Raw genomic sequence first — 72,089 nt, forward strand, 5'->3', positions numbered from 1 at the left:
AAAACAAACCACAACAACCTGCAAATCACAAGCTTCCACAGAAGCCAAAATTTTGTGTGTACTTGCAAAACATATTAATGAAGTTAGAGGAATGAACGAAGTGATCTTAATTAAGCACTTACTTTGTTTCAAGGATACAAACAGAACAGTGTGACAGACTCTGGACTCAAGGACTCACAGACCAATTAGAGAAGATAATACTTTGAGGAAGGTTCAGTTACAGGGCTGATGCTAGGGATCCCAAGGGTGAGCAGTGGGGTGGCCAAATAGACCTGGGAGGTTGCTGTCACCCACTTTTGATTCTGTGAGGTGGGAAAACTAAAACTTTGATTTCATCAGAATGGTGAGCTCCTAGCACGGAACTATCTCTACCAATGCAGATCGGTATCTTCTCTACAACTTAGAATTTTAGGGATTTACATGAACATAAAGAAGCTATGTGATGTGCTCAAGATCACACAATCCTTTTATAACAAATTAGAAAATTTAAGATTCAGCATATGATTAAGTCCCAAAATCATGGGCCTAAAATGTGCTCCTTTAAAAAAAAAAAGTCTTTTGGGGATTATCTGTAAAATAGGTGTGATGAGGTCATAAAATCACACATTTAGAGCTGGAAGGAACATGGGAGACCTTTTAACTCACAACAGTCTCATTTTATATATGAGGAAGCTAAGTCTCGGAAGGGTTAGATGATTATCCTAAGGAAGAAATAGGATTTTCACGTGGTTTCTTTGACTTCAGACCCAATATTGATTCCATCATGTCATGCCACCTTTCTCTTAACTTAATTTTTTAAAAAAGAAAAAGGTAAGAAGGTGTTATGCTCTGGAAAATGGGAAGATTGTTGAAAGCACCGGGGAGTTTTCACTACTGAAGTTATAAAAAGTATTTTCCTTATCCTTATTTCCCTCCTTCCCTTCAACTTCACTCTGAGATTCACACAAATACACACACACACACATTTATTTGTAATCATGCTTCAAATCTTCAGTTTTGTAATTATCAGAAAGCAATCTTTATCAAGATAATGGACACTGATTGAATCAGGTATAGTGTAGTTTTCCTTCAGAAGGTATACTAATTTCAGAAAAGAAATAGAAATACTGGGCATAGAACCCAAATTGCTATCCTGGTCACTCAACCATGATGACCAACCAAAAAACTAGAATATCTTTCTTTTCTAAGAATAACTAATAATATGACCATATATACAAATAGCATGTTCCTGTGTGCACAAGTCACAAGTCACTTTACTTAAGATACTATTGTTTATAGCCTATAGACATAAGTGGGCAATGGCCAAATAAGAGCTCGTACTATTCTTCTCTCACTCATGATTGGGTAGAGATCATGACCTCATTCTCTACCCAATGTGCATTTCCGTTCTGGGGGAGCCTTAACCACATGGTGGCACTATAAGTCTGGAAGAGTGGATAGGTATCTGGGGAAGGTGGGACTCATGGGAGAGAAAGAGAGCAGTCATGACTGCTTATGCATGTGGCTGTGTGTGTTCCTTATATTCTGAATTACCTGAGGAAGGAAATAAAGGCTGTCCTGTATTTGATAGATACTATTAGCATATGTAGTTGCATAGGAGGAGAGGGATTTTTGTCTTTTCTGTAGAGATCTAGATGTGAGCTATATTCTGATTCTCAGGAAATATATTAGGTGGGAGTCAAATGCCAAATTCAGATGTTCCCATGGAAAACCTTGGTAGGTTTCCTATGATGAGATGAGAGGAGACAAGGCAAAGAATATGATTTGTGAGAAGTTCCCAAGGTGGAACCTGGTATTTTTAAGCCCAGAGCTTGTCATTCTGGGCTGCAGGTTATAACTGATTCACAAAAGTAAGGCTTTTATTACAACCTGACTACCCACCATTTAATATTTGCTTTTGTTACATGATATAACTTTGGAATAAATTGACTTAATTTTCATTAAGCTTGATATAATGATAACATATATCAATATATTTATGAATCAGTCTACCATCTTGAAAGAAAATGAGAGCTGAAAAAGGTGATCACATAATTTATTGAAAGTAAGAGGAAAGGAAGTGGAGACATCTATTGTACATAGCCTTCTTGAAGAGTTTAGCTACCTGGACAAATGTAGCATGGTAGTTAGTAGGGATGAAAAGATCAGTCAAGGGTTTTTTGGTTAGTTTTTGGTTTTTAGGATGGAGACATAGGCACATTTGTAAGCAGTAGGAAAGCAGCCATTAGACAGGGAGAGATTGAAGATTAATGAGAGAGTATAGATGATAGAAAGGAGAATCTTCTAGAGAAGACAGGTTGAAATAAGATCACTTGTGCATGTAGAAGCCTTAGCAAGGAAAAGGGATACCTCTTCATATGAAAAAGGAGTGGAGCAGGAGATAGTAGTGGAAGGCGTCTGAATGATATGAAATGAGGAGGAGGGGAGAAGAGAAAGTTCTTGGCTAAAAGTCTCATTTTTTTCAGTGAAATATGAAGCAAGGTTCTCAGCCGAAAGAGCGGGGGAAGGAAAGCTATGGAAGGTTTGAGGGGTCAAAAAAAGGTTTGCCATGGTGAATGGGACAGTGAATTGATTAGGGAGGCATAAAATAGATTGTCTTGCTGCAATGAGGGCCAAGCTTAGATTAAGTAATACAAATTTGTGGTGTACTTAGTCAACTGATTTTCTTTAGGATCATTCAGTAACGCAGCAATGAAAGCAATGTATGATGGGAGTCATCCAAAACTGGAGTTTGTAGTGTAAGATCTTTGACATACTAAAGAAACTAGGGACTTGAGAAAAGAAGATAATATAGAGTTGAATTGGTTTACCAAGAGGTTGAGATAAGGAATATAAGGTAGTGTAGCTAGTGCAGGGGATGATGTCAAGGGCAGAAACTGAGGAATGGAAGGATTGGGGGTCATGCTTAGGTTAGGATCAACAGCTGAGTTTGAAGTTGTGAGGCAGAGATATGGAATGACAATAAATTATGATCAGATAAAGGAATTTAAGAGTTTATGAAAATGGACTGGAATACTTGCAGGGGATGTCAAGATCAAGGGTATCTTTTGTGTGGCTGAGATGAGGTGCAGGAGTAGGTCTTGGGAAATGAATAAAATGAGGAATTGGGAGGTTAGGGTATTTTGGATGAGTATCAATATGAATGTTGAGTTGTACTAATCTGTATGTTTATTCTTTTCTTGTTTATTAAAATTAGTATCATTGATTGGTATAGGTATCTTCCTTACCTTATATAGGTGCATTGATAAAATACACCTGAGCAGTTTGTGCATTTCTAAGTGCAGAAGCATGCAAGCCCAGGGTAGCCAGTGGGCTATTCTTGTCAGTGCACAGTCCTAGACAGCACTGATTAGGTACCACTTGGACAGATATGGAAGCATAGTTATTGACCATTTGAAACCCAAGAGTAGCTCTGCTGTTACTGCCATATGTATTTTAATACATCTTCTGTTTTGACATCAATAAAGAATAGGCAGGTTTGCTGAGTTTAAGTCATATCTCCTTTTCTTGAATTCACAATCCAGCTTCTTGTGACCTTACCTACCTAGTTAAGTGGAGGGGAGGGCAAGGATGGGGAGTTATCCAAACCTGGGGGAAAAACACACTACACAATACCTATTATTGATTATTGATTTCTTCCATATGGGAAACTCATAATGAAAGAAAGAGAAGAAAGAGAGAAAAAAGAAGGAAGAAAGAGAAGGAAAAAGAAGGAAAGAGAGGAAGCAAAGGAAGAAAGAAAAAAGGAAAGAAAGAGAAGAAAAAAGAAAGAGAAGGAAAGAAAGAAAAGAGAGATAGAAGAAGGTAGGAAGAGAAAGAAAGAGAGAAAGAAAAAGGAAATAAGGTAGGAGGGAAAAGAAGAGAAAAGAAAAAGAAAGAAGAGAGGAAAAAAGAAAGGAAGGAAAGAGAGATCTGCATGTTCAGTGTGTGTTCTAAGGAGGATTTATGGAAAGTCATTGACAAGAATGATGAAAGAAAAGAAAGCATGGTTGGATTGTTAATTGCACTGGAGCAGAAAGATCCCACATTGATGAGATCATAGTTCTATTCCACAGTATTAGTTGCTAACTGGTAAAGCAATAGGAGAAAGAGCCTCACGATCAAAATTAGAGTCACAACAATGAGAAAGAGCCGGTTTTTTTTGCCAAAGTTCTTTGGAGCATCCTATTTTAATATTATAGTGTAGAAGCACATCTTATTTAGGAATTAGAGAAAGTACAACTGGACTTTCTCTAATATCGAATTCTCTGTCTTTTGGAGGTACATTTAGGGTTGTTTAGAGATTTCTGCATAAAAGTAACAAATCAATAATACTAAAAGCAACAGCCCCTAAATTATGAATGCATTTTATATTTAATACAGGTGAGGGTACTTACCTTCAGACATTGTCAGGGTGGGGAGGACATAGGAAGAGGGAAAGGGAAGAGAGGTCAAGGATCAATCAGAATCAAAATAACACAAGAGCTACAACTGGATCTCCAGAGAGGACAAGATACCCAGGACCCCAGTTTTTGGTTGAATGATGTACAAAACTTGCAGAGGATCGATGATCAAGATGAACAGCACCCTCCTGTCCTGGCATCCAATTAACACCAGGCTTTTGGTCACTTGTCCATTTCCTTAATGTTGGACACCTGGGCTATCCCTAACACTAATGTCTCAAAAGTATGGGAAATCATCAGGGGCTTTTTTTTTGTTGTTCTGTTTTGTTTGTAAACAGAAACCTTGTTGAAGTTCATCTATCTAGTTTCCTTCTTTTGACATAACAGAGAGATCATCAAAGTTGCAAGGTTTGTAACTTTCTAGCCAGGGAGAATTCAGATATGAGGGCAAGTCCAGAGCAGGAGCAGAATAGGAATGCCAGGAAGGAGAAAGGGGAATCTTTTGCTAGAGCGCAGTAACATGTCAGATCATAGGCTCATAGATCTAAAGTTCCGAGGATGCTAAGTGACCTCCTTGGTCAGAAATCCCAGTCTTGAAAAGTCAGAGATTTTTCTGGGACACCACAGTAACATTATGAAGGCAAAAAAAAAAAAAAAAAAATTAAGACACTTCCAGCTACTGGGAGCAGCTGTCTTTCAGTGATTTAAGGTCAGAATAAATTGTGAGCAAAGCAGCAATGACTATGGCTGATTCAGTTTCCAAAGAAGAAATTCATAGGCTCTAAAAATTTCATTCTACTCTCAAAGAAAATCTGTGGAAATTAAACTTGGTGGGTGCCCTCTGTCACTCTGGGAGAAAGAATAAAGACTCAGACATGTGGGTAAAGGTTGGTCTAACCCATGAACTTTTATCAAAGTGTGTCAGATTATACTTTAGCTGACAGAGTAATGCAAGAAGAGAGAGGTAATCACCATGAAGTGTTCAATTCCCTACAACCTTTTAAGCTCTTAAGAGAAGAGGAGGAAACCCAACAAAAACAAATTGCATCAGTTAAGGCTAAAAGGATAGAGATAAGGGAAGCGAAAAAAAGCCCAGGGAGAGAATGTAAGCCCCAAAGGGTTAAAGAGTATTAGCAGGGCAAATCTATCAGAGCAGGAAAGATGATGAGAGAGAAGGCAGGCCTGCTAATAAATGAGTCAGGGCACCGGATTAATCATGCCTCCCAAATATGCTGAGATCTTGAGCTCATTCTTTAAATCCATCCTCAATGAAAAAAAAGTCAAGAAATGAAATATGAGGGGGTTTGGAAGAAATGAAGGCCTTGCAAAAAGAAATTCTGACAAAAAGCAGGAGAGAAATCATACTCATAAGCATGTGTGAAATCAGTTCATTCTGGTTTGCTGTCATTTTTTACAAACTAATTGGAAAACAACTAGTTGAATCTAGTCAACAAGTAACTGGTTACTGAAGAACGTTAAAAAAGCGAGTGAATTGACTGAACTGAATTCTTTTTTTTTCTCTTGTTTTTTGGGGAAGGAGGATAATATGATTAAGCTCTCTATCTTAATATAGTACCGTGGATGGTGGGATATGAATTAGGAGAAGAGAAAAAGGGTTCTCTATCCAGTCTGGTGGAGGTAGGGTGGGGGCAGCCCTCCAAAATGACCTCCTTTCTTATCTTTTGTCTTATAGATTTTAAAAGGTTGGGGAAGCACACAAGAAAGTAGTTCCCAAAATTTGTGTGTGTGTGTGTGTGTGTGTGTGTGTGCGTGTGTATGTATGTATGTATGTGTATATGTACAAAGCCCTCCCTCACTCAAAACAAAGTCAAGTTCAAGTCATGTCATCATTTCTCTGATGGCATGGTCTTCTTCAACAATGAAGGATGAACACAATCACTATATACATACACATATATATTCTGTACCATCTATATATTCTCAATGTACTCTATATGTTGTCTTCTTTGAGATATTTCATGCTCTTTGAAAAGAACAGCAGCTTCAATTTTGTCTTTCTATTTCTAGCATAGTGTCTAGTATACACTGCATCCATTCATTGATTCCATAGGCACTGGATCTTTGATTTCGTAGAGATCTCCGGTTTGAAGAAACCACTTCTACTAACAAGTCAGTACATTCTCTTCAACTTAGAGTCTTCAAGAGCTGCCTAAAATCCCTGAGAGTTTGGATAACTTGTCCAGTTACACAGCTTGTATGTGTCAGAGGAAGGCCTTGAACTCAGATTTCCCCTGGTCCAAGACCAGGACTCTCTACCATAACCTCACCTCATGCTACAAACATGGTAATTAAGCAGTCATCCGTAAAGTATATACCAGGCTCACTTTCTCTTCTCTATAGTACAAGCAGTGGTACAAACAATGGTAGTGGTATTGCCAGTAGCATAGAGAAAGAATCCAAGAGTGGGGTGAAGAGACAAATTCTCCCCTTTTAGTCCCTGCTCAGTTGGTCAAATAGTCTCAGATGCAAAATGAAGAGCCGAGCTGATTATCCTTTAAATATAGCCCATCTGACCCCTTACCTATTTGATAACATCTTGCCAAGAAATTAATGTCTGCAATCTCTTGGGTCATCCAGCCCATACACAAGATAATAGTCATCTAAGTAAAAGGAAAATGCTTAGCAACCCACGCAAATCTTTATTCAGTCTCTTCTCCCCTGTGTATATGATGTCAGTAGTAAATGAAAATCTGCCCTTTTTTTTTCTTCTTCCCAGCATAAATCCTTATTTTCTATGGCAAAGTAGGCAAGTGATGACAGTAAAATTCCTCTTTTACACTTTCCAGGGGGCTTAGGAGAAAACATTACAAATAGGGTGGAAGCATAAAATGAGGAAAATTAATAAATTAACTGGGATATTGCTTGTCATAATAAAGCACATTGCAAGCTCTGGCCAAGGTGGTCAGGATGTACTTTCCTTTTTCTAAGCCAAGAGACACACTCTTCTGAAGGTTTGGATTATTACAGATCCACTCCAGGGTTGGCTTGGGTACCAGTATCTCTTAAAGTGACAAGTACTTACCAACAACACATATCAATGATTCTTCCTAGTGATGTTCCTAAAGGGCCAATATGGTTATCTAAAGAAGGTGTTAAGTACTCATTGGCAGATAAACCTACATTTGGGCCTTACATGAATTTTGCAGCTTTTGCCAAGCCCTTATGAGTAATGAGGATATACATGCAGGGAATATTAGAGAAAAGCAACCTAAGAAATTTATCCAGTGTGTGTTGGGAATGGGAAGAAAGGATATATATATTCATATATCAGTTGAATATAATCTCCCTGAGAGCAGCAACCAGTTCACTTTTTGTCTTTGTATCCTAAAAGCCTAGCACATCATAGACCTGTAGGCAAGCAGCTAGCATGTATTAAACTCTTCTTATGTGGCAGGCATTGCTAGGTGCTGGACTTACAAACACAGACAAAAAGGGACATAGCCTCTACCCTCAAGGAACTTATTTTCTAGTGAGGGAAAACAGCACAAAAAGGGGATCTGAGAGTTGGGGTGCTGGTTGCCTAGTCTGTATGGTGTGGAAAGGAATGAAGTATGGCCTACCTGGGTCCATCACCAAAATAGAGGACCCAGAGGGATCTAACCAATAGGAGAAGGGGGGCAGTATGCCAAAGGGATGTTCTAGGCTTTGAAGACCCCAGGTATTGAGGAAAGTTTCAGGGTTCAAAGGCAGCATTTATATTTTGTTCATATTTTGACAATAGTTTATTTTTCTGTATTTTACCCACTACTCTAGAACTTTTTTGCAGCATTGACACACTTCATTATGAAGCTTTGCATTAATTTTGGTACTTTTAAAACTTTGTTAAATGAATAAAAACTTAAACAAGGGGTCTCATTAGGTTTCCAGTCAATACTAAAAGCCCATTAGAAGAACAGCAAACATTTTAGCTGATACATGCTTCCTAGAGTAAACTTTTTCTAAAACATTTAAGAAAAATGGAATCCTGAACATAAATACAACATATTCATAGTGTAATTTTGAAAAACTATCCACCAGTGAAATGGGTAAGAAATATTGGTGTGCTAAAGCTTGGAAAAAATTGATGGATCTTCTAACCTAAACCCTTCATTTTACAGGTGAGGAAACTGGGGCTCAGTGAGATAAAAATTCCTTGTTTAAGGTCAAACAAGGCAACTAGTGGCTCAGTGGACTGAGTGCTGGGTGTGGAGTCAGAAAGACCCAAGTTCAAATCCAGTCTCAGACAGTCACTACCTGGGTAAGTCGTTTAACCTCTATTTCCCTTAAACTAGTAGAGAAGGAAATGGAAAACCACTCTAGTGACTTCACCAAGAAAATCATATCTGAGGTCATGAAGAGTGTGAACTACAGCCTGGACTATTACTGTAGCCTTCTATTGTCTTCCCATCTCCAGCTACTACTTTGGAGCAGTTAGGTGGCACAGTGGACAGAGTGCTTGGCCTGGAGTCAGGAAAACTAATTTTCATGAGTTCAAATATGGCCTCAGACACTTACTAGTTGTATGATCCTGGGCAAGTCACTTAACCCTGTGTGATTTCGTTTCCTCATCTGTAAAATGAGCTGGAAAAGGAAATGGCAGACAACCCCAATATCTTTGCCAAGAAACCCCAAATGGGGTCACAAAGAGTGAAACATGACTGAAACGACTCCACCACAAGGTCAAATAACTAGTTGGTGTTAGAGCTCCCAAGTAAAGATTTAGAGCTGTGAAAGAACAATAGACATTATAGAATTTCTGCAGTCCAGTCTTCTCATTTGATCAATAAGAGAAGTACCATGCTTCGTCTAAAGAGTCACACTGGTGATAAGTATCCCCTGCTACCAATCTAGTACACTTTCCACTACCACTACTTTTATATCACAATACCTTTCTTCAGGCACTTTCAACAAGAAACATGAAATGAAAAAGAAAAGTGAGAAATCCTGAAAAATGCCTTTCAGAAAAAGAAATTTGCTAGCAAATATCCAAGTCCCTGGAAACTAGCAGCAGGGAGAGTCATTTGAAAGCAGGGAGGCAGGGAGCTCCCAGCAGCTAAGGAGTGTTCCAAGTTGTGCATTTTGTCTGAAAACACTATGGTATCTGTCAGAGGATAAACTTCATTATTACTCAGTAAGATGATAAATGCTCACCCACCACTCCCTTCCCCCATTCCCCCTCGATGGTGTAAACATTGTTGAAGCAGCTTTCCTGTCACTAAGGTGTTTATGAGTATGTTAAATTACAATTTCTCTGACATCTAGACATTTTCCCAAAGCCTGAAATGTTCTCCCAGTTGGCTAGTTTGAATTCCACTTGGCCATGTGTCCTTCTGACCCACAATCCTTTGCTATTGCAATCCTAAAGCCCCTGCTTGTGTCTATTTTTGCAGATTCTGCTACTGACCTAGCACAGTCCCTTACAACTTTTTTTTTTTTTGCTTTTTTTGCCCATCTTAAATCATTACATAAGGTTAGATCTGGGGGACAATAATAATTTGAGGGTATTTTTTTTGTTTTTAAGGCCATTTAGCCTTTCGACAACATCTGTGCTTTTTACCACCAAAGTTGACCAAACAATTCTGCATAACGTGAATGGGAGGGAAAGCAGTTAATGATCTTTAAGGAAGCAGTATGGCATAGTGGCTAGAGAACCAGCCTCAGAGCCAAAAAGACCTGGTTCAAGCCCCACTTCTGACCCATGTAGGCTATGTAATCCCAAATAAGTCATTTAATATCTCAGGGCTTTAGGCAACGCTCTAAGGCTCTTATTACAGAGAAGGTAGCAGCCTGCTTTAGTAGAGAAAGTTTCTTCATTGGAGAATTCTCCATACCAATAAAACCACAGGTCCCTTTCCTGTCCTAAAGAGAGAAACAAACTACTCTAAGGCAGTGGGGTAGAGCAGAAATATCACTGAATTTGAAGGCAGAAAGATGTGAACTTGAATTTTCCCTTTGTGACTTTGAATCTATATAACCTTAGTTTCTTCTTTAAGATGAAAGGTTTGAACTAAATGACCTCTAATGTCCCCTCTAACTTTAAATCCTACCTGTGTGACCTGGGACAAGTCACTTGACCTTCCTTGGAATCAGTTTCCTCATGTATAAAACAAGGAATTTGAACTAAATGGTCTGCCATCCCTTCTAGAACTAGATCTGTGATCTTAGGAAAAATGAGATGATATTCAAGCAATACCCTTTCTAGAGTCTGAAAGAGTTTTATACCATTGGATAGTTAATTTTAAAATATAATTTTAATTAAGCGATTTTGCAAGAAACAAGTATTTTCAACTAGGATTTGGTCTTCCAGACCTATCACTTCTAGTTGCCCAGTCCCTGGAATGCAAGGTGTTTCTAGACAATTTTAATACACTTACAAACATAAAATCAAATTCACCACTTCTAATTTAAATGGAATACTTATGCACTCTGCATTTGCCTCCAGAAGACTGGATTCCAGCGTCTGTTTGAATCTCAGATATACAGGAATGGCCTGAGAAGAAGCACTATCTGTCCCTCCTCACTGAAGGCTCTTTCTTCTTACTCTTTTTTTTTTCTGGAATGCTTTCCCTTGGCTCAGTCCCACCCCCAAGATTGCTGTTATCAGCACTCAAATACCAGTCACTCCCTTATGAAGCAAGAAGAGATACACTGGAAGGTCCCAGGGATGCAGGAAACTGGCATTTCATCAGTTTTCAGGGTTAGAATTTCACTGTCAAGCTCACTATCTACCCAGCTCTCACAGATAAACAGTGGCAAGGAGTTCACAGCACATTCCTTTCGTGCTCACTAATTTCAGAGAAGGATTCTGTAGTCTAACACCAGCACATCCCTTGAAGCCCTATCTGGCAGTCCTCTATCTCTGGCTGCCATGTAGTAATTAGTAAAATGGAACGCTGGCTATTTAACTGTGTTTGGGCTACTCGAGTGGGCTGTTAGGAAGCTGTGCTCTGAATGTGGCTGGGAAGGGTATTTCACACTATGGTCTGAAATTAGAAGCCCTCCCTTACAATTTAAAATTCTATGAAATGAGTTAAGACATAGAACATCCACACTTCACCCTGAAGTAATTAGGTGATAGTCATTGCCCTAATCTTTGCTATATTTGATGGAAGTTAAAAATGGACCAGACCTGTGATTTCACATAAATTTCTTTGGAATGCTTTAAGAAGCAAACTATAGGTGGGAATGCCCAGAGTTCATCCAGCTACAATGAGGTATCTCACATACTCATCTCTTTTGCATTAAGGGAAGTTTAAAATGGTATATGAGTATAGGATCATAATGAATGAAAATATGCTGTTATCCTGACTCTTCCTCTTGTTTTCTGTTAATGGGATAAAAGTGTTGTTTGGGCTATAAGGAGACCTTTTGCTGATCAATTCGGTTTGCGTTTCATATTAGGATTAACCCTGAATAATTAGAGGAAAAATATTTGTAGCAAGAATCTCTAATAACAGTTTCTTATGTAATATATAAGAAATAGATTCAAATTTATTAGAATAAGAGCCATTCTCCAGTACATAAATCATCAAAAGATGATTAAACAGTCAGTTTACAAATGAAGAGATACAAACTATCAACAACTACATTTTAAAAATGCTCCAAATCACTAATAATTGGAGAAATGTAAATTTAAGCCTGCTTTGAGATTCTGCCTCATAACTCTCTGACTTACAAAGATGATAAAAGCAGAAAATGATTAATTATCAGAGGGACTGAGAGAAAATAAGCACACTAATATACCAATGGTGAGGTGTGAATTGGTCCATTCATTCCGGGAAGCAGTTTGGAATCATGACCTCAGAGTCTTGCAACTTGATCCAGTAGTACTATTATTAGATTTATACCTCAAACGGATTGAAGAAAGAGGACAAAGATCCATCAATAAACAATATATATTTATAGCAGCTCTCTTTGCAGTAGCAAATATATATATATATATATATATACATATATATGTATATATATATGTATATATAAACTAAGGGTACACCAACCTATGATTAATTTTATGGTATATAAATATAATGAAATATTAATGTCTCATAAGAAATTATGAAATGGATTGTTCCAGAGGAAAATGAGAAGTGCTACAGAGTGAAGTGAGCAGAAGCAGGAAAACAATTTGTACAGTGACAATAACAACAAAGAGAAAAAAATTTGAAAGACTTTAGGACTGATCAGTACAATGACAAGTCCCAATTCCAAAGAACTACAGATGAAGCACATTATCTCATGCTAGAGAAGTGATGAACTTAAAATGCAAAATGAAACATACATTTTTGGACTTGGTCAATGTGGGGATTTATTGTGCTTGATTATGCACATGTCATGAGAGTTTCTGTTTTCTCTTTCGTTTTGTTATTTAAGGGGAAGTGGGCAAGAGAAAAAAATATATTTTAATTAAAAAGACAAACAACAGCAAAAATATTATCTTCTGAATAATAGCAATCATTTTCACGTTTTCTAGAGAAAATGTAGTGTAATGGACACAGAGGCAGTTTTGCAGCCAAGAAAACCTGTGTTCAAGTCATACCCCTGGCACATCCTGACTGGGTGATGCCAAGCAAGGTATTTAACTCTCAGGAGCATAAATACCTCTCTAAAACCACAAATTGAAGAAGAGTTGCAAATCTATTCCAGGGGAGGAAGTCAGTCAGGGCTTTCACTACACACTTATCAGTTGAGAGAGAGAGAGAGAGAGAGAGACAGACAGACAGACAGACAGACAGATAGACAGACAGAGACAGAGATAGAGACATACAGAGAAAGACAGAGAGAAAGAGACAGAGAGACAGAGACAGAGTAAGGCAGAGAGTCAGAGAGACACAGAGACACACAGAGAGGCAAACAGAGAGACACAAACAGAGAGAACAAGACAGTGACTCAGAAGATAATCTCCAGTCTGAAACCCTATATCTTCTTTCTTGAAGTTGGAAGCCAGAAGACCAAGATCTCTCTTCTCTTAAATTCTGCCAGTTCTGCTCCTCATAAAGGCCTGGAACATTCAGTAATCGATCTCCACCAAGAAATAAGTCTTATGCAAATTGTTTTTCAGCCTTGGGTAGCATGAATGTTACAAATGTGTTGCCAATATGTATCTTTAGCAGAAGTCTCCACCAAGGAAGTTCTCAGTACTGGTGAAATCATGAATGCAGACCCTACCCCCAAAAGGAGAGCAAAAGAAATGCTTTAGTTAGTGTCTTGCATTCATAAAATTGTTTTCCTGTATCAGCAAAAGCCTTCCACAAACTGTCTTGTGTCAAATGAACACAAGTAATTTACAGATGGAGCAACTAAGACCCTTAGCAGTTAGGTGACCTGGCCCAGGTGAAAAATATAGCACAGTACCCGAAGAAGACTCTTTACTGCTTATACAGTGATCAATCCTTTAGATACCTGAGGTTACCATGGGGGTAATTTTCACCCAGGAGTGTTTCATCTGGATTATTGACTTCTTAATGTTTTATCCCTATTGCAATTAATTCATCTTCCTCCTTGGAGTTCTTCAGGCGATGACATAAGAAATCTGTCTCAAAACTGGTTTAAGTAGAGGTCAGGGAAATCTTAGAAATTTAGTTTCATTGAATCAAAGCAGCTGTCTGAGCTTTTAAATTCAAAGAACACAAAGTGTGATTTCTATAGGAAAGAACTGACTGGCTTACCTCCATAGTTCTATCCCTCGCTCCATTCAGCACTTGGAGAAACCCAGGGTCTGATGAGAGACCCATGATGGAGCATTGTTTCTAGGGAAAGATAAACAAAAGCCCAGCCCTTCCAGCTGGGCTTATTTCAGCTTCTCTATTTGTTCATATGAAAAATAAGGCAAAAAGATTAGGCAGATTTTTTTTCTTCCCTGAAATGTCTTTTTTAAAATTTAAATTTATTTATTTTTACTAGAATTTGGCTGATCTCCCCTTTAAACTGAGTAGTATCCATGATGGGAAGGAGAGAGATTTTCTCCTCTTATGATTTACTGGCCTCAATCTTGATGACTTGCACATATGCAAGAACACATTGGTTTTTCCACGGGCTTGTTTGTCAGTGGATTTCAGTCGTCTTAAGTAAGATCAAATAGATTATGAGCCTGTTAATGGAAACTCTTCAACCAGCCCTCCGAGTCCTGGGAAAAAGAAGGAAAAAAAAAACCCCTACAAACCAATGGGGAACCCTCTCAGTACAGATGACTGTTTCTGGGACAGAATTGTTGTATAAATATCCACATCCTAGATAGGGTAGATTATAAAGATCTCTGTTCCATTGGAAAAATGGGGCTTATTGGCAGGCCTATGGGAAGGTTCAAGATTATAAACTCTAGAGCTGGATGAGACCTTAGTAATGATTTTGTCTAGCCTCCTGATGAGGAGATTTGCAAATGAGAAAACAGGCACAGAAAGATGAAGTGAATTGCCTAAGATCATACAAGCAGCAGAGACAGCATCTGTGAAACCACATCATCTGACCCTAAATCCAATACTTCCAAACTAATATTACTGCAAGCATAATGATGTAATATCCCCTTAGTGTCTCCATGACAAAGTATCAAATCTTTACTTCATCATTCAAGACCTATGCAGTCTGACTGTCAACCTACTCTTCCTGATGTATTTCATATAATTCTTTTTTATGTGACCTGCACTGGTACAGAAAGTTTCCTTACCTAGAAGTTTCCTTCACCAGAGACAACACAGGCTCATTCCCTAACCCCATGTCTTTTCTTTTGTATCCTCTTTGCTAGCCACTCTTCATCTTAGACATCCAATCTCTCACTCCTATGTATCTTTGTATCAGTGGTTTCCACTGTCTGGAACCCATTCTCTTCTGATCCCTGCCTCTGAGAAACCCTTGTTGCCTTCAAAAGATAGCTCAGGTGCCACCCCCAATGAACACCCTTTCTGGATCTCTTCTCTTCCAAGTTGTTAATATGGGCTCCCTCCTGGAATCACTGGTATTACTCTATTTTGCATTTTTGTATTTATGTACCTGGGGCAGCTAGAGAGCACAGCAGAAAGGGTGCTGAACCTGGACTCAGGAAGACTCATTTTGTGAGTTCAAATCCAGTCTCAGATACTTATTAGCTATGTGACCCTGGGCAAGTCAATTAACTCTGTTTGCCTCAGTTTCCTCATCTGTAAAATGAGCTGGAAATGGAAGTGGTAAAACCCCTCTGGTGCCTTTGCCAAGAATGGGGTCATGAGGGGTCAGACACAATTCAATAACAATACTTGTGTACCTGGTTTTTTTTCTCCCTCAGAAGAATATACGATTGTTTCATTTTTGTCTTTGTTTCTGCAGTGCCCTGTGTAAGTGCTTCACATAGAGTGGGCATTTAAATATTTGTAGGATTAGATTGACTTTCTACCACACCAGGCTGTCTTCTTTGAAGTGTAGTGCCACAAATAAACATGTCCAGGGCCATTTGCATCTGGCTTAATTCATCCTTTCAGCAATTTAGTCATTCTGGTCCTTTTAACTTGGCTAAAAAAAAAAACAAAAACCTATCCACCATCATATATAAGGAGGGACACCATAACTGAGACTCAACTTCAGCTAAATGGTTTTATCAACTCTCAGATACAAGCTCACCCGGCATTTTTTTAGTCCAGATCCTAGATTTTGGAAAGTTTTTGGAACATTTACTTCTCACGTGCCATGAAAATAGCAAGGAAAAGAAGGGAAATGTTTTGGAAGATAATGGAAAAGAGATCTTGGCAGAGCAACCAACAGGATGGATGGCACGTGCTCCTCTCAGAACATGTTGAGACGTGGTCTCTGCTGTAACAATAACAATCAGAAATGAGTTATTGTTAACACAAAGATACCAAATACTGGTCAAAGCTGTCATTTTGGTTTTCTTTAGACATGATAAATTACATTTGCAAATTAGCGTCTGATCTGAGATGACATGCAACAAATGGTAATATTTACATTCTGCACATTATCCTTGTCAGATTAAGCTGTAGTTGGCCAGTATGGATAGCGAAGAGGCCTTGAGGGGGCCTGCCTGCTCACCAACCCTAGCCCAGCATGGATGGTGTGACTAAACAATCCCCACTGCTGCATGTATCAACACCTTTAAACACTAACTACCCCATTAGTGGTGCATTCATTCTGCCTGGTTGGGTGGAAGACATTTGAACCTGCAGTGTGTGCATATGTGTATGGGGAAAGAAGTAAGGGAAAGTGCCCCTCCCTACCAGCACAATTTTGAAATCACAAAATCCAGGCTACTGAGGGTTTGCTGAGGTTCTCCTATCTCTCTAGCAGCATGAGAGTGAAGAAATTGGAGGAAATGCCTGCCTAAGCATGTAGGGTCTCAGCTCAAGACTTTGATTAGACACTTCCTAACAGTGTCTGTTAGAGGGTCTCACGGCCTCAGACAAATTAAGAGACTAGATCCTGAATTCCTATTGCCAACTCCTGTACTCTGGGGGAAATGGAGTAGGAGTGGGAGGGGGGGTCAGTGGAAAGTGGTTACAAAACCCTCCTAGTGCTTATAGTTCTAACTTTAAACCTTGAGTCAAACTCACCCAGGCCTTTACCGTCATAAAAAACATAAGGGAGACCCAGGGCACCTTTGTGACCTGGAGGTTTAAGCCAGTTTCACATTAATCAGCTCTTTAAAACTCAGCCCCAGCGGGCAAGAAGGGAAGCATTTGGCTTCATCAGGCATGATATGTGAGGTGGCATGAGAAACAGGAGTTGACTCTTTCCTGTTCTCAATGAGAGGGGGGCAGGGCATTCAACTGGAGTATTTCTTGTGTGCTTAGGAAAAATAAAAGCTGATGGGTCTCACTTTTCATAATCTGAGCTCATAACCTAGGGATATAACAGAGTCGTTTTTGCAAGATTGAAGGGATTCTTTTGCAAATGTCTACTTCAGTGAGCAGGAGAATGATTTATATGAAGACAGCAATATTATAAAGAAAAGCAACTTCGAAAGACTTTAAATTTCTGTTCGATAACCAGCTAGAAGACAAAGCAACCCACCCACCTCCAAACAGAAAAGTGATGGATTCAGAATGTAGAATAAGACATAATTTTGGACATGGCTAATGCAGGAATTTCTTTTTATTGACTATGGATATTTGCTTTGAGGGTTTTCTTTCTTGTTTAATTGTGAGGAGAGAAGGAGAAATGGGAGGGACAGAAAATAAATACCTGCTAAGTGGAAAAAAATTTTTTTTTAAAAAAGAAAATGTCCATTTCAGGAAAAGAACAACAACAGATCTAAAATAACTTTTTGCTTTAAACATATTGAGATAAATCTCAGGCTGGATCAAATCCATTGGGTGTAATTAATGAGTGAAGCCCACAGCCCCGTTCTGCAGTCTGTCAATATCTGCCACTCGTCTCTTAACGAGAAACCTTACAGAAGGGGCTGTTATGGCATAAGGAAGGAAGTGCTAAAATCGCTCGTGTTAATAAGCCATCTTGAGCTCTCTGCTCATGGAAAGAGGTCTGTTAAATGCAGGAGAAAATGACATTGCTACAAATCAGGTTTTGGGGGCTTCTTTGGCTATGTATAGCTACTGCCTAGTGGGGGGAGGCTTTCCTGACTGACTTTTTTTTTTTCATCCAAGCTTGTGTCTCATGTGGTTCAGTGGGGAGATTTTTGTAGTTCACTGAAGAACCTGAATTGTAATGAAAGATAAGAAACTGTCTTTCTGGGACAGGTTAACCCTGAAGTTCTACTGACTGAAAGCATCCAAGGGCCCTAATGAGGTCAAGAGAGACAGCACTGAGAGTTGAGTGAACATCTGTACTGCACACAACCAGGGTTTAGGGGAAGGACTTACTGAAAGAAATCTCATCCAAATAGTATTTTGGGGGGGGGGGTTCATGACAGAAAATAAGAGAAGAGGTACTCCATGGCACACTGGATCACCCTTCCACTGCGCTTTTGAAACAGTTATCTCATAATGGTGGTTCTGATGGGGTCTTGAATAGAATGTGTTGAGGGAAGAATAACATGGGAAGATAGACACAGAATCACATAGGGAGAAGAGGGGTGGCCCTTTCGGTGAGGAAGGAAAAAGCAGATGACATGCTGAGTGGTACCTCAGAGATCACAAGCTACAGGGGGAGGTATTCTGTTCTCTCAACAATAATGGAATTAATTCCAGCACAACCTGCTGCCTTCTCCTAGTTCATGCCTGGAGAGAGAAAGAGTTGCACATTTGTGGTTTGTTTTTATTTTTTATTTTTATTTTCCATTTGTAATAAAGCAAAGCCAATGGGGAAGCCTCTGGGTATCTGGTAGTTGCAATGATAACATGATACCAGAGATTTAGAGCTGGAAGGGACTTTAGAGGTCATTCAGTCAATCAACAAGCATTTATTAAGTGCCTACTATGTGCTAAGTGCTGTGACATAAAGAAAGGAAAAAGACAGTGCCTTATCTCTAAGAGCTCACAATCTAATGGAGGAGACAATTGCAAATAAGCATGTGCCAACAAACAATATACAGGATAAATAGAAAATAATCAATAGAGAGAAGGGATACTTAAGAGGACATTAGGAAAAATTTCCTGTAGATGGTGAAATGTTAACTGAGACTTGAAGGCAGCCAGGAGGTGGAGATGAAAAGTGAAAGCACAACAGGTATGGAGATCAACCAGTGAAAATGCCAAGAGTCAAAGGATGGGATGGGACAAGGGTGTCTGAACAGAGATTGAAAATTTTACCTACATCTTCTTCAACCTTCCTTTTCTTTTATGGATGAGGAAGAGTCATCACCAAATGAGAGATAGAGAAGATCACAGAAGATAAAATGGATAATTTCAATTTAATAACATTTAAAAGGTTTTTTTTTTTGTGCAGAAACAAATACTATAGGAACAATATTATACAGCTTATAATTAGAAGAGAAACAATTAACTGGAGGGAAGATCTTTGTAGCAAATTTCTGTGATAGTCTCATTTCCTCCTATAAAGAAGTAATTTGGATTTATAATAATAAAAAAAAGTTATTCCCCAGTTGATAAGTGGTCTAAGGATATGAATAGACAGTTTTCTAAGGAAAAAAAAACAGGTTGTCTATAACTATACAATTTTTTTAAAAGTTCCTATCACTAGGGATTACTAATAATTAGATAAATTCAAATTGAAACAATTTTGAGCTTTTCCCCATAAGATGGGCAAAGATGACCCCTCCCAAAAAGAAGAAAAAAACCACTACAAATAGTTGAGGGATTATGGGGAAATGGACACATGGATGCATTGCTCGTGAAGCTGTGAATGGGTCCAAGCATTTTGGAAAGCAATTTGGAATTATGAATGAAAATTACTAATGTATGCCTTCTCTTAGACCCAAACATAGTACCACTAGGGCTATACTCCAAAGAGACCACAGATGAGTTAAAGGTCCTTTATGTACAAAAATATTTATAGCAGGTTCTTTTTTGTGGGGGGTGGTTAAAAAATAAGCAAACTGGTAAATGAAGGGATGCTCATCAGTTGAGTAATAACTGAATTAAGTTCTGGTATATAAATTTATAGAATACTATGGTGATGTAAAAAAATGAGAAAAAAAGAGAGAGTTTCAAAGTGGCATGGAAAGACTTGCATGATGAAGAGGGAAATGAGAAGAACCAGAAGGACAATTAATACTGTAACATCAATATTACAAAAATAAGCAATTTTGAGACTTAAGAACTCTGATTGATTAAATGATCAAACATAATTCTCATGGAATGATTAAGAAGAATGCTACTTACTTCATGATAGAGAAATAGGACTAATAATAAAAAAAAGAAAACTGTATTTATGTGATAGAAGGGTTCTGTATGTATGCAGAGATAAATGAATGAATGTTTCTTGGATTTTTTTTTCTTTTCTTCCTTTTTCTCTTTTCTCTTCATCCTTCCCCCATCTCTCTCTGTCTCTGTCCCTGTCTGTCTCTCTCTCTCTCTCTCTCTCTCTCTCCTGCTCCTTCTCTTTCTCTCTTTTAAAATGAGAGGCAAGAGTCCTCTTGTTCTATGTCTTTGCAATGTTTAGTCCCTGAGCTTTTACATACCAACCTCAACATCCAATGGATTTTTCATATAGAAGCTGCTGGTCTATGGCTATACCTGACAAAAATGTCTAATGTCTCAACTGTGAAGGGACAGGGTCCATGTTACCCTCAGGAATGAGTGAGACTAAATGTTTCTGACTTTTCCATCTCAGTCTAAGGCTACTGTTTAAATGAAAGGATAGATAGCACCACTTTCTAAAATCCTTTGAATCACACAACTTTAGAGGCCATCTAACACAACTTAAACTTGAAAAAGAATTTTCTCTACCCCCTGCCTTACAAGTGGTCTCTCAGTTCATTCTTTTTATGACCAGGCTCCTGATGTTAAGCCTACATTCATCCTTGCTTGCTTACTCCCCTTGATTCTACCTCTGTCCTTTGGGGCCAGATAGAACATATCTAATCTGTCCTCCACCTTAATAGTTCTTCAGATACTAGACAACATCTATCATGTTCTCTTTACAATTGTAAATGGCATTGAATCTATACCATATATTGAAGAATACTGAAGGAGCTAGAGAGGTTTACTTGGAGAAGAAAAACATAGATGGGACATGATAACTGTTTCAAATGTCTAGAGAGATGTTATGTGATCTCTTTGGGGAATAACTAAGAGCAATCGGTAGAAGCTATAAAGACACAAATTAAGTATTAATGCTGGGGTTGGGGTGGGATGGGGAAGGGGAGAGAAGCAAAATTCCATAACAATTGCAACCATCCAAAAGTGGAATGACTTGCTTCAGGATAGTCACACTCTTTAGGAACTTTCAATTCAAGACAGAATGACCACTTGTTTGTGTTGTATTGAGAAGTTGTTTTCCAGGAATGAGTTGGAATAAATGGCTGATTGAAGTCTCATTTAATTCTGAAATTTGATGGTTCTTTGATTTAAAACACTATGGATAGGGATTCATTGTCTGTAAGAAACTTTTCCAGGATTAACCCATCCTACCATGTGATTTGAAGAGGGCATAATTTTTGAAGAAGTTTAAATGGCCTCCCTCTGTTTACTAAGTAAGCCACCAACCTAGAAGAAAGAAAAATAAAAAGACCAACCAAAAAAGAATCTGCCAGCCTGAGAGTTGTATGTGATAGTGACAACCAAGTGCCACCAGAAGGTTAGTTAGTGATCCTCATGAGTTAAATTCATTTTTTCCAGCACTGCTTGGAGAAGATGCTTCCATTCTAGCTGACCTCACTCTTTGAACTTAAGTATCTCTACAATGGAAAAAGGAGATTTCGCAGGATTGTAAATCTGGTAGAAATGATGTTTAGGAACATCCCTTTTCCTTAGTTCTAATACTATGCTCATTGAATAACCTCTTGATTCTAAAGTGAATTCCTGAATGGATACACTCACAAAGAATGTTATCTGAAGATAATTAGTCCCAGTTCTCAGCTCAGTTATATCATCCATGATAAATCAATAAATTGGCATTTGTGGCTTACAAATCAATCTCTCATGAGTTTAGTTAGTACATCTGGGTTACTTAGTGTAAAGTTCAGTCCCCAAACCTGTAACACTAAGCATCAGTGATGGACCATGGAATCACACTAAAATGTTTCCATGCCCTAAGGATCAGGATGTAATATCCATGTAGCTTTGCCAATCTTTATGACAAATATTGGGTGATTTTGCTAGTTATTGCATTTATTTGTTGACTCCAAATATACAATTTCACTTTTCCTAAAGTTATGGTATTAACCTCTTCTCTCTTACATTGATTAGTAACCATTTTTTTTTTTTGCTATTTTCAAAGCTAGAAAATAATTCCTCACCTTCCTATGTATCAGTCAGAGTTGGCAAAAAGTGGGGGTTGTGACTGGAGGGAGTTTTAAACTCTTGCTCATTATAAACTCACTAGTAGATTTGTCTTACAGTGTCTTCTCAGAATGAATATTCTATACCTTCATGTTAGTCTGAGGTTAAAGACTCAGTGTCATTCTTTAAGGAATGGTCTAAATGTAGTTTGGCCCCTGGGTGGGAGTTGGGAAGGAAAAATTAAGAACGAAGATAGCGATCTTTCTAGGTTCTCCAGCCTGCTTATTGCATGACAGAATTATGGTTGAAGGGAACATACGACATTCATTATATCTGTCTATAAGACAAAGAGATAACTGGTTCTAAGTCAAAGGAAACACTTTAGAATTTTAATAAGAAGCATAAATAGCTTCTTTCACTTTCACATGAAGTACGAAGTACACTTTCGCATAAAATAAGCATTTCTATATGAGTCTTTCTCAACCCACCACCTCTATTCTATTCTCTGCATGTTATCTTACTCCTTGAGATCCAGCCTTTATTTTAAAAACTTCTCCCTTATTTCACCTTTTCTTTTTGTCTCCAAAGAAGTATCCTTTTATCTCTCTAAGACCATTGGTCCCATCCACTCCTTGGCATGTTATTTGACCAATTATTTCCTCTCTTCATTCATCTTTGATCTTATTCGGTGTGTTTTTATTTCCTTTTTGCCTAGAAATATGCACAGATCTCTCATTGAATCAGTTATAACCTATAAGGAAAGAATGACATTTTCCAGCATGCCTGGGCTCAAAGCTCAAGCATGCATTGGCAGACATAGGTCAACGATAGCCGTGCATTCATATACCCTTGACACAACTGTTGGTTCATGGAGAGAAATGGAAACTTTTGGAGAGAAAAAAGCAGCTGTGAATATTAACAGTATGTTGATGATTGCCTCCAAGGAAAGGCTGCAGCAGTGATTTTAGACATTTTACCAAGTAACACGAGGTAAGCTGAGCAATGACAAAAGACATCCAGCCTAATGCAACATTGCAAAAACCAGGTGGATTTACTAATGAAGATGCAGAAGCTGTGTGCACTGACATTTCCAACCTCCCTCTTCAGCTGTAGAGAGATATAGTCATATTCTTTCCTTCTCAGAGTTATGAAGTTTTGGAGGAGACCAAAATATTCTAGGAGAGGGGTGAAGGGAGATATGACACCCCACCAATTAATCAAAGAATTTAGATTAAAGGGGAAAAGTCTTTGAAAGTCATTTGCAATGCCACCAGAAAGGAAGTCTGTCCTAATTGGCATTGGCTGAGGGATTTTGGCATGCCTTATGGGTCTCATAAATGCATAGACTAAGTGGAATAGGAAATAGAGATTCCAGTGAGTGGTAAACGAGGAGAGAGTGTTTCTGCCAAATTTCCCTAAAAGAGGTAAGCATTTCATATTGGCCTTGGTTTTTCCCCAGTCTTCAACTCTGCCTGGAAAGAGACCTTTCAAACTTTGAAGAGTCCAGAAGATATCAGACTTCCCATCAATGTCCTGATGGCATCACTGGATTAGCTGAAAACAATGTCTGTACCGAGAGTTAAAGTCAGACTGAACCAAAATTCTTCATGAACTTCTTAAGTCAAAATTGGAGAAAATGATTTCAGCAACCCAAAGCTATGAATTATCCCTTGCCAATATTTGCTATTTAAGTTTGAACCCACTTTCCCTGAGAATCTGTATGTAATTGTGGGAGAGTGTGTCACAGACTTTGGAAGAGGGGGAGGGAATGTTTTATACCAACAGTTATTATTATATCACTTTAGATAATATCTCTTTGAGAAGCTACTTAAGTATGGCTGACTAAATTGATTCTCAATTGACAATCTTGGAGAGCAAGGACATTAGTTGGGGCTTAAGCATATGGCATTAAAATATAACCTTGACTCTTCAAAGGTATCCCTAGAGCCCTAACGAAGAATATGCATACTTGTTCTGGGACCCAGTATTGGTCTATGAAAGTGGGAATTGGAATAAGGATCCTCAGCCTAAATAGCTATATCGGAATGTTTTCAATGACTGTATTACTTTGGATTAATCAATGCTTTTTCGCTCATTCAATTATTCAATATGTAGCTCATTATTTCAATAATGTTGCTAGCTTGGGTCTATAAAAGGGTGACCTATGTTAACTTCAGAAATTCCTAATTATCTGGATGTGGGCAAAAATATAAGTCAGAATTTTTGGAAGAAGAAATTAAAGATATCTATAATCATATGAAAAAATGCTCTAAATCACTTTTGATTAGAGAGATGCAAATCAAAACAACTCTGAGGTACCACATCATACCTATAAGATTGGCAAACATGACAGAACAAGAAAATGATAAATTCTGGAGAGGATGTGGGAGAGTTGGAACACTAATTCATTGTTGGTGGAGCTGTGAGCGCATCCAACCATTCTGGAGAGCAATTTGGAACTATGCCCAAAGGGCTACAAAAATGTGCATACCCTTTGACCCAGCAATATCACTACTAGGTCTGTATCCCCAAGAGATCATAAAAATGGGAAAGGGTCCCACATGTACAAAAATATTTATAGCAGCACTCTTTGTAGTTGCCAAAAACTGGAAGTCAAGGGGATGCCCATCAATTGGGGAATGGCTGAATAAATTATGGTATATGAATGTAATGGAGTACTATTGTGCCATAAGAAATGATGAACAAGAAGACTTCAGAGAGGCCTGGAAGGACTTATATGATCTGATGCTGAGTGAAAGGAGCAGAACCAGGAGAACTTTGTGCACAACGATCACAGTGTGTGAGAGTTTTTTCTGGTAGACCTGGAATTTCATAATAATGCAAGAACTTATTTTAAAAAAAAATCCCAATGGTGGATTTCTAAGGCAAAATGCCTTCCACACTCAGAGAAAGAAATATGGAACTCATTCTCAGAATGTAGCAGATCATGTTTGTGTGTATGTGTGTTTTTGTGTATCAGGTTTTGATTTGTTATATGATTTCTTCCATTTATTTTAGTTTGACTACATAGCATGACTATAGTGAAAATGTACTCAATGGGAAAGTATATGTAGAACCTATACAGAATTGTATGCGGTCATGGGGGGGGAGGGGAAAGGTGGGGGGTAGGTGGGAGGGGGATAAAATCTTAATTTTATGGCAGCGATTGTAAACCATTAAAAATAATTAAAAAAACCAAATTTCTGTTGAAAAAAAAAATGTCAGAGATGCGATTTAAAAATAGAAAGCTTCAGAATTTTAACCTGAATTGTGTCTCTATTTTGAGAACGAGTTATAGAATAAACAAACTTCTCTTTTGTCTTAATGATCTTAAAGCATCTCTCTTGCTTCAAACTCTCTCTCTGTCTCTCACTCTGTCTCTCTGTCTCTGTCTCTTTCTCTCTCTCTCATCAGAATCCTAATAAGTATAATTTTTACACTTTTGTATCCATTCTCATCACATATTTCCTCCCTTTCTCAGAATTCTACTAAAGTTGCTCCCTCAAAGACCACCAATAACCTCCAAATCCACTGGCTTTTCTTAGCCGCCCTTTTATATTTTTTACTGCTCTGAGACATCTGACATTGCTGACCATCCCTTCCTTTTAAAAAGGTATTCCCACATTGAACTTTTTCCTCAGGCTGCTTTTTTTTTTCTGTCCCTGTCCTCAGCTCCTCTTTTTCCAGAGTCCTATTTTTGACCTTCTCCTCTCCTCTTCCCTCTTCCTTTTCTCCTTTGGCAATTTCATTAACTCTCAAGAGTTTAATTTATTACCTCCAGACATATGATTCCCAAATTTACATTCTCAGCCTCCAACTATCTTCTAAACTCTACGGCTAAATTCCCGTCTCCTAAATATGCCACTAGCCCTTCACACTCAACGTGTCCAAAGCCCAATACATCATCTTTAACCCCCAAACCTGTTCCTTCTCTTAAGTTTTGCCTGTCAAAAGCATTTATTAAGTGTTTACCATATGACAGTCACTATGCTAATAGGGCTCTGGAGAGATAATGAAGGCCAAAAAATAGTCCCTACCCTCAAGGAGCCCACATTTTAATGAGAGAGGTGACAAAAACATTTATGTAAATAAGAGATACATACAGGGTAAACTGGAGCAATGAGATCGCTAGCATTGGGCAGAACTAGGAAAGGGAAGGCTTTTGTGGAAGGTAAGCTTTTATCTGAGGTTTGATGGAAACTTGGGAAATCAGGAGGTGTAGATGAGAAGGAAGAACCTTCCAGATATGAGAGACACTCAAGGAAAAGGCACAATAGGGAAGTGGAGGGCCATGTGCAAGGAGCAACAAAGAGGCCAGGTTTGTGAGATCATAATATGGAAGGAAGTCAAGTGTAAGAAAACTAGCAAAGTAGGAAGGGGCCAGATTGTGTGAAGGGCTTCAAAAACAAACCAGAGGATTATTAATAGGAGCACTGCACACTAATCACTCATACTTGGAACCTTTCATGTTGTCTTTTACTTATTCCTTTCTCCTCATATTTATTCTGCCTTGATTTGTCATTTGCCTCCCTATATATGCAAATACACATTCTGAGACCCAATATTTGTCTATGATACTTGTCTCTAAATATATGTAAATTTTCCCTCTCTCCTTCAAGTCCTTGTCATGTTAATTAGATGTTAGTACCTTTTGTTAATTTCTATCGAGGCACTGGGTCCAAGGTTCTTGCCCTCTGGCTCTGAAAAGTGTATGAATACTCCCGAGGTGAAGTTTTGCTTTGGGGCTTAGTTTTTGGAAAAAGGTTTATGTGCCAGATGAGACTCTGGGAAGCCACTAAAGAGCCCCCAGCTTTGAAAACCATGATGTTGGTGCTTCTCTGCCTGGTAACTATGTATGTATGGTCAGACAGCTGGATATGTCTGTTGATCTGTGATGTATGTATTACTTATAGTCAGATAGTTGGAATCCCTGTGTGTTGTTTTTTATTTCACTGTTATTTTCTCTGAAGTTCAGGGTGCTATCCTTTTCCCCCCAACTAAAGTGAATGATATATGTGCTTGACTAAAGTAGATTGTTGATCCCTCAAAAGTTGCTTTCCTTTTAGAAAGCAGGCCCTCCTGTGTATGCCAGAGTCCTTGCTTACAGTCCTCATTTTCATGGACCCTGGCAACAGTTTCCACTTGATCTCCCTGACTCAGTGTCTCCCTCTCCTTCAATCCCTCCTATATAATTTGTAACACAACACTCTTGCCTTTTCCCTGCCCCTTCTAATTGCCTTGGGTTAATTGCTCTGGAGTTGTCTATCTTTTTAATAGGGAAACTAGGATCACTCTGATTCGATTCCATTCCCACCTCAGAGTCACAAGGAACAATTCTATTTTTGTCTTTAGTCTAAGGGTTCTTCCCAGGATAGCAAGAGTGAGGAAGGAAAAAATATCCAGACCATAAACATGAATGATGCATGGAAAGGACTGTTTTATTCCCACATCAAAAAGGAAATGCTGAGCAATAAAGAATCATAGAATGATTGCAATCAATTGAGAAGATAGTATTTAAGCCAAATAGTCACCTTTGCAACAAGGCTGATCATTAGGTATTTTACATTTAACCTCCACTGATTACCACTGGACAAATGCCAAGTAGGTTCTTTTCCCCCTGTACTCTCTCTTAGCTAGTCTGTCTCTGCTGCTGCTATTTCTGCCACGGTTACTCCAGTAATCAAGCCCTTGATGCTCAGGTGCTAAGGAAGGCAAAGAAGATGCCAGCTCTTTTGTACCAAAGCAGACAAATAGGAGGCAGACCCATATCAGACATGAATGACAGCCCTCCAATGCTCCAGAGCTGGCGGCTATGCATAGAGTGGTGATCTTCATTATGCTTTGAAGATAGATAGGTTTCTATCTTAGCAGTGAAATGAGAGTAATCATAGTTGATTAAAAAGCACTCAGAAGATACCTACACCTGTTCTGAAGTGAGGTGGGTGATGGAAAAAGGGCTCCTACGTATCCTTAAGGACATGCTATACAGTATATAACAACACTTTCCTGAATAAAATTAAGTAGCATTCCAAAACAAGAGAAGGTGGTAGGGGTGAGCCTTGAGTGTGAAGGGAAAGCAACCATGTGAATAAGATTGCCTTAAAACAGATTAGGCTAGAATATCTGAAGCAAGATAGTACTGTGTAGTACTGTGTTTATAAATTTCTAAAAAAAAAAACCAAAACAACCTAATTTGGAGAAATTAGAGACAAATAGAGGAAAATAGCAATGTATCTCTTATAACTTTAAAAGTGAATGGATTAAACAATCTGATAAATGAAAAAGTGGCAAATTGGATAAGAAATAAACCACACAACCTGCTGCTTACAAGAAGCACACATAAAAGCAAAGGGATGGAATAAAAATGAGGTATGAGAAGAGAATTTACTATGTATCAAGCAAATCAAAAAAGGAGGAGTTGCCACCATGCTATTAGATAAAGCAAAAACAAACATTCACAACATAAAAAAGAGAAATAAACTGCCTTATGTTGAAAGAAATCATAGAAAACAAACCAATAATAAAATGAAACTTGTATGATCCAATTACCTTATCATTTAAATTCATAAATGAAAAAGTAATTTAATTATATGAGGATATAGCAATGAAAGAGTAACAGGAAATTTCAATGTCTCTCAATTCTGGACAAGTTTAACAGAAAGATAAACAAAGGGAAAATATAAAATTTGAACAAATTCCTGGAGAAAGGTAAAAGATTTACAAGACATGTGGTATGTTATAAACAGAACTGCTACAGAATATATGTGTTTCTCACCATGTGGAACTTTTATAAAAAAAATTACCACGTTTAGAAAACAAATATAAAAAAGCAGAACTAGTAAATATATCCTTTACGGATCATAAAGCAATAAAAATAATGATCAGTACAGGGAGCACACTCAAAAGTTATGAACCCAAATGGAGATGAAAAATGAAATCCTTAATGAGTGAGTTAAAGAACAAATCAAAGAAATAATAAATAATTATTTCAAAAAAACTATAATGATGAAACAAGATATTGAAATTTGTGGAAACTAAATTAATCCTCAGATTTTAGGGTAGAGATCAGCTCCCTACAAACTTGTATTAACAAAATAAAAAATTAAAAGATTAATGATTTGCACATGCACTTTAAAAACTAGAAAGCCAAACAAATAAGCAAACCTAAAATAAACACAAAGAAGAAGATATTAAAATTAGAATAGATAAACTGGAAAATAAAGAAACCATAGAAATGATGAGTAACTTTGAAAGACTAAGAAAATTACTAAACCTTTAACCAATCTGATTAAAGAGAAGAGGGTAGAAAATCAAACCGAGAAATTAGCAAAAAACAAAGTAAAATCATATTTAAATCATAAAAAGAAAAGAATTATCAAGATACTGAAAACACACACACAGAAGATAATGCCATCAAACACATAAAATGCACAAACTAACATAACCAAATAGAGATCTTAAATAATCCAATCTCAGAAAAAAAAGAACTAGCTGTACCAAAGAAACAAACTCTTGGACCAGGTGGATTCACAGAATTCTTTCAAAAATTTAAAGAACAATTACTACTGCAATTACACATATCTCAAAAGTTGAAAAAGACTGACAGATTCCCTTTGTGAGAAAATAATATAGCCCATACAACTAAACCAGAAAGGATAAAATGCAGAAAAAGAATTATAGACCCATATCATTAAGAATGTTAATTCAAAAATATTAAATAAAATCCTGTCAAACAGTCATCCAAAAAATCATCCATTATGACCAAGTTGAATTAAACTAGGGATTCAAGGATGGTCCAGTATTAGGAAAACAATAAACATAATTATATTAAAAGCAAAAACATCCAAACTATACCACTATCTCAATTCATGTAGAAAACAAATTTGATAGAGGATAGCATTCATTTATCATAAAAATCCTACAAAATATGGGCATAGAGAAATACATTTTAAGTATAAAAGCATCTGTCTAAAACCAAAAGTACAGACTTCATAAGGAATGGGGATATAAGAGTACTTTTACATAATTGTGGACATGAATGAAGGATGCCTACATATTACTTTATGTCATTCTGGAAATGCTATCAATAGTAATAACAAGAGAAAGAAATTAAAAATGTAAAAGACAGGTTAAGAAAAGATAAAAACTCCTCATATTTGTTAGTGATATGATGATTTACTTAGAAAATCCTAGAGAATCACCAAAGAAAATTGATAGCTTCAGCAAAGTTGCAAGCTACAAAATCATCCCTCAAACATCAACAGTACTTCTATGTAATAATAATAAAACCTAGGAGACAATGACAGAAAGAGAAATCCCATTCTGAAAACTACGAAATGAATAAGGTACCTGGGGATCAATGTAACAAAGTTCACAAAATACTTGTACAGATTCAATGACATGCTTTTTGAAGAAATAAGTAAGCAAGTAAATAGCTGGAGAAATTTTTTATTTTATTTTATTTTATTTTATTTTTTTATTATTTTTTAATGTTTAACAATCACTGCCATACAATTGAGATTTTATCCCCCCCTCACCTACTCCCCAGTACTCCCCTCCCTCCCCACGACTGCATACAATTCTGTATAGGTTCTACATATACTTTCCTATTGAGTATATTTTCACTACAGTCATGCTATGTAGTCAGACTAAAATAAATGAAAGAAATCATATAACAAATCAAAACATGATACACAAAAACATACACATACACAAACATGATCTGCTGCATTTTGCGAATGACTTCCATATTTCTTTCTCTGAGTGTGGAAGGCATTTTGCCTTGAGAACCACCACTGGGATTTTTTTTTTTTAAGAAGTTCTTGCGTTATTACGAAATTCCAAGTCTACCAGAAAAAACTCTTGCACACTGTGGTCATTGCTGTGCACAAAGTTCTCCTGGTTCTGCTCCTTTCACTCAGCATCAGATCATATAAGTCCTTCCAGGCCTCCCTGAAGTCTTCTTGTTCATCATTACTTATGGAACAATAGTACTCCATTACATTCATATACCATAATTTATTCAGCCATTCCCCAATTGATGGACATCCCCTTGACTTCCAGTTTTTGGCAACTACATAGAGTGCTGCTATAAATATTTTTGTACATGTGGGACCCTTTCCCATTTTTATGATCTCTTGGGGATACAGTCCTAGTAGCGATATTGCTGGGTCAAAGGGTATGCACATTTTTGTAGCCCTTTGGGCATAGTTCAAAATTGCTCTCCAGAATGGTTGGATGCGCTCACAGCTCCACCAACGATGAATTAGTGTTCCAACTCTCCCACATCCTCTCCAGAATTTATCATTTTCTTGTTCTGTCATGTTTGCCAATCTTATAGGTGTGATGTGGTACCTCAGAGTTGTTTTGATTTGCATCTCTCTAATAATAGTGATTTAGAGCATTTTTTCATATGATTATATATATCTTTAATTTCTTCTTCCGAAAATTGCCTGTTCATATCCTTTGACCATTTATCAATTGGGGAATGACTTGTATGATTATACATTTGAGTCAGTTCTCTATATATTCTAGAAATGAGGCCTTTATCCCCAAGCTTAGCTGTAAAAATTCTTTCCCAATTTACTATATCCCTCTGGATTTTGGTTGCATTGGGTTTGGTTGTGCAAAAACTTCTCAGTTTAATGTAATCAAAGTTATCTATTTTGCATTTCATAATGCTTTCTATCTCTCCTTTAGTAAAAAATTCTTCCCTTCTCCATAGATCTGATAAATACACTATTCCTTGCTTCTCCAGTTTATTCATGGTATCAATCTTTATACCTAAATCATGTACCCATTTGGACTTTATTCTTGTGTACGGTGTCAGGTAGCGGTCTATGCCTAATTTCTGCCACACTGTTATCCAGTTTTCCCAGCAATTTTTGTCAAACAGTGAGGTCTTATCCCAGAAGCTGGGGTCCTTGGGATTATCAAACAGAAGGTTGCTATATTCCTTGCCTACTGCGTCTTGAGTGCCAAGTCTATTCCACTTGTCTACCTCTCTGTTTCTTAGCCAATACCAAGTGGTTTTGATAATTGCTGCTTTATAGTACAGTTTGAGGTCTGGTAGCGCTAGGCCACCTTCCCAAGCATTTCTTTTCATTAGTCCCTTTGATATTCTGGACCTTTTGTTTTTCCAAATGAATTTTGATATTATTTTATCCAGCTCTAGAAAATAATTGTCTGATAGTTTAATTGGTATGGCACTAAATAAGTAAATTAATTTAGGTAGAATGGTCATTTTTATTATATTAGCACGGCCTACCGATGAGCAAATAATGTTTTTCCACTTACTTAAATCTGACTTTATTTGTGCAAAAAGTGTCTTGTAATTGTGTTCATATAATCCCTGGGTTTGTTTTGGCAGGTAAACTCCTAAGTATTTTATACTGTCTACCCTAGCTTTAAATGGGATTTCTCTTTCTATCTCTTGCTGTTGGACTTTGTTGCTAATATATAGGAATGCAGAAGATTTGTGTGGGTTTATTTTGTAACCTGCAACTTTGCCAAAGTTGTTTATTATTTCAAGTAATTTTTTACTTGAATCTCTGGGATTCTCTAAGTAGATCATCATATCATCTGCAAAGAGTGATAACTTAGTTTCTTCTTTGGCTATTCTTATTCCTTCAATATCTTTATCTTGTCTAATTGCTACAGCTAACATTTCTAGTACCATATTGAATAATAGTGGTGATAATGGACAACCTTGTTTCACCCCTGATCTTATTGGGAATGCATCTAGCTTATCCCCATTGCATATAATGCTTGCTGAAGGTTTTAGATAGATACTGCTTATTATTTTATGGAAAGTTCCCTTTATTCCTACGTTCTCCAGTGTTTTTAGTAGGAATGGGTGTTGTATTTTGTCAAAAGCTTTTTCTGCATCTGTTAAGATAATCATGTGGTTTTTGTTAGCTTTGTTGTTGATGTGATCGATAATGCTAATAGTTTTCCTAATATTGAACCAGCTCTGTAATCCTGGTATGAATCCTACCTGATCATAATGTATTAATCTCGTGATAAGATGCTGTATTCGTTTTGCTAAAATCTTATTTGAAATTTTTGCGTCTATATTCATTAGGGAAATTGATCTATAATTTTCTTTCTCTGTTTTGTCTCTTCCTGGTTTGGGTATCAAAACCATATTTGTATCATAGAAAGAATTTGGGAGGACTCCTTCTTCCCCAATTTTCAAAAATAGTCTATATAGTATTGGAATTAAGTGTTCTTTAAGTGTTTGATAGAATTCACTTGTGAATCCATCTGGCCCTGGAGATTTTTTCCTAGGGAGTTCATTGATGGCTTGTTCAATTTCTTTTTCTGAGATGGGGTTGTTTAAGTATTCAACTTCCTCTTCTGTTAATCTGGGCAATTTGTATTTTTTAAAATATTCATCCATCTCATTTAGATTATCAAATTTGTGGGCATAAAGTTGGGCAAAGTAGTTTCTAATTATTGTTTTAATTTCCTCCTGATTGGAGGTGAGTTCACCCCTTTCATTTTTAATATTAATAATTTTATTTTCTTCTTTCTTTTTTTTAATCAGATTGACCAAAGGTTTATCAATTTTATTAGTTTTTTCATAAAACCAACTATTGGTTTTATTTATTAATTCAATAGTTTTCTTAATTTCAATTTTATTAATATCTCCTTTGGTTTTCAGTATTTCTAATTTGGTATTTACTTGGGCATTTTCAATTTGTTCTTTTTCTAGCTTTTTCAACTGCAAGCCCAAGTCATTGATCTCCTCTTTCTCTATTTTATTTATGTAAGCATTCAAAGATATAAAACTTCCCCTAATAACTGCTTTTGCAGTATCCCATAAGATTTGGTATGTTGTCTCACTATTGTCATTCTCTTGAATGAAATTGTTGATTGTTTCTATGATTTCTTCTTTAACCCAACCCTTCTTTAGAATTAGATTATTTAGTTTCCAATTGATTTTTGGTTTATCTTTCCATGGCCTTTTATTACATGTAATTTTTAATGCATTATGATCTGAGAAGGATGCGTTGATTATCTCTACCTTTCTGCACTGGATTGTGAGAATTTTATGTCCTAGTACACGGTCAATTTTTGTAAATGTTCCATGTACCGCTGAGAAAAAGGTATATTCCTTTCTATTCCCATTTAATTTTCTCTAAAGATCTATCATATCTACCTTATCCAGAGTTTTATTTACCTCCTTAACCTCTTTCTTATTTATTTTGAGGTTAGATTTATCGAGTTCAGAGAGGGAGAGGTTGAGGTCCCCCACTAGTATAGTTTTGCTATCAATTTCTTCCTTCAACTCCCCCAACCTCTCCTCTAAGAATCTGGATGCTATACCACTTGGAGCATACATGTTTAGTAATGATATTGCTTCATTGTCTATGGTGTCTTTTAGGAGGATATAGTTTCCATCCTTATCCCTTTTGATTAGATCTATTTCTGCTTTTGCTTTGTCTGAGATTAGGATTGCTACTCCTGCCTTTCTTACATGAGCTGAAGCACAATATATTCTGCTCCATCCTTTGACCTTTATCCTATGTGTATCCCCCCATTTCAAATGTGTTTCTTGTAAGCAGCATATTGTTGGATTATGGCTTTTAATCCATTCTGCTATCCGTCTCCGTTTTATGGGAGAGTTCATTCCATTCACATTCACAGTTATGATTACAATCTGTGTATTTCCCTCCATCCTCTTTCCCACCATTTGTGCTTTTAGCTCTCCCGTCTCCCTTCCCCTCCTCAATAGTATTCACTTTTCTCCCCCTCCTCCTGCAGCCTTCCCTTCCTTCTTTTAGCCCCCCCTCCCTTTTACTCCCCTTTACTCTTATTGCTTCTTCCCTCCCTTTTAGCCTCCCTCCCCTTTCTTCCCCCTTCCCCTCCTACTACCTTATAGAGCTAGTTAGGATTATCTACTTAAGATTATTGTTCCCTCCTTTAAAGAAATCAGATGAGAGTACCTCTCAAACAATGCTCATCTCCCTCTCCTCCTTCCCTCTACTATAGTTTTGTACTTCTTCCTGTGATGTAATTTGCCATTTTCTGCTTCCTCCTTTTCACACCTCTTATTACAATCCCTTCTCATACTTAAATCATATTTTTGACATGATATCATTTACTTTATACCCGTTCCTTCTACGTATATCCCTTTTATTATAATAGCTGCACAGTTCTTAAGATTAACAGGTATCGTCTTCCCTTATAGGGAGGTAAACAGTTTGCCCTAATTGAGCAGCAAGTTTTTGTTTTTGTTTTTTCCCCCCTGTTTACCTTTTTATGATTCTCTTGAGACCTGCATTTGAAGATAAAATTGTCTATTGAGTTCTGGTGTTTTGGTCAGGAAGCTCTGGAAATCCCTTATTTCGTTGAATGACTTTCTCCTTGCCTGAAATGTTATGCTGAACTTTGCTGGGTAGTTGATCCTTGGTTGAAGTCCCAACTCCTTTGCCTTACGGAATATTGGGTTCCAATTCTTTCAATCTCTTAATGTAGAAGCTGCAAGGTCCTGTGTGATCCTGACTGTATGTCCTTGATATTTGAATTGTTTCTTTCTGGCTGCTTGTAGTATTTTCTCCTTCACTTAATAGCTCTGGAATTTGGCAACAATATTTCTTGGGGTTTTGAGTTTGGGATCCCTTTTGGGAGGGGAACGGTGGATTCTTTCGATGACTATTTTGCCCTCTAAGTCTAGTACTTCTGGGCAGTTTTCCTTGATGATTTCCTGGAAGATATTGTCCAGACTCTTTTCTTCATCATGGGTTTCTGGCAGGCCAATAATTCTTAAATTTTCTCTCCTGGATCTATTTTCCAGGTCAGTTGTTTTTCCAATTAAATATTTTACATTTTATTCTATCTTTTCATTCTTTAGATTTTGTTTGACTGATTCTTGTTGCCTCATTGAGTCATTAATTTCTACTTGCCCAATTCTAATCTTCATCGTATTGTTTTCTTCAGTTAACTTTTACATCTCCTTTTCCATCTGACCAATTTTTCCCTTTAAGGAGCTATTTTCTCCATTTAATTTTTGTACTTCTTTCTCCATTCGACCAATTTTCCCAGATAGGTATTGTGTTTCCTTTTCCATTTGATCAATTTTCCCCATTAGGTTTTGGGTTTCCTTTTCCGTTTGATTAACTCTTCCTTTTAGGGAATTATTTTCTCCAGTTAATTTTTGAACTTCCTTTTCCATTTGTTCAATTTTCCTTTTCAAAGTGATGTTCTCATCAGTGAATTCTTTTTTTATAATTTTAAAATCATTGGCCAGTTTTTCTTCTATTTCCTTCTTCAGCTGTTCCAGGTAAGCTAGTTGTGCTTGCGAGAAATTCATAGTCCCTTCTGAAGTTTCAGATGGAAGTTCAGTCTCAGCTCTGACCTCTTTGGTGTTTGTGTTTTGGTCCTTATCCCCATAGAAAGATTCTATGGTTTTTTCACTTTTCATCTGCTTTTTCCGATTCATGATGTTGGCTGAGTGTTGTAGCTTCTGCTTCTTTCAGTCAGAAGGTACAGAACTTTGTGTTGAGCTGATGTGTGAAGAAGCTAAAAGCAGGTTTTTGTTTTTTGTTTCGCAGATCAACCCTGGGTTTAGCTTGTTAGGTGTGTGGGAGGAGTGGTCTGGTCACAGGAGATCTCCTCAGCTGACCTGAGGCAAAGGCAAGGTCAGGGGATGGTGATCCCAGCTTCCCTATTGTCTTCCCTTTTCCCCTGGAGGGCTGAGGCACGCCTAGATGCTAATGCGTGTTCCCACCCCTCCTGGAGCTCATCTCCTGGCGCTGAGGCTTGCCTGGGTCTCAGTGTGAATTTTCTCTGCCCTGGGTCCTCTGTCCTTCCGGATTGCCTCCGCCACAGTAGGAAGAATCCCCCTTTGCTATTTTCCTAGCCTCTGGTGTTATGAGACTATTTGCCCCCTTCTGCTGTTCCCGCGGATCCAGGATTTTTCTGGGGAAACATTTTATGGTTCTTTCACGGTCATCAGGGGGGAGGAGAGAGCATTTACTGATCACTCCGCCATCCTGGCTCCCAGAAGTTCAAGTAGGTGACTTACCAAAGTTTAGTCTTCAGGCTGAAGGTTTCAAGGGCTGCTGCACTGATATCTGGAGCTCAGCAGCTCTCACCAGCGCAGTTTGGCTTGTCTCCTGCTCCGCTGGTTCTGCCCGCTGCTCTCAGGCTTCTCAGGTCCCTTCCGCCCTGCTGCGCTGACCACACTGAGCTGTGCACTGGGGGCTCACCCCCGCGGAACAGATCCTTCCCGTGGACCTTCCAGTCTAACCTGGGCTCCAAATCCGTCAAAGTCTGTCACCCACTGGATTCTGCACCTCCAAAGTTTGGTCAGATTCTCCTTTCAGAGGTATCCAGAGGAATTTGTCCAGGAGCTTAGGTGAGTCATTGCTTTCACTCCGCCATCTTCTGGAGAAATTGTTAATGTTCATGTCTGGGCCATGCCAATATAATAAAAATAACAATACAACTACCAAATGTAATTTAGCTGTGCCAAAGAATCAAAAGGATACTTTGCATAGGTTAATAAAATGATACCAAAATCATTTGGAAAAATTAAAGATTTAGAGTATCAAGGGAAATGATGAAAAGATGTAGAGATGAATAGGGAATAACACTCCTAGACCTTAAACTGTATTATAAACAGCAGTCATCAAAACCATGTGATTCTGGTTTAAAAAAAAAATTGAGAGCTAGATCAATAGATCTGACTAAACAGAGAGAATTAGAAATAACAGAATTCAAAGCCAAGTTTTTGATAAACCAGAAAACGTGAATTAGGAAAACTGTATTTGATTTTTTTAAAAGCTGTTGAGAAAATTTGAATGCAATCTGACAGAAATTAGACTTAGACAAATACCTTATGCAATATTCTGTGACTTATTCAAAGGAATACATGATCTTAGTGTTAAAATTCATACTACAAAAAGAATAGGAGTTAATCATGTAGCTTTCGTAGATCTGGGTAGGAATTGTATTCTTCATCAAACAAGGGATAAACTCAAGTACAAAAGGTAAAATAGACAATAACTTCTATTATATGAAGCTGTATAGCTTCTGCACAAATAAAATGAGTGGATCTAGAATAAAAAGGGAATTTTTCAAATGCAAAAAAGTATGAAATTTCTCAGTAAGTGTTTATTATTCAAGATATAGAAATAGTTTATACACACACACACAAATGTTTATATGGACAAAAACAATTCCACAATATGTAAGTTCTATATAAACAGTTCTCTCATATATATTATGTTTGTATATATATATATATATATATATATATTCATATATACATATAATTTATTTTTAACATTCATTTTTAAATTAAGCTCCACATTCTCTCCTTCCCTCCAGCATCTCCCTCCTTCATTGGGAAGGCAAGTAATATGATACCATTTGTACGTGTAAATTCATGTGGAACATTTCTATATTAGCCATGTGGCAAAAACAAACAAAAAACCAGGAACAATAAAGAAATTGAAAAAAGTAGTCTTCATTGCACACTCAAGAGTTGATCAGCATTTTTCATCATGAGTCATTTGGAATTGTCTTAGATCATTGTATTGATCAGAGTAGCTAAATCTTTCACAGTTAATCATCATTACAATTTCGCTGTTATTGTGTATAATGTTCTTCTGGTTCTACTTACTTCCACTTTGAATCAGTTCATAATAAGTCTTCCCGGGTTTTTTCTGAAACCATCCCTCTCTTCATTTTTTATAGTCCTATTGACCTATAACCAGAAAGAATATTCCATCACAGTCATATACAACAACTTTTTCAAACCATTCTCCAATGCATAACATCCCCTCAATGTTCAATTTCTTTGCCACCACAAAGAGCTGCTATAAGTACAGTTTTTTTTCTTTGATTTAATGGAATACAGACCTAGCAGTGGTATTGCTACGTCAATGGATATGCAAAGTTTAATAACCCTTTGGTCATAATTCCAAATTGAATAGTTCTCAAAAAGTTGCAAAATATTATTAAGAATCATATAAAAGAATGATTCAAAATATTTATAATTAGTGAAATGTATGTCAAAGCAACTATGTATCACCTTATGTCCTACAAATTGGCAAAGTGAAAAAAAATGAGAAGAGTCAATGTTAAAGGGCTTGTGGAAAGAAAGGAACACTATTACATTACCAGTAGACTTGTAACTCAGTGTAACCATTTTGGGAAGCAAATTGGAATTATGCAAAGAAAATGACTAAAATATCCGTAACCGTTGACCCAGAGATTCCACTAGTGGGCTCATCCCAAGGAAGTCATTGATAAAAAGAAAGTGCTCATATATGACAAAATATTTATAGCAAAACTTTTTTTTTTTGCAAAAGTTAAGAATTAGAAACAAAGTAGATACCCATTAATTGGAGAATTACTAAACAAGTTATGGTACATGAACACAGAGCTAAGAAAACAATGTATACAACTACAACAGTATAACCAGAAAGAATAAACCACACAAAAAATCAAGTTAATGCCACAAAATTACAAAGGATAAGCATGCAGTAACAGAAAAGATATGAGAAGACATTATCACCCCCACCCATTTGCAAAGGTAAGAAAACCACAAATGACCAATATGTATATCATACATATTTTCAGACTTTGCCAATGTGTTAATCAACTATGTCGATTTCCTTCCTCTTTAAAAAAACATTGTCATATGATCTTGCCCTTTGGGAGGGTGAAGAAAAGGGTATATTATGGAAAATTATAGTGATATAAAAACTGAACATGAATAAAAATGTATTTTAAAAATCTTCCTGAGTCTCAGTTTTCTCATCTGTTAGATAGGAATAATAATAAACTACATTTACCACAAATTGTTGTAAACCTTAAAGCATCATATAAATGTGAGTTGTCATTTTTTCTTGAGCACCTATGATTGTTCACCTATGGGTGAATGCCTATAGGGCACAATATCTATTGGGTTTTAACAACTTATAAAATCTCAAGAATGGTCTTGTGGGCAGAGAATATCTATTATCCAATGATGAGAAGAGTGAAGTAAGGAGAGGGTCATAAAGAATGAAGAGAAAAACATTTACTTGGTAAATGACTTTATTTAATAGATGTATTTGTATGCAGGACACTGTGCAAAGAGCTGGGGATACAAATATGGAAAGAAATACAGTCCCTGTCCTCAAGGAACTTATATGTTAATGGAGAAAGGGGAATTCAGAGAGGGGGATAAAGGAGGTCATGTGAGTGTATGATTGGCTTGGAAAGGGCCAGGAATTGATAGTGAGGACTGGTTCTGGGCAAGATAAATGGAAAGGTCACCTATCAGAGTCCAGGTAGGTACAGGGAGAGAGTCCAAGGTTCCAATGGGAAGAGAATGAGGAGAGTGCGGATGATAGTCAAAGTGCAGGCAGAATGGTTTAGAAATATCTAGGAAGTGACAATGAGCATTTAGTAAGCACTTTCTTTGTGCCAAGTGTTGTGCTAAGTACTGGGGGTATAAATGCGAAGGGGAAATAGTCCATTTCCTAAGGAGCTTACATCTTAATGGAGAAAGACAAGAAAACTTGTGGGTTGGCCTGTTTGAGGTTCTGAATTCCTTGGCTATGGCAACCTATTATTATTACTGTATTAATTTTCCTAAAGCATAGTTCTGATCATGTCATTTTCTTTCTAAAAATAAACCATCTACAGTTCCTTCATTGCCTACCAGATAATGTCCAAACTTCTTCATGTGGCATTCTATATTCCCATTATTTGGTGCCAATTGAATCTTCTGTTTCACTCATTCTATACTCTAGCCAGAGTCAACAAATTACTAGAACTAAGTCTACCCAGTTCTTTTCTGCCTCTGTGTCTTTTTTCACAATATTTTCTCTTCCTATAATTCTCCCTCATGCAGGCAAATTGAAGAGATAGGATTTCTTGTGTAGGGAGACTCAAGGAGGTAAGTATCACCAGGACACAGAGTATACAGAGGAGAGTAAAGTATAAGAAGATTGGGAAAAAATTCATTTTGACTGTGGAGAGCTTTAAAAGCCAAACAGAAGCTTTTATACATAACAGGGAGTTACTAGAGTAGTATGTGTGTGTTGGGGGAGGAGTGTGATATGATCAGAATAGCACTTTATAAATAACACTTTGGCAGCTGAGTAAAGGATAGACTGAAGTGGAAAAACTTGAAGTTGGGAGAAAAACCAGAAGGGTATTGAATAGTCCAGGCATGAAATGATAAGGTCCCTCACTCTGATGAGTGTGACTGGTCTGTGTATGGAGAAAAAGGGATACATACAAGAGATGTTATGAAGGTAGAAATGACAGAACTTTGCAACAAATTGGGTATGTGGGGTGAGAGAGAAGAAGGAAGGCTAACACCTAGATTGTGACTTTGTTTTGACTGGGAAGATGGTGGTGCCTTTGACCATAATGGGGAAATTAGGAAGAGAATTTTGTTTTGGACGTATTGAATTTGAAATTTCTACTTAATGTCTAGTCCAAGATGTGCAACAGGCAATTGGTAATATAAGACTGGAAGTAAGGGGAAGGTTTCATTTGGATAATTGCATCTGAGAATCATTAGGAGAAAAATTTAGGAAAGGTGATTGAGAAGTATTCTGACATGTAGTGAAGAGAGAGAGAGAGAGAAAGAGACAGAGAGACAGAGAGACAGAGAGAGAGAGACGGAGAGAGAGAGAGAGACAGAGAGAGAGAGACAGAGAGAGGCAGAAGAGAAGATCAAGGAGGAAAGAATGATCAACAGAATCAAAAACTCCAGAGAGGTTAATAAGGATGAGGACTGAGAAAGAAACATTCCATTTTGGCCACTGAAGAGGTCATTGGTAACTTGGCAGACTGTGTATGTTTGTCCTTTGTTGCAGAAGAAGACCATGCCATCAGAGAAATAATGACATGACTTGCACTTGACTTTTTTTTGTTTTGAGTGAGGGAGGGCTGTGCAGATTACCAGTCTCACTTCTCCTCCAGAGCCAGCGACCAGATAGTTATCAGGATGACTGGAGATGACCCAGGATGAGGCAATTGGGGTTAAGTGACTTGCTCAAGGTCACACAGCTAGTGAGTGTCAAGTGTCTGAGGTAAGATTTGAACTCAGGTCCTCCTGACTCCTGCACTGGTGCTCTATCCATTGTACTACCTAGCTGCTCACACTGGCAGACTGTATTTCCAACTGAATGAAGAGATTAAAAGCAAGACAGAAGACTTCTGTTAGATGCTCTCTGTCTGTCCCTTTTGTAAGCTTCTAACCATTTGGTGCTTTTTCTTAAATTTCCCCTGGTTACATGGGTATCTCCTCTATTAATCTGTAGTTCTGTAGAAAAAGTCTTTTTTCTTGCTGATATTGGTGAGCACAATGCCTTACTCATTGTTGAGTGCTTAGCCACTATTGATTGGGTGAGTTTGTTGGTTTGTCAAGTCAAGAATAAGTGTACAAAACAACATATTTCTTTGTCTTTATGAAGCTTCTAAACAGAGGCAATAAATTCCATAATTTAAAAGCTTTTCACATGGCACTATGTCACGTGAATAGGTTTCATGGATATAGTCTGAGTTCTTTTTAAATTTTTTTTCCGTGTGAAATCCATATAATTATGTAGCAAATTAGCAAAGAAGGTAATGGAGAAAAATACTCTTCCTAAATGCCCAGAAAGTGGCCTGGTGAAATAACCTTCTTTATTAGAAAGCAGAGTCCCCAACTTTGATGTTCTGTGGAAGGAACTATTTAAATATTTTTAATGCAAGAACAAAAAAATATAGCCCAATAACTAAAACTAAAACACAAGCCTTTGTGGCATTGAAATTCTACCTTTCTATTTAACAATATAATTTACCCTCTAAAGGGGTTGCCAATGGTCCTGTCATTACCTCCTACCATTTACTTTTCTCCAACCACCTCCAGCATATGTATGCTTTCCTTGCACTCCAGTCCCAACTCACTGTCAAAGCATAGAGTGGAACTGTGTCATCCTCCCTGTTCCCAAGGGCTGTAACAATATGGAAAGAAGAAAGGAAACATGCATTTAGTGATTACCTCCTATGGCCCAGACACCGTGCTAAGCACTTGACCAATGTCATTTCATTTGATTGTTACAACAACTCTGAAAGGTAGGCACTGTTATTATACTGACTTACAGTTGAAGAAACTGAGACAAATAGAGGTTAAGTGGCTTGCCTAGGGTTGCACGATGTCTGAGGCTGGATTTGAACTTATGTCTTCCTGACTCCAGGTCTAGTACTCTATCCACTGCACCACCTAGTCACTTCTACAGTAGAGTTTCAGGTATCAGAATCCCATTCCCTACTTAGCTGCTACCATGGCCCTTTGTAGTAGGGTTGGCACCTTGCCATAAGCTTAATGTAGAAATCAGTTTATTCCTGAGGGAAGAGTACCCCAAAATTCACTTTAGAATTAAATTAAATTAAGATTCAGTTTAGAAACTGATCCTGTGGAGAAGAAAAGATATGATTCAATACAAATAGATGAATCAGATGAAGAAAACAGTAAGAAATGTCCCCTTAAAATATGGCTACCTGTTTCATCCTTCCCTTCTCATCTGGTACTAATCGTCCTCCTTAACTCCCCCTCTTGCTCCATTGAACAGAATACTCAAACAGAATACCAAGAACCAACTGATTAATCAATTAAAAGTGTAGAATGGGAACAAATAAGTCTTTAGTTAATTTGGAAGTAAAAATATTTTGATTATTGGACAAAAAGCATTCTATCAAATAGGAAATATATTGTGATTGGCTGAAAGAATTAGGCAAACTTTTGTGCTATTTATAAAAATAGAAGCTAGTTTGGAGCCGTTCAATTGAGTGGGAAAGGATGCCAAATTTGGGAGGGAGCTGAGGATTCCAGGGCCCTGAAAGAATCACTACTGGGAGGAGGAAAGAGCCTCTTTCTCTCTCTCCTCTCTCCTCTCTCCAATCTCTCTCTCTCTCTCTCTCTCTCTCTCTCTCTCTCTCTCTCTCTCTCTCTCTCTCTCTCTCTCCCCTCTCCTCTCCTCTCTCGCTCTTTCTCCTCTCTCTCTCTCTCTCTCTCTCTCTCTCTCTCTCTCTCTCTCTCTCTCTCTCTCTCTCTCCCTCTCTCTCTCTCTCTCTCCTCTTCTCTCTCTCTCTTTCTCCTCTCTCTCTCTCTCTCTCTCTCTCTCTCTCTCTCTCTCTCTCTCTCTCTCTCCTCTCTCTCTCTCTTTCTGTCTCTTTATTTCTTCCTCATTCTCTGTCTCTGTCTCTGTCTCTCTCTGTCTGTCTTTTCCCTCTCTTTTACTCTCCTTAGGGTAACCCCTAAGATACAAGTAGCCAACCAACTCTCTGGGGTTGAGAACAGTTGAGAAAAGTACAAATCATATATCCTAGGACATGGAAGATGCAGGTGCCTTGAGATTTATTCATCACTTTTAAGCTGCTGGTTGTGAGCAGAATCAAAAAGAAACCAACAATGTAACACAGAACGATTAGCACTCGGTGAGTAGAAGTACCATGAGGTTTTCAGGATGGTTTCATCAGTATCTTTAAAAAACTCCACTTGTTTGCTTGATTTCTTTTCCTGAAGGAAATGACTCAAACTATTGGAAACATCTTAAACGTGGCTTGTTTCAGCTAAATAAATTTATTCAACAACATTCAGCAAACATTTCTTAAGCTCCGACACAGTTCAAGGAACTGTGTTCAACCCCGAGGAAATATAAAGATAAAATCAAATCCACTTCCTTCCTTTGTGGATAATCTTCTGAATCTGGGTCCTATGATCTTTCCACTCCCAGTTTCAATGCACTCTGTTGGGAACTAGGTGAAAACAATGGTAAATAAAGTGAGGTACCTGACCTTAAGAAAATTACGGTATAGTAAGGACAGGGAGGAATCCAGATTTGGGAAGCAAAAGACTGGTTTAGAAGATGATGTTTAAAAATAGGATCTGGATTTCTGAACTGGACTTAAAAGAGATAAATGATGTGATCCTTGCCCGGTAGGAAATGCATCTAATGAGTGTTAGTAAAGAGAGAGAGACAGACAGAGACATAGAGAGACACACACAGAGAGAAACACAGAGAGACAGAGAGAGAGAGAGACTTGAAAAATCTAATAAAAAAGCAGGGAGAAAACTATGTATGTGTGTATGTATGTGTGGCACACACATGTGCATGCATATATGTACACATATATGTATATGTCTGTGTGTATATATAGAAGTAACATATATGTGTATATATCAGGTCTTCTTCAAAAATGAAGGACAAACACAACCTGTGAGTGTACTGAGCTTCCTGAGTGGGGACCAAGCTAACTGGGTAACCCAGTTCATCTTCTTCCTTCTGTCTCCCTTTCCCCTTCTTTTGGGGTTTACTGGCTAGATGTCCTCCCTCCCTCCCTCCCTCCCTTCCTTCCTTCCTTCCCATTCCCAAAACCTTAAACCCAATACACTCTGAAGCCCATAGATTGGACAACAATAGGTCCCTGCTCAAGCTCCACTTAATGCCTGGTTAAGAGTGATTATCAATAGTAGCAGTTTCTCTTTCCCTCCCACTTTGATTGAGTTATTTCTTTTTTTTGCTCATTAAAAGGGTCATTCCTGGACTACTTCTTAAAGAGGCCTATTCACTCAATGGGCATTATCTCCCTTGAAGTGAGTACATCAAAAGGCCTAGCCTAAGAAGGCCAAAGTCACCCATTGCATCCTGGGCCATCTCCAGTCATCCTGATGAATATCTGGTCACTGGATCCAGATGGATCAGGAGGAGAAATGAGGCTGGTGACCTGCACAGCCCTCCCTCCCTCAAAACAAAGTCAAGTGCAAGTCATGGCATCATTTCTCTGATGTCATGGTTTTCGAAAACAACAAGATGTATATATTATGCACATGTGTGTGTATATACATACATACATGATACCACAAAAATTATCAGGTGCCTCATTAGAAATAAATAGCAAAGGACAGAACTAATAATTTACAGGAAACAATATCCACCATGAAAGGCAGTAATAAAAACTGATGGACTCAGAAGTCTGTATACAGAAATGTGCAGGGTATGGGTAATAAACAGCAGAAACTAGACACGTTATGTTAAGGAGGTAAAATTATCTTCACTGGTATTTTTGAATCTTAATAGCATGTGTTTTGTGCTTATAAAATAGCTATGGAAGGGAAAGTCTTTTTCAAAAGTAATAGAGTATATGTGGGATATAATAGAATAGCATATATTATGCATGTGTAGTCATGAAAAATCATGAAACAATGATGGAGAAGGTTGATATTGAACATTTGAATGAGGATCAATTAAAGGAGAAAAGAGGTAATAACATGGAAGTATACTACAGATCACATTACCAAAATCAGGAAATAGATGATGATTTGTGGGAGTAAGATAAAAGACCTGATGTGCAGGCATGACATAGTGTGAAGGAAAATGGACTGTTAAATGCTTAGGATCTGATCAATTCTTAACTTGCCTTCATGAAAATTTCATTTTTCAAATAATAATAATAATTAATAAATATTTGTTTACTTGAATTGTTGAGTTAAAAAATGGAAGAAATTACAATTATTGAAGTGTAGGAACTGGTTACCAAATTAGAAATGAGTAGAAACTTGGGAGGAAGTAGCCATAACATCCTAGAATTCAAAATAAATGTGAAAGAAAAAATTGCGCATAATCTAGCAAGTACCCTAGATACATATGAGCAGATTTGAAAGAATTCAGAGAAATGATGAGTATAATTCCATAACCTAACATTGTCAAGGAGAAGTTGGGCAGCCATTGATAGGCTATTCTCAGTAATTCTGATGATACAAACTGGAGGAAGGTGACCAGGATGGTGAAAGATCTGAAAAATATGTCATATGAGAATCAATTGTTGTAGGAAATGGGAATATTTAGGAGAATGTGAAGGGCTATCTTATAGAAGTCAACTCAATAAATTGGCTCTTAACTACCTATTACATGCCAAGCACCATGGATATATGGACAAAAATGAAAGCGTGAGGGAGAGTAATATTGTAATGATAAATTGAAGCTAGATTGTACATGGCTTTAAATAATAAAGAAGTTTGTATTTTCTTCTTGAGGGAGCATTGAAAATTTTTATGTAAGGCAGGGATGTGGTCAAAACTTTGCTTTAGGAATATCAATTCAGTATCTGTGGAAGATTGATTGGAGAGGAGAAGAATGGAGAAAATGAATTAGGCGAGCATCTCAATAGTTTATATAAGAGATGATAAAGGACTGAATTCAGATAATGACCCTGAGAGTATAGGAAATCTTTATTAGAGATATGGAGGTAGAATCAACAAGATTTGGACATTAATTGGATATGGGATATGAGGTAGAGTTGAGTCAAAGTTGACTCTAAAGCTGGGAGCCAGGGTAATTAGAAGGAGAGTGGTACTCTTGACAGGAATAGCGAAGTCAGGAAGATGGTTGGGTTTCAAGGGCAAAATAATGAGTTCTGTTTTGCACCTGTACAGTTTGAGATGCCTTTGACACCTCCAAATGGAGGTTTGTGGTGAACAGTTGTGGTGTGGTACTGTCTTCTGTCCACCAGATCTAAAGGTCAAGGGATCTAAGGACCAGATCAATTTTGAATGAAGAGGACTCTGAATTATTCACTAAAGATTTAATTTTTAAATTCTCTTAACATGATTCATTGAGGTTGGCTTTCCTGGTTGCAACTTGAACACTATTATGCCCTTCCATTACAAAAAATTAGGAAGTAACTAGAAGCAAATGTTGACAATATTTTAAGGATGGTTGAGTAGGCGGAGTCCAGGATTTAAGGCAAGAAGGGACTTTTATCTATTACCTAATCTTGGCTTCCTCATTTTTTAGTGAGGAAACTCAGATCCAGAGAGATGAATTGATTTTCCCCATGCCACAGTGAGGGTAAAAAATAGAGCTAGGTCTCAAATCTTATCTCCAAATATAGGGCTTTTTCTACTGTATTACATGTATTATTTTTGTTGTTCAGTCATGTCTGACTCTTTGTGACCTCATTTGGGGTTTTCTTGGAAAAGATGCTAGAGTAGTTTGCCATTTCTTTCTCCAGCTCATTTTATAAGATGAGGAAACTGAGGTAAATAAGGTTATTTTGGATGTTGCAAATGAACTGATAATTGTGGACAAAAGAATTCTGACTAAAAGAGCAAAATCAGGAGTTAAGGGGATTAGTTCATTGTTTTCCAGTTTCTTTGTCTTTTTTTCAAAGAATTGAATATATAAGATACATGGCCTTCTGACTGATAAAGGTCTTACACTGCAAACACTGAACACAGACAGGAGAAAGCAATCCCTGTTATTTCCCCAACTTGGAGTTTGGATTGATTCCAGACATTTCTTTCTGAATCAGGACCAAACTTCCACATCTGGGACGCTAACAAACTTATGAAATCTTCTGCCTCATAAAACCTTGTGGCCCCATAAAAGCTAAGGCACACTGTCTCATATGATGAACTCTTGACCATATAGCACATATATTTTTAAAAATTTAGTTGAAAAATAAATGTTCTATCCCCTCAAAACACACACACACACACACACACACACACACACACACCATTTATTTCAAAATGCTTTCTCATATATTCTATAGCATCAAAGGTATACACTGAGTCCAACCACTGCTTGAAATTTACAAAGCTGATCTAGACATTTTGGAATAAACTGCTGTTCTGTATGTAATATAGATGTATGGATGTGCCAGCTAATACGAAACAGCTGGTTCAGGTACAACATGGATAGATATATGCTCTGAGACCCAGACCATTCTATCTCCCAAGGAGAACTCAGTTTTGATTTTTGTAAGGAATAGGAAGGCGGCTATGACTGAACATCCATTCACCTATTTCCAAGTGGAGTATTGGGCAAGAATTATATCAATCAATCAATCAAACCTCAAAAAGGAGTATTCTAAGAAGTATAAGGTTCTTGAGATTCAAGATAAAGGCACCCTTTTTTGCTTGCTCTAAAGGAAAAGTAAGTGTCAGTTTACTCAAAGTAGTTTAGTTTTCTCCCATCAGAATTTTTTAGTAACACACATGCACGCACGCATGCACACACACACACATACATAGCAATTTCAGATTGTATGTGAGGGAAACAAAAACTTCATTTATACAAGCAAACGTAAACAGAAATCAAGCAAGTTATGTAGGATCTGTGGAAGAATGTGCAAGTAGATGAATTCCTTAAATGAAAATGAGATTATATCTCAGCTCAGCTAAGGAGAGAAGGGAAGTCTGCTCTTAACAGGCTCTACAATTGTGGATGCTGCTGGGGTGTTGACTCTTCCACATACCTGTTGTTCTGGGTATTCTAGTCAGTCATGCAAAAATTCAAGACATCTCTACCTGTGTCTCTTGAACTCATTCTCTGATACTCTCACCAACTGTCTTTTCCAATGTCTTCCCCCCACCATCTACATGCTTTTACACAGTGTTGTGAACCCAGAGATCTCTCATGCAATCAGAGTAATGAGAGAAATTATTATTTTTCTCATATTAATAACCAATTATTGAGATTAAGATTTTCTTTTTTCTATTTTCTCATTCAGAAATCAACCCCTTGTAGGTTATTCAGCCAACATCTGAAGGACATTGTTGGTAGATGAGATTGCCTAAATCTTCTGGTACAGGCTTTTGGATCCTGTTTAACATCCCGCTTAACTGGGGAAACTTAAAAAGAATCTAATGTAGCTAAATTGTGGCCCATTGTATTCTATTTAGGAAAGCTTGGGTGGGGGATAGATCCCTTTGCCTAGATTGCCCTAGGCTGGGGATCATCTGGATAGAGAGAAGCAAGAGTGACATAAGCAAAGTCAAGATACCCTCCCCCCCCCCATTAGAATAGATCCATCTCTCAATATTATATAACCAATTAGAGTCCAGGACATAAAAACATTGAGAGACCTCCATGATTTCTCTTTGGTTTACAAGACACAGTCAAATGCTCATCCTGTTATTAATTATTTGCTAGCCATCATTGGCAACATGATTAATTATCCAGAAACTAAATCTCTCAAACTTTTTCTATGTCCCAGTTCTATCTCTCCATGAGCATTTACCACAGAGCATCACAGGAGGGTCCTTCAGGAACATCACCTCAGGCTTTGGGCAGTACTACAATTATAGACAATTTGGTTCTCTTTTCCTCTTGGGAATCTTGTTTTCCCTCTCAGAAGCACAAGCAGATTGAAACAATGATCTGTACCATATGAATTCATGCACAAGCATACATACACATGAGTTGTGGTGCTAAACCTGTGGATTAAAGTTACTGAGAGCTGATCCCAGACAAACTGGCCACCTCTTCTCTATGACTGAGAAACCACATATTAATCACGAAACTAAATGGAGAGGAATTGCAATAGAGTGTGACACTATTGGCTTGAAGGGAGATTAGGAAATTATCTAGTTTATCCCTGGCCCCTGGGCAGGACCCACACCTAAAGCATCTCAGGAAGAGCATGGCTTATATACTATGCTGAAAAACCTGTCAGGAGGAAAATTCTTCAATCTTTCGTGGGAGTACATTTGGAGGCAGCTATGCGAAGTAGTGGATAGAGTTCAGAAGCTGCACTTAGTAAGGCCTGAGTTCAAATCCAGTTTCAGATATTTACTAACTTTGTGACCCTGGGCAAGTCACTTAACCTTTCTCTATCTCAGTTTCCTGAACTGTTAAGTGGAGATAACAATAGATAATAATAATAAGATAAAATAATAATAATAATAGCAGGGTTGTTGTGAGGATAAAATAAGATAGTATTTGCAAAGATTTTTGTAAATCTTAAATATTACATAAATGCTAGATATTATCATTGAATCACTTCCATGATAATGATCTTCCATATGCTCTCTTGTCCCAATATAAACTCACTTGTTTTTTTCCTGGTCATCTACAAAAATTGAGGGTAGTTGTTCTCTCTTCTATGGATCATATATTTTTCTATTTTTCTCCTGGGGCTGGAAGCTGTTCATGCTTACAGGGTTTAATTAGCAAAGTCTGGTTGTGTTGAGGGAGGGACCATTCTGTGACTCAGTGGGTTGGTGTGGCTTCCTCAACTCTATTTCCAAAAACTGGCCTTTCCTTCAAAAATATAAAGGCCCCTTGGGTCTCCCCAGTACTTTGGGATATACAATTGGAAACATCTTAGGTGCCATCTAGGCCAATCCTCCCATTTTATGGAAATTATAGCAGGAAAACAGACAATAGAAATAGAAAATGTCCCTGGTCCTGACCAGTCAAAAGAAACAGTTATAATGAATGAATAAACAAAATTATATATCTTAATTAAGAAAAATTAAGGGAAAGAATCTCACTTCAATTTGAAGTTTCACAACACACAAACACAAATTTTAGTAGATATTCCAAAAAATAGAAAATTAAACTAATTTATTTCCATTGGGTCTCAGAGGTTTGTGGTAAATCATGACAAAGGTTGTGAATAAGGGCTACTCTCTGGCAAAAAAAAATGTAAGCTCTGCCATTGTTATAAAGGGAGTGAGAAATGGGGGATTGGGAGTTAGTGATGGGAATCTCTTTTATTATATCACTGAGACCTGATAGATTTATGACTGCTTGACCTTGATCAGGAAAAGACATCTCAGATTTACAGTTCTAACTTTCAAGATCCATCTCATCCCAAATGAGAGACTGACTGCCAGAGAGAACCAAATAAAAAGCATCCCCCATAAGCTCTGTGCTATTTTTATGAGTCACAGAGGTATCTCAGGAGGTTCCCCAGTGTAGGCTGGGGAAACATCGGTTGTGCTTCCTGGCACTTGGATTTGCTTTGGGGATTAGAGAAATTAGGTTGGTTTATATGACAGTGGGCTTCCTTAACTGATAACAGACTGAAATCTGTGGCTGTCTTTAGGAAAAAATCTTCTCTCCTAAAGTAAGTATGGAGTTAATATCCAAAAATGAAAATCCATCAGAACTATAATAACAACAGCTGACACTTTTATGGCACTCTATGGTTTGCAAAGTCCTTTGCTTCATTATCTCACTCAAAATCATAACCACCCTGAGTGACAATTATTTTACACACATTTTACACATGAGGAAATTGAGGCTTATTGGAGTTAAGAGAATTGTCTATGAATGCTTAAGTAGATGTAGGATTCGAACTCATATCTCTTGATTTCAGGTCCAACATACTTTCCTCTCCACTATGTTGCCTTTTGAGTTAGCTCTGTTTTGACAATGAAGAGATTGCTGAGCAGGGCAGACATCAGGCACCAAGAATTTGGGCTAAACATGTAGACTGGAGGTCATAAGGTTGAAGACGTACAGCTAGTTAAGACTTATAGCACTGAATACTTGGGTTCAGAGAGAAAAAAATTAGATCCAGGCCCTGTCCTTGAGGAGCTCACAATCTAATAAATGAAAGATTGGTGGAAATACATGTTAATAAATACATTGTTCACAACAGAACAGGTATAATTCTGATCTGTAAAAAATGACTGCAGATACCAGAAAGTTTCCATGTTTTCTCCTTCCTGTGCAGAGATAGAACTATTTTCATTCAATAATGTTGCACAATTTGTTGTTGTTCAGTTTTTCAGTCAAATCTGACTCTTGCGAGCCCATGGACCATAGCAAGCCAGCCCATTCTATCCTCCACTATCTCTCTAAGTCTGTTGAAGTTCATGTTCATTGTTTCCATGGCACCCTCTAGCCATCTCATCCTCTACCATGCCCTTTTCCTTTTGTCCTCAATCTCTCCCAACATCAGGGTCTTTGTCAATGAGTCCAATCTTCTCATTATGTGGTCAAAGTATTTAATTATTGCACATTAGGAAATAATGAATATGAAGAATTCAGAGAAGCATAGGAAGGCTTTTTAAGAACTGGGACAAACTGAATTAAATAGAACCATGAAAACAATGTCTACATTAATGTAAGTAGAAAGAACTTTTAAAAAATGGAACTGACCAACAGTAACAAAAAAAGATGAAACTGTGTAATCATAATGGCTAAGCCTGGTCCAAGAGGACAAGTGAGAAAATTAACCTTCCCTTCTTTGTAGAGGCTCTGGGTTATGGGTATGTAATCTTGTGTATCCTGTCAGAGTTGGTTGATGTCTTGAGGAGTTGGGCTGAGCTGTTTTGTTTTTCTGTCTCTTTCTTCTTCCTTCTTCTTTTCAAGGATACCTCATTGTTTAGGAGAGAAAGGATAGATCTACTCAGAAATGGAGATGTAAATAAAATCAATGATTTTTTTTTAAAGAAACAGTTCAATTCTCTATTGTGTTCTTCTACCATTCCTGGTTGATGGTACACCCAGAAGGCAGTGTTACTCCTTTAAGGAGAGAAGATATCCTTATCTCAAAATGTTATAATAGAGAAGTCCCTGGAATTGGAATCAGAGTATCTGGCTTCATATGTTAGCTCTGCTGTTTACTACCTGAGTAGCAAAGGCTTTTTTCCTCTCTGGGCTTCTATTTTCTTATCTGCAAAACAAGAGAAATGAACTAGAATGATTTCAAAGGTTTCTTTCTCCACCGTTGCCATTTTCATTTTATTTCATTGGCAGAGATGGAAGCTAGTTTTTGTATATATAGTCTCAGTGTTAACAACCATAAACGTTGATGGTCTCCCCTCTGGTGACCATAGATTCTTTTTCTATCTGTGATGACATGGGATAGAGCTTCTGAGTTAAAGGTTCAAAGCAGCATATGAGTTTCCTGGGTCTCTCAAATAATGCCATAAATTACCCTATTTTAGCATCCGCACTTTGGTACCTTCGTTCTGCCCTTTAGCCTTCCATCCAGTCACAGCCAATAACGTGCCTTATTTTGACAATATTTCAATAAATTGTCCTCCAGGTCTAATAGTGCATAAATACAATTGCTGATCTTTTGCAAAAACAACTGAAATGTGCGTTTTAGAGAGACAACTGAGATGACATTTTTTCTTCAAAATAGACTCTATTATGGGATTGAGAGGACGGTAACAGTGCCTGCTACTTTAATATAGAAAATTATTACATTATTGTGCTTCATTTTGAAGCATCATGTTCAAGTTTTGGATTTCATTCTTCTCTCTTGCAAAATATTAATAACACTTGAATATTTCACCAGAGAAGAGTAAATTGAGAGTTGGAACCCAGCAATGTAAATTTGTGAGAGATTTCCACTTACTACTTAATTTTTCACCAAGTCTTAGTGACTTGTTAATTGCTTTGGATGCCTCCAGGATGTCATAAATTAATTGAACTCTGGCTTTGCAGATGTTGATTGATAGGCAAGTGATTGAAACAGAGAAGATCTCAACATTAATTACCCTTCTGAAATTTCAGCTTTTTTTCTAGCTCCTCCAGAGAAACCTAGTGGTGACAGAAGTAAAGGAGTTACTGTTCAGTGGCCTTCTCACCACTTGAAAACCAGTATTTGTCAAGAACAGAGTGGAAAAAGATTTAGCAAGACGCTTAGGCTCAAATATTATTAGATTCCCTGTCACTAGCACATTTCCCTCAGGAAGTGTCTTACTGTTGGGAAGATAAGGCTTCCTGAATTCAGCCATAATCTTCAGACTTAGAGACTTTGAGGTATGATTCCAAATCTGCTGACTTTATTGAGACCCATTTCTAGATTTCTAAGGCTTTCCCCTTAAATTGGAGAGGGACAGGTTACATTGATTTTCTTCATAGGGTTGTTCTGTGCAAGAATTAAAAGTACAGTTATAAAGCTCCCTCCAAATGTGGACGTGTGTGTGTGTGTGTGCGTGTGTGTGTGTGTGTGACTGGTTCCCACTCGTACAGACTGACAAACCTCCTGAGAATAACGGAAAAAATGTATCCAAAGGAAACAGTATTTTATAGCTATTGACTCATACTATCAGAGTCAGATTGCCACACTGGGAATAAAGCAAGGAGTGGGTAACCCAGGGCAATTATTCTACCATTAATATTAGTGTCTGGTCATTCACTGAAGGAGGAAGATGAAAAGAAGATGCATTTTTAAGTGTCTACTATGTGTAATTTACAAATATTATCTCATTTGATCCTCACAGTAACCCACAGTCCAGAGTAGATGTGTACTCAGAGTGCTGGGAATGATGACACAACTGTCCAGAAGCAGGAGAATAGGATGTTAAATCATAAATGTCAGAAAAGGGAAAATGATCACACAATTTCTCCCACATGGTATGTAACAGAATACAGTGTATAAATGGAATTTTTCACATATAATTGAATAGGTTATGATATTTTGAGGGGCCTACTAAACAATCCCTTTGCATCCCCAAAGGACTTTGAAGAGTCTGGCATCGTTCCAACTTTTGCATAGAAGCAAAAGGTCTGATTTGAGAATGCTTTAAAATGAATTTATTGAGAAGAAAGATTTAGTATCTATTTTTAAAGGATTATTTTCTTTGCTACAGTAAAATAAATATTGTTTGGTTTCTATGCAACAAAAATAGTTTATTAGATGCATATCCATATTCATTATGAGCCTCAAAGGGGAATGAAGCAGGGTGCAGTGGGTAGGGTTATTCTTGGAGTCAAGAAGAACTAGGTTCAAATCTTGTCTTTCACACATGTTGACTGTGTGATAAGTCATTTAACTCTCAATGAGCCCCCCATGGAGGTAGCTCTTTCTGATTAAAAGTTATTGAAATTTGCCAATCTGTAAAGGTAGTCTTATCCTTCATGGATCAAATCATAGGACAACCACATCTCCCCACTGCCAAAAAAAGTGTGTGTATGTGGGGGGAGAGATGAAGAAAATTAGGGAGAGCAAATATGAAGAGTACATATTGGAGCAATCATTGTTAAAAACCTATTAACAAGAGAAATGTAAATTAAAATTTCTCTGATGTACTGTACACATAGCAATCGACAAAAATGATAAATAATAAGAATAATCAATGCCGGAAGTGTTGTAGAAAGACAGGCATAATAATTTGCTGTTAGTGGAGTTGTGGACTGGTCCAATTATTCTGTAAGGCAATTTAGAATTATGCTAAGAAAGCAACTAAAATGTCCTTCTTGAAGAGAATCATGACTTGAAATTGAATTGGATTTGAATGAGGGAGGGTTGTGCAAAGTCACCACTCTCACTTTCTTCTCCAGAGTTTTCTAGGTCCAGTGGCCAGATATCCATCAGGACAATTGGAGATAGCCCAGGATACAGTGGGAAACCTTGTCTAAGATCTTTAACGGGTCTCACTCAGTTTGACTGAGACAATGCCCATTTAGTAATTAGACCTGTTTAAGAAGTGAGTCAAGGGATGACCCCTTTAATAAAAAAAACATCAAACTGGGAGGGAAGACCTTCAGAGTTGCCTGCTAAAAAGAGAAACAATTATTATTTGCATTCACTCTGAGCTATCAAGGCCCCAAAACAACCAATAGATGGTGCTTGGGCAGGGATCTATTGTTGGCCGGATCAATGAGAGCCAGAGTAAATTGGGGTTTAAGGCATGGTCTTTAAGAAAGAAATCTAGTCAGTAAACCTAAAGTTAGCTAGGCAAGTTTCTGCCACCAAAACTTACCTTCCTTTGGGTAGAATACCCCATCTCAGGCAAGGGGAGGAGAGGAGATGAGGGGAAAGGAAGGGAGGGGAGGGGAGAGGACAGGAGAGGAGCTGGGTTGCTCAACTGGAACTGGCCAGTTGGGTCCCCATTTGGGCAGCTCTGACTACTCACAGGTTGCGGTTAGTCCTTTGTTCTTGAAGAGGATCATGGCATCAGGAAGATGATGCCATGACTTACAATTGATGCCTCTTCTGATGTTTATTATAAATGGGTCATTGTACAGCATAATTCCTATTGGTTTTGTCTTCTAAGGAATCCTGAACGATCTTTATAAATGGACAGGAGAGACCTCTCGAGCCTGTAAGGCACCATTTCATTCCAATCAGTCCATTTTTTTGTTATTGTTGTAATAAACAAACAATAAGCAAAATTAAATCTTACATTCTTTATATCTTTCATTGAGTTGTGAGATAATGAAGATGTGGTCTATTATTGAAAGCTTTCTTGTTCTCTTATCAAGGTTACCTTCAATTTATGTACAGATAATCCTAATAAAAATTTTCTATAGATGAGAGAAGAGGTATGTAGTTTGGTCATTATGGATGGTTTCTCAGTCACTTTCTTTTTTCTTTCTTTTTTTTTTTTTAGAATCAGGTAGGTCCAAGAATTTTGCCATGCCTTTGGTATCTTCCAGTCCTTTATATACTATGTAAATTGGTCCCTTGATACCCACACAACTGTATTTCCTCTAGTACAAATCTCTCCTTTATATACTTAATCTAATCCAGCTGATTTTCCTTTTCTTTTTTCTCTTTAGTACCACTTCTATATCCTTTTTAAGCACTTCAGGGACTGTACTGTTAGGGTCCAAGGATAGTGATTACACTATTCCTGAGGGGAAAAATAGTCTGTTGTCACAGTTTTTTAAAACTTTCTCTAGTTTTATTCCATACTCCTCTATTTCTGTTTTCATCCCCAAATTTTCTTGGGATGACTTTCCTTAGTTGCTAAGCTTTCTTCAGATTGATTTTACCCTCCACTGCTTCTCTATATTTTATGAGACAATTTTGTTCATAAATGTTCATCATCCTTCTTTGTAAGGTTTTACAGACAGTTTCTCTGCTAACCTAATGTTGGCTTTGAAAACCTTATATCTGCACTTTGCAAGAAAGTGAAGTGCATACTAAAGCACTATCTCGGTTCTTTTGTTCTTGTTATTGGAATTAATATATTTTGATTTAGCTTCAGGATTAAATTATTAAAGTCAGTGCCCATATCATCTCTGTTGTCCATTTCCCAACTAAAATTTTTCATTAGCTTGATTAAATAATTTAAGGTTATGCCTTGCTAATTGCATTCCATGTCCTTTCTTCATCATTATTTTTCTTCTTGTTATAAATTCTGATCTTAACTCTGATGAATCGATGATTTTACTATAGTCAGATTTAGGAATAACACCCATATCCATATTAAATCTTTTTCTGTCCACTAAAACATAGTCAATTTCACAAAAGTCCTCTCTGAGGCTTCATCATGGCATAGAAGTGATCCTTGCACTATGGAAGCTACTCCAATGAAGTACACATTCTTGCAGGTTCTACTATGCTGGAAAGGTTTTGAGTATGGCTTCGTAAATAGACTATGTTTGTTTTCTAAGGACCTGGTAAAAAATAAGGAGGTACATGACTAAGAAGCTGTCTGTTGTTTTTCCTTCTTTCTTGAAGAGGACCGTAACATCAAGGAGGTGATGCCATGACATGCAAGTAAATTGAATTTAAGTGAGGGAGAGCTGTGCAAAGTCACCAGACTCACTTTCTCCTCAAGAGCCATCTGAGTCCTGTGGTGAGATATAGATCAGGATGCCTGGCATGGCACAGGATGCAGTAGGAGTCCTTGGCCTTTTTAAGCTAAGGTCTTTAAGACGTCTCAGTTTGACCAAGGCAATGTCCATTTGACCATTAAGGCTGAGTAAGAAAATATCAATCTGACATGGGAAGACCCTCAGGGTTTCTGGCCAAAACAGCACCAATTTCTATTTACAGTCACTCTGAGTCAACAAGGGCCTAAACAGTGACCAAATGGGGCTTGGCCATCTTTTGATGACAGGTATGATTTGTCTGGAATACTATGTAATAGACTAAAGGGATAAAAAGTGGGAAACAAGGAGATTGGTTTAAAAAAAATGAATAGAAATTCATATATGGATGAGAACCAACAAACTAAAGTTTATGCTGTAGGAATGGAGGTGAAGGAGTACAGTGATATAGATTCTGAAGGCAAAACTTGATGTTTCCTGAGTCCAAGCATGGTAACCATCTTGGAAAAAGCAAAAACATAACTTGAAATTCACTAGTTATTCTGAAAAGCCACCAGTCTTTTGGAAAATAGCATTCTTTGTTTTTTGTCAGATAATTGTCAATTAAATTCATTCTTTGTGTGAATATATGAAGCCTGTACTCAGAAACCAGTACCAAATGGGCACATGTAATTTAATAACCCACAATAAGATGACAATAACTGAAAATCATATTAGCTCTTACATTAATTATGTATATATATACATATATATGATAAATTCCAAAGGCATTATTATCCCTATTCACCAGTTAAGAAACTGAGGCAGAGGGAGCTTAAGTGGGTTACTCAGGTTCATGTAGCAAAAATATTTTTGAAGTGAGATGCGAACCTTGGTGTTCCTTGAGAGCAGGGACTGTTTTTCTGCCTTTCTTTGTATCCCCAACACCAGGTATATAGTAGATATTTAATAAATGTTGATTGACTATAAAAAAAAAGAATACTGTATTGTTCAATGCATATGATATCTTCTGGCATACACACACTACACACACACACACACACACACACACACACACACAGAGGGAATCTTTGAATGCTGTGTCATTGTAATTAGCAGGCTAGACCCCTAAGAAAAGGTAAGAAAATGTACTTCCCTACCTCCCCCTTCCCCTTTATTAAAGCATTGGCTTTCTAGAAAGGCAAAGGGGAGGTGGTACAATATTTTTGGAAATGAAAACAATATAAAACAAAAAAAAGCTAATAGATTTTTTAAATTCAAAAAAAGAATTATCTTTAAAAGGAAAAACAGGTATATGCTGAAAAATACACAAAATGACCACATTAAATATATCTACTTTGAAGTTTTTTTCCCCAAATAATATTTCTTTCATTTTTCTTTCAAAGTGTACAAATTTCTGTTATTTATTTTCCGTTCATGTACTTAACTTTCATTACTGTTCTCTAAGAGCACAACTGAAGGCCACCATCGATTTATACAACTGAGATTTAGGGCGGGAGGGATGGGAATGTGGCCCCTTTTGGAGCCAGTGTGGTATTTTTTATAAATCCAAGTGCTTAGCTACCTTTTCATGATTTCCTCCTTTTATATTTAATATGTTTTCCAACTTTATCACTCTATACTGTAATTGTATCTCAGACTGAAGCTCAAGGAAGCATATGCTTTTGCCACCATGTTAACTAATTCTTGCCACCAGTGTAAGGAAGGGAAACAGACTTCAATAAGCCTGAAAGATCAAGGCAGGTGGGGACCTGTGGGAGATCAGTGCTATTCCAAGCAACCAGTCTGTGTTTGAGGGCCTGGGAAATCAGTACAACCAAAGAGAACATGAGAGGTAATAGATATGCCAGTAGACAGACTAGATCAGCCTAAAGAAATCAAGCAGGAGGCAGTAGGAATCCAAGCTGAGTCTGGAGAGAGGGACAGGGAGCACCACACATCTGGGGAACCCAGACACAGGGAAATGTGCTAGCAGGAGCCAGGAGCCCAGCTTAGAGAGGAGACAAGCCCCTAGGTTCAAAGGAGTCCTAGGAATTAAGTATAAACTGCAAGGGACAATTAAACAAGTCAGCAGAAGCCATACTGTCAACAGGGTTTTAGGACCATTCCTCCTGGGACAGAGGCCCCATGATAGCAATGTGATGCAGTGAAAAGAAGACTGGATCTAGAATCTAGAATCAGGGAGTCTGGTTCCAAGTCCCACTTTTGTTAACCTGTGTGACTTTGGGCAAATCCCATAACTTCTCTGGGCCTCAGTTCACTCATCCATAAAGTGAGGGGTTTATACTAAATGGCCTTTGACATACCTTCCAGGTCTATGTCTGTTATTCCATGGTTTGAGGCAACCTGGTTAATGCTGTCTTCCATTAACTCTTTTCTGATCTCCCACACTCCCTCACCCCCCACCCCCCATCAAGTAATAATTTCTCCTTCATCTGATCCTTAGTGAACTTTATATTCCTAATTTCTTTATCATTTTAGCCTCTCTGAGTGTCAGTCTACTTTTTTTCTGGCGGGGGGACAGGGGAAGGGAAGGTAACGAAGGCTAAATGACTTGCTCAGGATCACACAGCTAGTAAATGTCTTAAGCTGGATTTGAATTCAGGTCCTCCTGATTCCAGGGCCAGTCCTCTATCTACTGCACCACCTAGCTGCCCCATCAATTTCTTTTTAAGTGAATGGGGAATGTAATTATCCTACCTACAGGCTAAATTTGTTCTAAGGATAGCACATTGTAAATCTTTAGGCATTGAAGAAATATGAATCATTATCACATTATTTCCTAAAATGTATTAAAATTGTCTCTATACAGGTTATACCAGCTTGTTAGGCCCCTGAGAGCAAAGACCATGCCTTAATTATCTTTTTTATCTCCTTAACAACTATCACAATGTACTGCAATTCAATTCATTCAAAAAAGTCCAACAAATAATTGTTAATATCTACTGTGTGACTTTTTGAGAAATTCATTTCCATTCTACTTGGCTCTTTGGTCCCTCAGCCTTTCACTACTATTAAAGAAAACTGGAACAGGGAATTGGACTATAGCAAGGTTTAGAAATTTTGGACCTCCGTATATCCCTTTGAGCCTTTTCTGTGACACGTGAAATCACACACACACAAAAATATATATATATATATATACACTTTGTGAGGGGTGCAGGAAAAGGACTCTATTTTATGTATAGCACTGAAGGAGAGAAGAGGGAGGAAATACAAATGTCTTATTAAATATATCTAAAGTCATAATAGAGTTTATCTATCTAATAGGGGTCAAGAAACATTCACAGAAAGCTAAAATATGCATTAAAATACAATAAATACTTGGAGCTCAAAAATGTTTTGAAAATGAATGTTAAAAGTATTTTTACATGAAATTGGGAGAAAATAAAATCTTTAAAATGTATGCTAAATGCATAGGAATTGTGGTATAAAGTATGTAATATATAATAGAATATTATGGCACTGTAAGGAATCATATGTGAAGGATTCAGAGAAACAAAGAAGAGTCATATGAACTGATGCAGAGGAAAGCAGAACCAAGAAAACACTAAAACAATGACTAAAATGTAAACAAAGCCAATATTGAGAGGTAACAAAACTCTAGTTGGATATAATCATCATTGCTGGTAGCCAAACTCTCAAAGTAAAAGGAAAGATCTCTCTTTACTGTTAACAGTTGAGAAATTATTTTCAGGGAATGTAATTGGAGTAAAGAGCACTTTTAGGAGGTTGTTAGGAAGTGTTTCTTATTGTCTAAATAAAATGCATCAATAGTTTAAAATAAGGCATTAGAGACACAAAATGTTATGAGAGGTCCCTGGGTGAAAATCAATACAGGCAAAGTGAGAAAGGAAGACTTCTTGGAGAATGTACCTTTGAGGTGGGCTCTTAAGATTAGGTAGAAATATTAACAAGAGGAAATGGAGAAGATAGGGAAAAATGTAACAGAGGCACAGAGAAAGAATGAGGCATGTTTGGAGCAAAAAGTTGTCCAACTGGAGAGAAGCATTCATGAGGGCAATAAGAGACTAGAAAAGTAAATTGGTGCCAGATAATACAGAGCCTTGAATGCTATGCAAAGAGTCTTAATTTTACTTGATAGGCAATAGGGAATCAGAGATGATTATGGAGCAGATCTAGGAAGAGCAGGGATTTTTTTGTTGTTATTACAGGCAGGCATGTAGAACAGAAGTTGCTCCTCTACTACCTTGCTCCTCTGGTCTTGCTAGCTGAAGCTTCTGAGGTGATTTGCATGGACCCAGGGAGAAACCAGGGAGATGATGGTAATTGGAAAGAATTTTCTCATCCTAACCCAAATTGCTGATTGATCTCAAGAATCAGGAATCTGAGACAGAAACAAATTAATTCAAAAGACAGATTAAATTAAATTAAATTTTGTTGGATGCTTTAGCTGGGTTTTTCTGACTTGCTTGGTATAGCTGTGGGTCTACCTCCAAAAAAGAGCTGAAGTAGACCCTGAGACTAGTTCTAAAAGAACAAATATCCCCTCCTTGCACAAAGCAAGTTAATTCAGAGGAATAACAGTAGAGAGGAGCAGAGGTCCCAAAGAGAGGTAGGGCAGGTAATAGAGCCAGGGAAGCCTAGGAGAAAACAGCATAGTGGAGAGACCAGATTACATCAGCAGTTCTATGGAAGTACAGCTAGTGGTGGAATGAGAGGTAAAGAGTAGTTCTAGATGCAGTTCTAGAACCATGAATTGCCCTGGATAGGCAAGTTTCCCTATTTGTGCATTCCCCAAATCACCCTGGCTTTCAATGATTAGCCAACAATAGGTCCCCAGCTCAAGCCTCACTTTATCATTGTTTAGGTTTTGATGGCTCAGAATGAGTGTAAATAGCAATTGTTTCTATTTTGATCAGAAACCCTGAGGATCCTCCCCTGCCAGACTGATTTTTTTAACTAGGTAAAGGAGATTATGTTTTGCCTCATTTCTTTCCTACCCTTAATCACTGAATGGGCATTGCCTCAGACAAACTGAGATCTGGGAAAGACCTTAGCTTAAAAAGGCCAAGGTCTACCTCTGCATCCAGGGACATCTCCAGTCATCCTGATCTATATCTTGTCACTGGGAGATGGCTCCTGAGGAGAAAGTGAGGCTGGTGACTTTGCACAGCCCTGACTCATTTAAATCCAACTCACTTGAAAGTCAAGACATCACTTCCTGACGTCATTGGTCCTCTTCAAGAACAAAAGACCACCAACAACAACTCTCTCATGAGATTCTGTAGAAGAATGTACCCTCTCTGTATATGGGGGAAATATTTTATGCCACTCACTTTGCTATGCTGTTTAATTAAATATCTTTTGTCTTGAACTAATGGTTGGTCTGGTAAAGGAAACATTACTGGGAGCTCATGAATTGTGGTTTTCCTTTTTTCTTTAAATTAAATTATTTTATTATTTTCAATGTTCTACAATAACTTCCATATATCTTAGATTTTTTTTACTTCCCTCCTCTTTTTTCTCCCCTCCCTCCCCACTCCCTCCCTGAGATAGCATACAATTTTATATAGGTTCTACACATACATTCCTATTAAATACATTTTCACCTTAGTCATGTTGCATAGAAGAATTAAAATGAATGGGAGAAATCATAAAACAAAAAAAAAATAGTACAAAAGAAAATGGTCTGCTTCATTCTGCAATCTACTTCTTTCTCTGGGTGTGGAAGACATTTTGCCTCGAGTCCATTGGGAATTTTTTAAGTCCTTGCATTGCAATGAAGTACTAAGTCTACCAGAAAAATTCCTCGCACACTGTGGTTGTTTCTGTGTACAAAACTCTCCTGGTTCTGCTCCTTTCACTCAGCATCAGTTCATATAAATCTTTCTCTGAAGTCTTCCTGTTCATCACCTCTTATAGCACAATAGTATTCCATTACATTCACATAGAATTGTGGTTTCTCTTGAATGTTGATCAAAGTATGTCTTGAATGTTGGGTAGAATTCAGGGTATCCCTTAATGAGGAAACCTGGGCTATGTACATTTAAGGGAACATTAGCTTTCATATTAGTAATCTACATATGAAAGATAGATTGGGGATGAAGAGAATGGAGGTGGAAAGATTTGACTTGAGAGGATTGCAATAGTCTAAGACTTCTAACAAAGTGAAAGAAGTGGGAAAAAGAAGGTAAAATTCACAAGACTTAGTCATTGAAATAGTATGAGAAGTGAGGTAAAAGGAATACTTTTAAAAATAAGTTCCAATACTTCAACATAGGGAACGATCTTAATATTGTTGCCACCAACAGAAAGTCATAAAACGAACAGGTTTAAAGGAAGCAATTGTAAACTTGACTTTGGTTGTCTTAGATGTATTATGGACATTTAGGTAGTGATGTCCTGTGAGGAATTGGATTTGTAGGTCCTGATAACAGCTTGGGAGTCATCTGCTGAGAGCTTGTGGCCGAAGCTATCAAAGTGAGTAAGAGTGCTATGGGAGATGGCATGGAGACCAAAAAAATGGGGTGAAGGATAGAGCCTTGTTGGTGCACAGTGTTAGTTGGAGGAATGAATGCTTAGTATACACAAAGGCTGGTAGTATGTGCCAGTAGATACAGAGAGAGGCAGTGCTCTGTAGATCTCAGAATTTCTAATACAACTGTGGGGTCACAATTATCAAAATTCACTGAAATTACAGCCCAGATGTCACCGGTAAATAGAGCAGTTATGGCATGAAATTTTCATTGATTAAATTCATTTCTGTGCCTGACACAATGAACTTAATAAGTTCCATTCATCTATTTGTTAATTCATTCATTTCTTCGTATTTGTTTTCCCCACTAGAACATAAGCTCCTTGGAATTTGTTTCATTTTTTTTTGTACTTGTATCTTCAGTACCTGGCACATAAAAGACTAAATTTTTGGTAGATCAATTAATTCATTCACTCATTTATTTATTCATTCATTCAAGTGAAAAGTAGATGAGGAAACGGAGGCCCAGAGAGGTTAAGTGACTTGTCCAAGGTCATGCTCATTGCCCTAGGTCCAAATGGTTTTTTCTAATACCTCAGTTAGAGTGCTGGATTTGGTGTCAAATCCTAGCTCTTATTTCCTCTTGCTACCTTAGGCAAAATCTCTTAAACTCTCTGGGTCTCTTTCTATACATCTGTAAAATAAGTAGCTAACTACTAAGATCCTTTCCAGCTCTAAATCTTTGATTCTGTGATGTTTCTTGAGGTTCACAATGCATTTTTCTCTATTGCCCTTAGTAGAATAAAACTGGTTGAAACTTTGTATATTGCTGGGCAGGATGAGTGACTTTTCTAGGATCTCTGCTGGTAGGCAGGAGTGTGAATTCTCATACTGGTTCTTGGACTCTGCCCCTTAACCTCACAAACAGCTTTCAAATTTTCTTCTCCTACCCCACCCCAGTGCAGAAATCACTGGAATCCTCTCCCTGCAACTGAAAGGTAGCCAGCTTCTGGGGTGAAACAAGAGCACTTCCAGGGCAGGAAATGAAGAGTATCTTTTATAACACAAATTGCATAGGGAATTCTTACTGTTGGCAGAACACAATTATCCAAAATAGAGTCTGGCCTAAACAACAACCTAATGCTTATGAATAGTTCTCCAGAAATTTTACTGACCCAAAGTGGTCAAGGGAAATTCTGAGTTTACAACTCACCTCAGCAATGGGGAACAAATTTGGCAGAGTTGTGTGAACTGTGGTACCCCAGGAAGGGATAGTATGAAAATTAAGGTCTGAAGTGAGCCTTCAAAACCTACAGATTAGAGGAGAAATGAATTTTTATTTTGGCTGATGGGTAAGTACTATCTAATTTGGATATGTCTTAGCTCATCGATCATTTAATTTCTACGGTTCCTGTATTCTAGTGATGCCTTAGTTGTTAATGTGTTTTTTTTACTTTCTTCTGACCCCATCTCTCCTCATCTCAATGATCATCAATAGCTCCCCATAGTCTGAAAATGAAGTGCTAACAATTTAGCCAGGGAGTCAAAACCTTGTGCCATCTGGTCTTTTTCCAGCTTTACCTCCCATTCCTCCTCTTCGCATGAAGGTACATAGGGTGTGCCTTACAGTTCAGCCAAATTGGATTCATCATGCCCCATAGAGACTCCCTGTTTTTCTACCTATTTCCTCCCCCTGGATCATCAATCCCCATCTCTCACTGATGAAATCCAAACCATTTTCCAAGACTCGGTTCAACTACTCCTCTTTCCAATTCATTAATTCCCCATCTCTGACTACTGAAATCCAACCCATCATTCAAAGCCCATTCAAATTATACCCTTCCCAATTTCTAGCTGACCACTCTCCTTTCATACACATATCTTCCTCCCCACCCCCGAGAGAGCTGGTTGCTAAACATTTACCAGCATGCTCCTATACACCTTCCTATCTATCTATACAAGCAGCTAGGTAGCACAGTGGATCTCTAAAGTACCTTTCCTGGAAATAGGAAGACCCAAATCCAAATCTGACTTCAGATCCTTAATAGCTGTGTGACCCTGGATAAGTCACTTAACTTGTTTGCCTCAGTTTCTTCATCTGTAAAATGAGCTGGAAATGGCAAATCCCTCAAGTATCTTGGCCAAGAAAACCCCAAATGGGGTCATGAAGAATCAGATAAGACTGAAATGACTGACAACAACATCTATCTATCTATCTATCTATCTATCTATCTATCTATCTATCTATCTATCTGTGTGTGTATACATACACATAGATACTATTTGTATATAGTTGTTTTCCCATTGTTTCTCCATTACATTATGAGTTCTGCACTGTTTTTGCCTTTCTTTGTACCTCCAGTACTTGATACAGTGACTGGCATATAGAAAATGCTTATTAATCATTTCTTCACTGATTGCTGTGAGGTAAACTCTTTATAAAGTGTAAAGCATTAAATAAATGTTTGTTAATACTCATTATTATGGTAGGTTAATATTGAATGAATGAAAGAAGGAATGATCTGTGAACTTATAAGGACACTTTTAACCTAAGTAGTAAATAAATACACAATGGAAAAAAACAAAGGTCTCAATTAATTTCTTCCTTCTCATTCCCAGTTTAATTCCAAATGGAGAAACAACATCTGAAAGAATAATATACTATCCCTTTTATCTAAAAATGTTGTTATCTCATCTTTACCTAATGATTTCTGTAGGTCTCTGCTCCACTCCCCACCCCTCGCTTAAGGAACAAGTACTATTATCCTCATTTTACAGATGAGAAAATTGAGGCATTGAGAAACGCTGATTTGCCCAAGTTCACAGAGCCAATAAATGAGGGAACGAAGAGATTAACCCAAATGTAACAAATCAAATTAACTGGTCATTTGTGGTCAACTGCAACAGTTTATTCAACTGCCCACCTGAAATTAAGTGAAGTACTAATCCAACCCCAAGTTTAGACTTTGTTATGTGAGTTGGATCATAGGATCGTAGATGTAGACCTAGTAAGCACCTCATAGGCTCTCTTGTTGGGCTTCCTCATCTCCTTGACTAAGAAGAAAGACATCTAAAACAACAGTTCTCAACGCGTGGTCCAGGACAGATAAATGGAATAAATGGATGGAATGAGCATTTATCAAACACCTCTTATAGTCTAAGCGCTATATAAATATTATCTTATTTATCCTCACAACAATTCTGTACAGTAGGTGCTATTGTTATCTCTACTTTACAGTTGAGGAAAACTAAGGAAAGCAAGAAGGTAAGTGATTCGTGCAGAATCGTATCGCTAGTAAAGCGTCTGAGGACAGATTTGAACTCAGTTCTTTCGGACTTCTTGTGCCATCTATCAGCTGGCTGCTAAAGTGTCCCCAAGGCTCTTTCAGGGTGTCCATGAAGTGAAAACTCTTTCATAACTGTGTTAAGATCTTTTAATTTCTAATAGCTATAATCAAGGGTTTGTTTTTGTTTTTGTTCAGTTCTTTTAGTCATGTCAGACTCTCCGTGACCCCATTTGGGGTTTTCTTGACAAAGATATTAGAGTGACCTGCCATTTCCTTTTCTAGATCATTTCACAAATGAGGAGAGTGAGGCAAACAGGGTTAAGTGACTTGGCCAGGGTCACACAGCTAGTAAATGTCTGCGGTCAGAATCTTTCTGACTCAGAACTAACCCTCTATCCATTGTACTGCTTAAATGTTCTCAACAATGATGATGATGATGATGAAGATGATGACAAGCTATAACCAGGGATGTGTTGTAGCCAGCTTACACTGAATCATGAGAGCTGATTGTTAAGTTTTTGATGTGAGCCTTTACACCTTAGAAGCAGTACTTTTCTGATTAAGTGATGAAGAAAATGTTAATATTGTAGATTAAACTTAAAAGTGTATTTTTTGTTTTCCAGAGTGGTTGTTAAAACATACTAGCACATTCCTGGGTGCAAGCCACATAAACAAAAATCCTTAGAGTAATCCTCAATAATTACTAAAAGGCCACAAAGTTTGAGAATCTATGATTTAAAAGAGAGAGAACACTAAAGCCTGAAGATAATAAAAAAAATAAACATTTTTTTTTCAAAAAAAGGATTTTTTAGTTTAAAATTATAAATGCCCAGAGTGGTGATGTAAATCATTCATGTATCTGGCTTTTCTCCAAATGGATTCTATTTAATGATAATTCTTAAAGAATCTTTAATTATGCTTTCTTTCATAATTACAAATAATATTACAAGCAAACACAATATAAAATATTAACATTAAAGATAGTAAATGTCCTCAAATAGATATTTTATAATTTCTGGATGAAAGTAGAGGCCATATTCATAAACTTAAGATTACAAATAATCTCAATTTCTGAATAGTCCACAGTTTAGAAGCTATTTTGGAAGCTTGGGATAAAAATCACACTTTGATTTTTGGTGAAATGTTCACTCCCCAGCCTGTCAACAAACTCCTTGAAAGATAATCCTCTTGTTCTTTCACACTGGCAACTGCTTTGTGCCAGGGAGGAACATTTTGCAGTAGGGTTTTCAAGCTATCCAGGGGCTCTGGTTGTCAAACATATTTAAGATATGATCCCTTGCCCAGAAGCCTTAAGTTGATTCTTCTGGGTGGAGATAATGGTTTACATTAGATTGATTGTATGCAGGCTGAGAAGTGTATCTTAGGCAATGACTCCGTAGTGGGCTGAAAGATAAAAATCCCATTTGTGGTGCTTTATACTGGCCGTCTTTGACATAACTAATGCAAGCCTATATGGTCCTTGTAAATCACAGATATAATGAGTGCCAGATAGCAGCCCACTTAACTGTTGAATGAAGTAAGTGTTTCTTTGTTTGAAACTGAAGGATAGTATATTTGTTATCTCATATCTTATGGTATAAAGTTGAAAGAAGCCCTTCATTTGTATCTGTGAATGTAAAATGAATGTTTAGAGAGTGACGTGTGCATTCTTCATGTCTCATAAGCTTAGTCTTCACGTATTTTCAATGAATTTTTATAATTGCTTTGCCGTGTAGAACTAGCATGCAGAGAACTTTTAAGGCAACATTTTGCTCCAGCAAGCAAAAGGCCTGATTAAAATTAATAAATAACAAATAGTAGTATCTTTCACCTTATCTATCACTCCTATTCAAGCTGTGAGGTGAATGTGAAGATGTGATCCACTATAGGAGATATCTGCAAAAGAAAGCTTGCCTTGTTCTCATATTTTCATCAAGAAGGCCTTCAACCTTCTATAGACCATTCCCATAAAGATCTTACAGAAATGAAAACTCAGCCCTCACATCATTAGTTGCTTAAGCCATCTTGGCTGCATTTTTGTTTGTGTATTTGGTAGAAGTGCCTTGTCTTCTCTAGTTTCAATTTCATCTACAAGTTCTCTTAGGATGATGAAGCTTAGTTGAATGACACACTAAATCCTATAGAGGTTCATTTTCTCCATCACTGATTGTGAAGTGATAGTGTTATCTCCCTAAAAAGTTTCACACACGCATATATGTGTGTATGTATGTGCGCACATATATGCATATACACATGTGTATATGCATGTGTACACATATGTATCATACATGTACACACCTGTGCATGTACATGTGTATTGGGTGTGTGTGCGCATGAGGGGTGCACGTATGTGCATGCATATATACACATATGTATATATAAAATATAAAAGACTGTCAGACTGTAGAGATAACTTTGTTCAGTTATCTGCTGAATATTCATGTCATGAGATGCTAAACAGTGATATATGTCCACCAAAAGTATTCATCCTTGTCGTGGAAGATATCTTCAACAGAGTCTGAGCAGAAGTATTCCCAGTTTTCTATATGATATAGTGAGGGTTTTCTTGTGTAGGGATAGAGTTATATGGCTGCTAAGGTTCAACTCCCAAATTCTGTTCTATGATCTTCCTCACAAATTTTGTCATCTTTTACAATGGGAGAGAAATTAGTCTAACCATCTGTAATAGAAAAAGAAAGTGGATGAAAAAATGTATATTGCTCAGATGATGATACGCAACTGAAAGATAACCCATTGAATGTGTCCATCATTATGTGTATCTGGGACCTACCACAGGATTGTTGTGAGGAAGGCATTTTTTAAACTTTAAAATATTATATAAATGCTACTGTTTCTGTTTCTGTTGTCAGAGTGAATAGAGAGATGGTTTTAGATGCAGGAAGATCTGGGTTCAAGACTTGCTTCTGTCAAAAGCTTTTTGCTTGACTGAGTTAAGTCACTTAACCCTTTACTGCCCCAGGCAGTTCTCTATGGTTACACATTACATAGAAGCTGAAGATCTCAGTTGGTGGAGGGAGTGCTCTCACCAGGAGTTCCTTACACCAGTGAAATTGTAGGTCTGGCCAAAAAGATAATAATAGCAACAAGAACAAGAACAATAATGATTTGTTGATAGTGGTTCTTTTCAGTTGTGTCTGACTCTTTATGACCGTATTTGGGGTTTTCTTGGCCAATATACAGGAGTGGTTCTCCATTTCTTTCTCCAGCAATAATACTAATAAAAGTATTAAATCATTATTTGTGATAGTGGTGGTAAAAGTGATAGTGGCTATGGTCATTGCCATTGCCATCACTGTCATCATTGTTATTACAAAGTGAGCACAAAATAGAGTAGGACAATGAGATTGAAGTAGGTGGAATTTTGAAAAATCCATTGGTCTTTCAATCACATCAACTGCTCACTACAGCACATGCTTACCTTTTTAGCACCAACATCCTACTAGTGTGGCTATCAGGCAGTGAAACATGGAGGATGATGAGCTTAGAAAAGCTAAAATTACAAATATGTCAATGGACAATGGAAAGAAGCATGGTAGATATATGGAAGTGACTGCATGTTCCCAACAGCAACATGCATGCAGGAAGTACGTGCAAAACACAACTAAGGACATGAATGACAATGAAAAGATAACGTGTAGACTACTGAAGATGTGTATTTGTACGTACGAGATACTAAAATACTAAGAGGAAGCATTCTGGTATATTAATTGGGAAAATATTTGTGAAAACACAAAAAATATGATGACATTAAGGCAGAGTAGCTTGCATTGGTAGAGGGAAAAGATGGAACAATAGGAGTAGGGTACACCATATTACCAAATGACATAATTAGACCTTATGCTACATGCTAGAGAAGGTACTACTACATTAAAGATGAATTAACATTTTGGAGTTACATATTTTGCTTACCAACTATTTTGCAC

Source organism: Notamacropus eugenii, chromosome 2, assembly GCF_028372415.1.
Source record: "Notamacropus eugenii isolate mMacEug1 chromosome 2, mMacEug1.pri_v2, whole genome shotgun sequence".
Classification (NCBI taxonomy): domain Eukaryota; kingdom Metazoa; phylum Chordata; class Mammalia; order Diprotodontia; family Macropodidae; genus Notamacropus; species Notamacropus eugenii.